Here is a 71,614-nt window from a genome sequence, read left to right as displayed (position 1 = left end):
AGCTCGTAGTTTCACTTTCGAAGTACCTCCTGCCTGCTATAATTTAAAACTATAATTAGTTAATCTTAGTTAAATATTAGGTTAATTGGTGCCTTTTAGAACTCCTTATTTTTCTCGTCACTTATACACCAGTTCCAAACAGAAGGCGGTATAAAATTTTAATTTCCCTTTTTAAAAAAAACTGTGCAAAGTCTTAGGTCAAACTGCCCCTATACTACATAAGGTTTAAGGTTCCGAGGGTCCCAAGGTTCCCAGGTTCCAAGTTTAGACCACCTGGAGTTCTTTATTGTGCACTGACATCGCGCAGTATAGGGCCCCTTCCATTTTGCCTACATCGAAACACGGCCGTTGCGACCGGGACCGAACTCGCATCCTCGTGCTCAGCAGTCAAGCGCCCTATCCACAGAGCCACCACTGCGGGGCGCACTTTTTCTGTCCAGAATCGATTTGTAACTTTCAAAACTAAGCTCTCTTTAAAATTAGGCACACCTTTCGCGCAGTAAGAGTAACTGTCTTCGCTTGCTTTTCAGTAGTCGCTGCGCACGTCCTTGCTGATCCCTGCGCCTACTCAAAGTCGATTCATCCAACACTTCTCAACAGTCTTGCGCTGATCACTGCTGAACAGCCCATGCGGTGGCCAGCCTTTCTTGGCGCTCTCTGTTTGTGAGGGGCGGATGTCTGGCTGCCACGCAGTGGCTCACACCAGCTTCCTCAAGTCTGCAGTGTATTGTCTTGCATGAAATAATCAAAGAAAGGGCGTCCCTAAGCCCCTTTGTATTGATTAACGAGTCAGCAACGGCTGCAGGCACGATTACTATATCTGCTTATCTCGTCGGCCTTGGTCTGCGCTGCACCAGGCGTCACCAAGCCCGCCCTGGCAGTCCCCATTTCCTTTGATGTGTTGTGTTGGGTTTAATGGCGCAAGCCTCCGAGGCTATCATGCAGGAAGCTCGAGGTATGGGAAATATTATTTGCTGCAGAATTGTTCCCTTTGGTCACCTCACAGTACCTCTAGAACTATTTGTAGGAGTACAGATTTCACTATGATGGACACCTTTTAAAGAACTAAGACGCACCTAATTACATAATTAATTGGCAATCCGATCACATTAAAAGCTTTTGATATCTCTACCGGAAGTGACGTCACTTCCATTCTGACGTCATCATTTTTGGTAACGTTCCATCCTGTCTGGTTAAATCACTTCTCTCCAGCCATCGGGTGATTGTTATGACCGACGTCACAATTCTTTGCCGACGAGGCTTAACAATACTGTCGCATTGAAATGCACGATGCGCCGTATTTGTACCAAGGGAGCTTTCGGTGTCATGCTGCTCTTTCAAGCCCGAGATCGAGACCCGGGTCCGAATCCGAAATTCCGTGGTCATCGAAAGCCTCGTTTTAGGCGACACCTGGCTGGACGACACGCCGTAAGCGAATGCGGCGGCTCAGATGCACCAAAAAGTGGTGAAGAAATCGGACGGTGACATTAAACGCATAGGGCATGCTCCATTAGCGGATGCTCTGAAGCGGAGCGTTTCTCTTCTTAATGCACTTGTCGGTGGTGCTGCGTTCTTGGGCCCGTAAGCTGACTATAAGTTTCGCAAATTGCCTTGGCTTTCTCCTTTCTTATCTATAACATAATGCATGAGCGATAGATTGGCCCCATTGTTTATTATTTTGAACGATTCGCCTTCTCCTAGGTAAAGAAGAAACACTGGTTTGTTGACATTAATGGCTCATTTTTCTTAATACAGATGGCGCCGCTATCAGTGGAGCTTTTTTTCGCGTCTGCGTACGTTGAACGATGTGACAAGCAGTGTAACGTCCCGAAATGCGCTTCTATTTAGAGTACCCGAATATGTGTGCGCTATGCTTGAACTATCTACTAGCTGAGGAGCGTCGCACATCATGAACGTAAGCACAGTCTGGAACCACGAGTCCGCCTCATCGTGTGGTCAGTCGTCAGCGACGCGGCACTACACCGACCGCTGTAACATCGGGGAGTCTTTCGGCGTTAGTTACGGCTGACGATAGCTCGGTCACAGATGTACAATCCCACAACTCTCTAGCTCTGCCTGCAGTGCGGTGGTTATGCGTTGAAGTCGTTAATTGGGTCGCTAGTTTTAAGGCGCTAATGGGCATTCGTGCGTTTTGCGTTTTGGCGGCGGCCGCGTTTCGATGGAGGTGAAACGCAAGAGGCGCCCGTGTGCTGTACGATGTCAGTGCACGTTAAAGATCCCCAGGTGGTCGAAATTATTCCGGAGACCTCCACTACGGCACCTCTTTCTCTCTTTCTTCTTTCACTCCTACCTTCCTCCCTTCCCTTACGGCGCGGTTCAGGTGTCCGCCGATATATGTGAGACAGATACTGCGCCATTTCCATTCCTCAAAAAACCAATTTACCAATTTAACCTCTGAAACATTCGTCTGTGAAGTCTGCCAACGCATACACGACAAGAAACAAAAGAAAAAAATTTCATACTTTTAACTGCGCAAAAAAAAATACGGAGAGAAGGTTGAAGGCACGACAAGAGCGCAGACTATCAACTAAATTTTTATTTCAGGAAACGGGTGCTTATAAAAGCTCAAAATAACCCAGGGCACAGACGCATAGAAACAAACGCAACACAATCACAAACCTTGGCGCGTGCACTGTCAATTAATTCATTCATACAAAACAAAACCCCAAAACAAGGAATAAAACCAACTAGTAGCTTTCGGCCAGGCCAACGTTCCATGCTGCCTACTTGTGCTAAGATAATCGCGTAGGAAAGGTATCTCCTCATCTAGCAGGCCGACGGAAGGCAAACGGACGCATGCATCTGCTTCTTTCTTGATGAGATATACTTCCACTATCTCCCTGCATATTTGGTCTCGGTGTCTGACTAAGATTGTGGTCTTATTCAGGTGTGGAAAGCATCCATGGCAAATCCTGCAGTGCAAAGCAAGGTTAGACGAGACCGCGCCCTTCAAGGACCTCATTAATACACCGACCCGTGTGGCCGATGTATGACCGACCACACTTGAGGGGGACTTCATAAACCACCCCCGTGTCACAATCCGTGAACCTGTTTTCTTTCCTATGCGCTATCGTGCACCCACCCTTCCCTCTGTTGCCCTCTGGCTCAAGCTTGTTGCGTACAGCGCTACAGACCCCCGCCAACTTATTCCTTGCGGTGAAAATGACGGTTGCTCCGTATCTAGCCCCTACTTTTTTATCCGGTGCGAAATTCGGTGAACGTATGGAATCCCTACAATTCGTCCTTTTTTGCTCTCTTTTTGAACACCACCCGCCCTCCCTGTCTCGGCTAAGATCCTTTCAGTGATCTGGCCGAGAACAAGCTTAGGATAGCCGGCTTCCTTCAACCCCTTTAGTTGTGCTTGGAAGCTGGCCTGAACCCTATGCTCACAGGATTTTTCCAGGGAAGCTTTCAGACAGAAGGTCACTATGCCAGCTTTAATCAGTTTCGAGTGGTTTTGTCGTCCTAGGGTGGTACTCCCAACATACTCCTTTTTCAAGGCACTCGATACTCAGCTCTAGGAACTGAAGAGTACTTAGGCTTGGTAGTTCACAGGTGAACTTCAAGCCGCCGCCCCTTTCCCTGAAAATTTTGACGACGTCTGGAACCACCCTGGGAGACCTCGATTGCGGGAAAACCAAAAAAAAATCATCCACATAACGGAATACCTTTCCTGCAAGATCAACAAGCAGAGAACGAGCAACAAGAATCCCCACCAACTCGCCCAGTTTTCCGTTCTTATTAAAAAATTTTACAGATCACTCCTTTTGTTTATTCATTCTCTTTAGAAATGCCTCAAAGCAGTATCTTGCAGTGCCTGCAGTCTGCATGAATAGTAGTACAAGACCTTTATTCGGCCGTAATTTACAGGCCGAGCATGTCGACCGCCTGGGCGACCAGAAGTCGCTGTTCACCACTTGAGCAGAGGTCAGGTCACATGAGAAACTTACGTTTAGCAATGTTGCAGGCAGCATATCGTTACGGCGTGCTGCTGTTTCAACATAGCTGCTAGTGTTCAGTACTTATGCAGCGAGTGAGTGCACACCGAACGTTTTACTTGTATTTGATCTTTCCTCTCGAGATATAGTGTATAAGATGCCGTGCTTAGCGATGAAGCTAGCTGCCTGTTGTTTATGATCGGCCAACGGCGGCTTCAGCTTCCGCCATGTGTCATTCCATTTGGAACGCAGTTATGTGAATTATCTTACTCAAATACATCTGTAGCCTTTAAAAGTACAATAAGGAGTATCTGCAATGTTCTTAATCTATTGATGTCCGCTGGATGTACGGAGCAGCTTCGATTTTCCTCTTTGCTGTGGGATCTGGTACGCGACTAAGCTTTTGGCTAATCTCATCTTTCGTACTGCTGTGCTTATCAGCGAAGTGCAAAAGTTCTGCCCGATGTTTCGCTGCGGCAAAGGCAGCGCGGTGAATGCTGCGGTCGCTCCCGGTCGGAACCAAACTTGCGTGTGCTTCCGGCGTTTCAGCCAATCGCGTGTCGCCGAAAACGACGCTTTCGAAAGCTATGCGAGTTGGGCTGCGGACCCCACTCGTTACCCGTCTTGTGTTGCCCACCACGGGCCAACCGCCGAGGTCGATACTCCTGCCCCATCGAGATTTGCCACAGAAAGGGAGCAAGCGATTCCTGCATTGACAGGCAGCGCGGCTTACGCAACGAAGTTCGTCAGTCGGTAACCAAGAGCAGGCGAAAGCTCGATGGCCGATGACTCGTGTTTCCGGAATGGTTGTGGAGGTACAAGTAGGAGGTTATGTGAAAGAAAATACGCTTTCATTGCCTCAGTCTGGGTCGTCACCAGATCAGGCCGCAGGGGAAACAACAAGGGCTTCTACAGTGGGAAGAGAAACGGCTGCAGCCGTCTGCATGTTCGGTCCAGAACTAGGCCAGGCGGCTGGGACACACGATTGGGGCTGCAGTACGCCACACACCTGCTCACAGCAGACGCCTGAGCGGGGAACGTTATGTGCACAGAAATTGAATAGGAAAGGTGCGGCACCAAAAACTTGCAATTGAAAATACTGGCATTGGTGTGTACGGTATAGCGCCCCGAGCCACCTTTGAACGGCGAGAAGCGACAAGGGGAAGAGCTCCGGTTTAATACAGAGCTGGTAGAAGATAGCGCGTAGAGGCGACGAATAGACGGGTAGTTACAAGGACAAGCACTTGTCGTTGTCGGTCCTCGTCTGCATATTAATGAAGTCTGCATATCAGCATCTGCATATCTGATATCTGCATATATGCTTGGCTAAAAAAGGAGAGAAGGACCACAAGCCTCATGCAAAAGACTGAAGTTCATGCAAAAAGAAAACGCAAGCATTCAGAGCTCACGCCTGGATTCATAAATCAGTGAAAGGCATAAAGACTTACCTGGTACCATGTCCAAAGGAAAGCCGCGCCCTGCATAAAGAATGAACCTACGTGATTTTGTGGCAACAAACTCCGGAGAGAAAAACCGCACTTTACAGGCAAAGTGTAAAAGGTAAAAAACAAAATCCTACGATTATGAAAAGGCGCCCTACTACACAATTGAAAATGCCCAACATTTTCACGCCTTTGCAAATGAAGATGACCCTTTAGAAAGTAAGCTCTTGGACTAGTTGCTGTGACATAACACTGATCTTATTTAGCACATATAAAAGGATGAAGGAACACACAATGTCATTATTTGTGGAAAATAAGACGAAAATTGCCAAATGTCCGATCATGCATTCTCCAAATGCATATGAAAAGGGCCACACCGCATACAGAAGAGCCACGGCTGAAAACGACAAATATGCACCATCACTGGTCACTTGACCCTGCCCATGCACCTTAGTTTCCAAGTCGTCTCTAGTGAGATTCTATGTTGGCTGCCTTTATTGCGCAGTCTCTTTGTTCAAGAGGGAAAGCAGCAATTACTCGGAAGTGCAAGAGATAAACAACAAAATCCTACGATCAAAAAACAGTGCCTTAACACACAATTCAAAACTCAATATTTTTCACGTTAGAAAAATATAACAATTGCCTTTAAAAGAATTGCCATATTTTGGGCTGTTCGGTGCTCTGACATAACATTCATGCTATTTAGTACGAACTCGACGAAGGAAAAAAAGACGAACATGGGCGTACATATTTACCTTCATCTTCTCCTTCCTGTTACTTGCACTAAACGAGATCAAAATCACCAGCTATGAACCTATGTTCATCTCCTGTTCTTGTGTTTATTCATTACAGTGCCTGAAGATTTTTGCTACCTGTCAGATGGATCTGTAAGTAGATGTTGAAGGAACTAGCCGTAAGCCATTTTGGTGCATGGTCACATGGGTCTTTCAAGGCACTCGCGGAAAAGGCGGCATACAGAAAAGAGCACTGGAGGTCGAGTTTCTGTTATTTTGATGTTGTCTAGGGGCCAGTTGGTCCAATACAAAAGGAAGGGAAGTGCAAGCACCACCAGCACCTTTCCTTATATGAGTTTGGAGGAGCAACTTGTTTTCAGCACACGCGTCAACATATCCTGTACGAGCACTTCCGCACCTAAAGCTGCAAGGCACAATGCCATGTCTTGACTACAACAAGCCAAGTGAGACTGCTTCCACACATCATGCGACAAGCTATTTTCAAACACTGCACTCAAAGACAGATTCAGCGCAGTCTCCAAAACTGTGTGAAAAAGCAATCACTGTTACCCTCCAGGAGTCAACTACACTGAAACAGGCACATCGATGGCTGTTCTTAGAATGGCCACAAATGCGTGGTTCATTTAGAGAAGCAGCTGCATTGTGTGCTCCCACCTGATTCATGGGTGGAGGTCCGGCTTCAATGGCAAAGCCCCATGGACATGTTATTCGTGCTGCGCTCCTGCAGAAAGAAAAATTCACAAGGACACTTTTCTTGTGCTGTCAACACTTGAACACTTCATGAAGGAATGACACCGCATCAAACTGAGCAATAGAAAGTGGCTGCCCCATTTTCTCACAGTAGACAGCAATGTCACCAGCAAATCGATCCAATGAACGACTGTTACACGGTGATGCGTCGTAGTCATGGCCCCACCAGGTCGACACTTCCTCCATTCAGAATCATTTTCTTTGTCATTTATTTTTATGGCACTTCAGCAACTAAGGCTATCATGGGAAAAACAAAAGGCTAAATATGTGTGTTTGATGGGAGAGAACGAAAGAAGTTTTTCTGGATGCCATATTAACCTTAGAAGGTTTGATTCTTGAGAACATATAAACACAAGAAACGTATCAGAGTGCACTTTCTCCAAGGATATCTACGTATAACATTGTGAAAAATGTTATTTTGCTTAGTTTCTTCAGTTCTGCACTAGACATGACCGGACAACGCAGTCGGACGGCACTCTCGACACTGCGACAAATGTGATGAGAAATATTTTCAAATGTTGCATCACTTCGGATCACCGGGTCACTTCGTTCGTTGCACCGCAACCCAGAATGGAGGCGAGCCTTGTGACAACAGCAAACCGTGATTGCAGATAGCTGGAACTAATTTTGCCAACCACGGTTAAGCACAACCGTGCTTAGACTGCCCATGATGCGTTCGAACGCATTTGCTGAGGGATGACAGCAGGTCAACCAACAGGCGGCTGCTGCTGTAACAGTGCAGGACGTCAAAACGAAAATGGCGGATGGCAGAGCAAGACGGTCATCTGCACATGCCATCCGTCAGCAAGTGCTGACAGATGGCAAACACGATCATCGTTGGCTAGAATTGGCACGTGACAAACCGCAGTGGCAAGTCCAGTTTGCGGTCATTACCCGCGTAATAAAAAGAAACTGATTTTTAATAACAAAATCAGGGATGTGATCATTATACGAGTAAATACGGCATATTACGTACCTCTGCTTTGGTGTCATCTCGTTTAGGTAACAAAGGCGACCACAACAGCTCTCTTTTGACAGGAAGCAAACACGTGTGTTTCCAGTGCCTTCAGCGCCGGTATAATCCACCATAACGAGCACTGTTTTGGCGCAAATTTCTAAAGATCTAATGTGTCGATATAATAAGGAAACCTAATGTCGAAACGCTCACCACAACACCTTGATGCCTTTTCGTCGCGCTTCTGGGAAATCCATTATATTCCACAGCCAAACCTGAAATAAACACTCTACCTCAGCAAAACCTCGACGGAAGCTTTCAACTCCAACAGAATACACTGCATCCAGGCTAGTGACACACTTCATGCAGCAATGAACCGCTACTCGCAAGGGGTTGCTAGGCCTAGGTCGTTTTACATCAAACCCGCAGCAGATGGTGGCAAGAAATTAGTCACTATACCTCTCATAAGAGGTCTAATCCTGTTGCCAGGGCACTATAAAGAGAACAATCTCCAAATAAAACTCGGGAGCAGATGGCTTCTGCACAAGCTTCAGCAGTGAAGAATGCCAGACGGGGCTGGCCGCCAGGCTTTGGCCAGTCAGGTTGGTGTCACCGCACGATAAGCTGCGCACGCAAAGCTGCCTCTCCGGCATTTCTCCACGGTCCCGTGGTAAATGAGTACGACAGATCGAAGGCCACTCTCAAGCAAACTGCATATGTTCACCTCTTCACGTGGTTTCACACCGCCGATGCTGGCAACATGCCTCCAAAACTGCAAGGCTGCCACGTATGATCGCACGGCAAGTTACCACGGGAGTGGCGTTGAATAAAAGCAAATGGTACAATACTTTTGCATAAAATTTTCAAGGGATAGTTCCGACTCTCTGATACAGACAATGCCATATATGGAGGTTCTGTATGTCCGGGGTCGACTGTGTAAAGCCTTGCCGTCCTGAAGGCATCAGCCAAGGTGCCAACCACAGTAAAATGCTGACACAAACGTAATGTTGAGAAAAATTTGTGTATCACCGGAAATTTGCATTAAGAAAGTGTCCACGTTCAAGCACGAGCATTGTATATATGCAAATACAAATTTTGCAGCATGGGTTAGAAATAAATTATGCTAGTTACACTTGTGTGAGGGTTAAAGGAACACAAGTAGCTATAACTACCGCACACCGAACACAGCATAACAAATCTATTGTCTTAAAGCACTAGAAGTTTCCAAGTACTGTAACATGTACACAATCCTCAGGCAAAGTTTTTTTTCATGAAAATGCGTGTAACAATCAGACGTGTAACAATCAGACACAAATCTGAAACCACACTACGGATGGGTGTACAATAGAATTGTAATTAGGGTACCAGCAATTTACTCAAAACATTTCCTTTAGGAACATTAAAGGCACATGAATTATCTACTATGTCATTTTCACAAATGTGTAAGCCACAAAACAGGGAAATAGTTTTCTTACTTTTCTTTTTTTTCATGACTTGTTTATTCGAGCAGAATTGGCCTACTCTGAGCCCTCTTCCACGTGCTGCACATACAAGGGAATGAAAAACAACGTTGCTGGACAGCAATATAATGGGAGAAGAAGATATTTATGAAGAAGTGAAACAGAAATTGAGGATAAACCAATCAACGCGTGAAAACCAAAGCAGTACAGGAGAAGGATGAATGTCGACTCGGATATAACCTACATGAAGGGCTCAGGCGGTGGCATTGTTGCAAAAGTTGCAGAAGTAGGCGAATGTGGCTAAGTGATCACGGGATCGCTCCACTCAGTACGGTATCGTACCCCCCTGGGCCGCTTTATTACTGGCCATTCTGCTGGGTAACGAGTCGTAGAGGGGGTCGACAAAGTTGGGCACACTTCGCAGGCGATTCCACTCAGCCTCAATAGCTTTCCACAATTGTTCACCTGTGGCGACACTGAGTCCACTACTTTTGCTTAGATTCTTTTTTAGGATTCCCCAGACGTTTTCTATTATATTAAGGTCTGGACTGCGCGCTGGCCAATCCAGGGGCATGATGCCCAGCTCGTCCATGAGGTCTCGCACAGCTTTAGCGGTATGAATGGGTGCTCCATCCTGCTGGAAATGAAACAGTCCATCGGGAAACGGCCCGTCGAGAACGTATAGAAGGAGCACCGTTTCAAGTATCCGTGAATAGCTCGACGACGTCATTCTCCCTTCAATTCTGTGTATCGGCCCCAGACCTTGATAAGAAATAGCGCCCCAGACGTGGACTGTTGTTCGGCTGCTTGAACGAATTCTCCACACGTAGCGTGGATCCCACCTGCTGTAGAGGGCTAGCATGCGCCATGTGTTTATTCCCCCGTCCCCCCTCCTTTCTTCGCGGCTAAGGAAGGGGAGCTTCGCCGTTGAGCGGGCCCCAAGGAGATCTGTGGAAGCGCGCGGTCTCATTAGGAGCGCCCATCTTTCTGTCCCCTGTGTCGCCGCGGCAGACCCCGGAGAACCCCCTGCGGGGGGGTTGCGAGGAGGGCGCGAAGCGGGCAGCAGCCAGAGGAGCGGACGGCTCACCCAAGCCTCCCATTGTCCCCTTTCAGGGAAGGACGCGTGTTTCTCGCCGGGGCCGCTTTGTGCCAGTGCGCAAAGAGCCAAGAGCCATAAAAATGTCAACGCCGCCGTTTCATCTTGCGCCGACAGCTCACCGCGGCTTGACAAACACCACTTGCGGCCCAATTAAGATTCGAGCGCTTCGTTCGGAGGTTCGACCGCTTTTGTTTTGAAAAGAGAACACTGCTGAACGAAGCGGGGCCAGGCGCGTCCGGAGGAATGGGGGCTGTGGGCGGCGGTGCAGCTGGCTGGCGTCCGGTATAGCCCCGAGACTCGACAACTCGGTCTCAAGAAACGGGAGCGCGCAGAAGACACCACCGGACAGAACGAGCACAGCCACCTGCTTAATTGGGGACAGTGGCGGCCACTTGACTTATGTCGCCGCCCGGACCCCGGAGGACGGCTGGTGGCTTCGGCAGTCCATTGTGATCCGACTCTTATCGGAAAGTGGATCTGCGCTCCCGGGTGTTGTTTGCGACAGTCGCAGCCGGGTTGCGGCCGATAATTGCCCTAGTGGCGGGAAGCGTCAAGGTCACGGGTACTGGGGAGACAGACGTACCCGTGGAAGTGTCTTGCTGTGTTGTTTTGTGTATTGTGCTTTTCTTTCCATAGGGGAGAGAGTTTGTTTAGTACGGTGGAAGTGTGGGGCGGGGCGCGTAACCCATGGGGCCAATCCGTATATGTGTGAATTCTCGGAATGTAATATGTTTTAAGTGAAAATGATGCCGTTTTACAATATGTATAGTTGGGAGAGGGCTATGTGCGCTACGGAAGTTGGAGGGCGGGCCACACGCCTAATAACCAATCGTGTCAAGGGTTTGACACCATTGGATGCTGATGAATATGGGCCGGGCCCATGTGTCTTTAAAACTAGGTCTCGGAGCCCGGAAAAGAGGTTCTGGGCTACGGAGATAGATGTAACGCATCTTCGGCTACGCCGAGTAGGGGCCTCCCCTAAATGTTAGCCAGTTCCATGTTGTTGTTGTGCTCACTGTTCAGCATTGTATGTATATATATGTAAACTATTGTATATAAAGCTCCAGTATATATCGCCTGCAAGTTCTCTGTTGTTGCCAAGTATTGTCTGCTAGCTAAACCTTCAGCCTTCAAGTCATAACAAGCCGTCTCCGACGGGGCACCCCTGGTGCAAAGGAAAGAAGAGAAAAAGAACCTATTCGCTTTTGGTAGATGCAAAGCGAAACTTTACTCCTGCAGTGCGAGAAAAATACCGACATATATTATTGTGCTATCCTCATCAAGTGCTCACAGGCGTGACTGCAGGTGCGAACGGGATACTTTTGCAGCTGACATAAAGAAAGCCGCCAGAAAACTACTACGGCGAAATTAATTTAGGCAAATTAAGTGAAAACCTAATACTTTACTGATATAATGTTGCATTTCTGTGCTGCTATTATTATGGTCTTGCCATCCACATGGTATCACTGTTTATTTCACAATGTGCTAGAAAGAAAGAAATTCTGAATTTCAGCGCTCCCGCAGCGTCAGATTTAGCGGTGACCTCAACGATAAGAAATAAGGATGACCTAGAAGGCCACACTCCATGTGAATCAGTTGAAAACATGCGGATCGCACTGGTTCGAAGCTGCACAGGAAACAATTGATATTAACAGAATTTTTCCTCTCTATAGACAGACCTTCCTCAAAGAGGTACAGTATTAGAGCAAACATTTCGGATCGCACAAATACAATTTGCTGGACCTGCAACTGTGATAGTTATTTCATCGCTGATGTGTTCAAAGCTGCGGAGAGAAAGACAAAGATCCGCAAGCTACCCGATGTCCATGAGTCCCCGACACTTACCGGCAGTTTTCTGGACGCCACACGCGCCTTTGTTAGCCCAAGCGGATGCAAAAGGATGCCTCGTCACTGAACACCACGGCGCGTCAGTTCGAAGGCGACCAGGATTCAACCACTGAGGCAAACTCCATCCTTTGGTCCACGTGGCGTTGCTCCAAAAGTGTCTTTTGGGCAGCGATGTAGGAATTCATGCCTTCTTCACGCAAGCGCCGTCTTATAGTGGAGTCGCTCACATTATCCAAACCCAGCTCGTCCCGAAGTTCCCCTGCACTCAGGAACGGATCCAGGAAGGCTGCCGCCACAATCTGCTGGTCCTCTTCAGCCGTCGTCTTCTTGTAGCTTGTGGCACGGGGAGCATCAGCTATTCTACCCTCACGGTAGAAGACTTGTAAAACGCGGTTAACAGTTGCCATTGGACGCCCTGTCAACTTGCATATTTTTCGTTGCGACATTTTCCTTGCCATCACCGCTATAGCTCGCCGCTCTTCTGGCGTCAAACGGGGTGCCATTTGGAATGCAAGGTTTGTTCAGCGGAGGTAGACTTTATACTTCGCTAACAGGACCGAGACTTTGCATTCTTCTTCTCATTGGCCAGTCCGGCTTTCGGTCGTCAGGTTTACGTGATATGCCGCGGGCAAGCTTTATCACAACAAAGTTCGTCAATGCGAAAAACATCCAAGATATGATAACGAAAAGCTTGTCGGCACATAGCAACCGTGCTTGTAAAATGGATTGCTAGGATGACAAATGATTGAATGGGTTCTTTTTGACGTCAGAAAGGCGCGATCACCCGATATCCCTTGCTCTTGCTTGCCTAGCCGCCCCGTGATTCGCGCGAAACGCGTCGGTTTTCCGGCCACTGTTACATATCATTCAGCGCGGCACTGGCGGACTGAAGCGCGAGCACTGAGGCCGAGAACCCACGAGCAGGCTCCGCTTTATTTTGGCCGCGCATGCGCACGAGACGCATAGCTCAAACGAAGAGCGCAACGTTAGGTGGCGCTGACTTGCTCCGCAGAGCACGGTCGGTGCGCTCTAGACAAGGCAGCTCACCACTGTACAACCCCTTGTGTGTATTTAGCGTGAGGTATTCTCTTGACCTTTCATCCATTTCTACCTGTTCGTATGCTCGGTTAAGATCAAGTTTCGAGAACTTCTTTTCTCTCGCAAGGGTAGCAAAAAGCTCGTCGGCTCTTGGAAGTTGGTAATGCTCCGTGTCTATAGGACTCATTGTGACCTTGTAGTCACCGCACAGTCTGACCGTGCCATTTGTTTTGATGACCGGTACTACTGGCGTCGCAGATTTGCTGCTGGCTACGGGTGAGATAACACCAAGCTGTTCTAGCTTCGCAAGTTCCTGTTCTACTGCCGGGCGTAACGCAAACGGCACTGTCCTCGCCTTCAAAAATCTGGGCTCTTGATTGTCTTTGATATAAAGAGTAGCTTTCTCGCCATTTATCTTGCCAAAGCCATCGCTGCACAGTTGCACCTACTTTTGCAGCAGGGCCTGCAGTTTTCCCGACGACTGCTTGGTCGCAGGTGGCGAACTCGTAACGGCGTTCAGCTGCCAGATGCGGGTCCAGTAGAGCTGAATCTTTTGCAGCCATTCCCTTCCCAGAAGCGAATGTCCGTCTTGCGGCACCACGTAGAGTGATAGAAACTGTATTTGTCCATTCGTTTCCACGTTGACTTGAACTCCAACGGGCGTAATTACTTCACCCGTGTACGTACGCAGTCGGAGACTGGTTTGTTGCAGGTGCAGATCTGGAAAAAGCCTTCTGCAGTGGTTGCGTTAAATTATCCAAACAGCAGCTCCGGTGCCCAGTTCCATCTGGAACGGTGCACTGTTAACATTGACTGTCACCATAAAAGGCGCTGCACGTGTGGCTAAACTGATGTCATTAAGGGCAAGGTACTTTTCCATATTGACTCGGCTTACTGCAAGCGTTTTCACACGTCACGGGCGACGTCTACAAGCTCGTTGAATGTGCCCTGTCTTTTGGCACTTGTAACAAGTTGCTTGCGAATGTGGGCACGTTGAAGCTCCGTGCTTTGGCGATCCGCATCGATAGCATAGCACTGACTTTTCTTGCAAGTTTGACCTGGAGTTAGGCAGTGTATGAATGGCAGCATTTCGTTCCTGCACTACGTGCGCTTCTGTCGCATTTCGTACTGCTGCTTCGAAAGACAAGGCACGTTCGACAGCTTTTTGGAAAGTCAGGGCATTGTCTTCGGCAAATAAATGCCGCTGGATATCTACGCGCTGCAAGCCGCAGACAAACCGGTCGCGCAGTGACTGATCCAAGAATTCGCCAAAATCGCATGTCTGAGCAAGGCGTCGTATCTCGGCCACGAACTTCGATACTGTGACCGACGGTGAAATTTTGCTCTTTCACCAATGACTGACGGCTTCGGAGGCAAGTGATTGCGAAGTAGCGTTACGAGCGTTGCGTACGGTTTCGACGAGGGCTTATCCGGAAAGGTAAGTGACTTCAGGAGTGCGTAAGTTCTCGGACCGATCAAACTCAGCAGCATGTCAAATTTTAAGTCTTCCGGAACCTTGTTTGCACGCAGATAAGCTTCTAAACGCTCTTCATAAGACGCGGCTTTGATAACGCTTTGCGACACCACACACTAACGAGAGATTCGTATATCATTTACATATCTTTTTATAGTATTGCATATCGCACACCTCTGTTGAATATAATTTGGAAGTATGGCTTATATTTTTTTCATGGGTAACACTGACGACACGCATGAAATTTCGTATACATCACTGCCTATGTATAGATTCATAACTGTGCCATTCTTGTGCATATCATCTATATATCCGCAATGTTGTATTGTTGTCGAGAATATGACGAATTACACATATTTTTATCCTGGCTATTAGAATCTTTTTTTTAGCAGAGATATGTTTGTGCGTTTGGAAGAAACTTACGTGTCCAGTCGAAATTGATGGCGGATCATTTTTAGGGCATGGGTTAGTTATTGCGCCAGTTGCGATATCATCTGTTTCTTCAGGCATGGTTTTATTACATGCTGGCGCCATGTATTAACCCTTTGAAGGTTTTTGCCGTATATGTACGGCGGCAGTTTTTTGTCCCGCAAGGTCTTTGCCGTACGGGTACGGTTTCGATCTTCCGTTTGAAATTTTGCGCCAAAAGAACAATGCGTGCTCACTGCGGGGTGCTGCCACCTCTTAGGACTTACAAGAAGCGTTTGAATTTTGTGCTGCCTTCTTACGGAGATAAGCAGATGTTATGTCTAGCTTTAGCGCTGCGGCACAGACTGCGGCAACAACCCTTTTGTAGTTTTGGTTTCGCCGCGTGATCGCAACGGAGTCGCGCGAAATTTGAGTTTTCTTTTTGTGAGCACTATCTTGCAGGGGCTGCCGAAGTTGATTTCGATCTTTATTGGCGCTGCTCTTAACTTGCTTATCACCGTTGCTCGCGAGGTATTCTCGCCCTCTGTGGCAACGCGCCTACGCGGTTTCGATTCCGCCGCGGGATCGCAACGGAGTCGCGCGAAACGTGTTTTCTCTTTGTGGGCAATGTTTTGCAGAGCCAGCGTAAGTTGAGTTCTATCTATATTGGTGCTGCTATTAGCTTGCTTATCACCGTTGCTATTCTATTCTATTGAACATTTTCCACTTGTGAGTGATGCTGTCACCAAAGTACTGCTCCCAATTTTTTTTTACTATTTATTCTCGATTATATACATTTTGTAGATTCAAGATCCGCAATAAAGTAATTTGACCACCTGGGAAAGTTTTGTTCAAAATAATTCGACCCTCAAAGGGTTAATATATAACATGCATGAGAGATTTTATTATGAATAATAATGGTTTAATCCCTGATTGTTGCATAGTGATATATCTACAACAATGTACGCAAAAATACAAAACGCAATGTGAATCATTGAATTCAATTTTATTAACTAACACTATAAATTCACATTGAACACTTCAACAACGATATAACACACATCTATATTAGAATATAATACACAGTAATGCATATACAGAGAATCATAATTATACAGTAACACTATATATTACAGAGTAATATGTATTGCACGATGGCATGTGGCATTGCGACTTCATTGGTAGTTTCATTAACAATGTATTCACATGGAGGAATTGTGCAATGAATTGCCACCATCGGGGCGATTTGTGTGATATGTCTTCAATGCACTCATTGTCGAGGTGCGCATCAGGAACGGACAACCTGTTTCTTCAATACATTCAGTGTCGTCAGAGAACGCTCTGGGAGCGGGCAACTCTGGAGTGTTTTGTGAGACCGTTTCTTCAATATATCCAGTGTCAGGGGATGCAACGGGAGCGGGCAACACCGGAAACATCCCTTTCTTCAGCACACTCAATACCAGGGGTTCAATGTTACTGGTGTGAACAGGTCATCACCAAACGCGGGAGAAGCATTGGGTGTGCGGTGGTTGATCAAAGATGTCTGCGCATTTGGTGTGAAAAACTCGATGTGATCATTGCTTGCATCAATTCCATCTTGGCGTTTGGAAATCTTATTGTTAATAATTTGTCAATCTTTGTAAATATTTCAATTGAACTCAAATCAACAACAGTGCGGACTTCATGCATGTCGAATCGAGCAAGCACAGTTTGAAACTTTTCACGCCAAGTATTTGCATTGTTTGACATTTCCAAGTTCTGTGAACAACGCTTATGCAATACAAGCTCGCTAAATAATCGTTTAAGCTTGATAGGACACCTGCGATGTTGCACGCTAGGTTCAGCTTCTGTGCTGAGGTCTGATTGCGTACTGCTCCCAGAACTACACCCAATTTCCGTGCGAACGGGTTGTGGGTTGACATGTTCATTAATCAATTTATCACGCCTAGTCCACAATTCTGTGCTGATATTCAGGTTTATGGAGTTATTAGACATATAGCCACAACCGGAAACATCAGCAGTAATATCCAGAATGTGGCGGTTTAGTTTTGAAGAATTGATCGTAATTGTAATTGTTGATTGGATCGCCTATTAATGTTTACACTTTGTGTAATCAATAGAAGTCCAGGTGTGTTTACCTTGTGTAATAGTTCCACAAGAAAGTCGCGGATGAAACGAACGCTGTGTGGGAAAATTTTCACATTGTTTAAAAGAATTATCAGTTCTTCCAAGCCAGAACATTTAACAATTTCTTTTTCAGCCAACAATGCACTCCTAACACCAGCTGTGGTGGAAATGCACATATGCCCTGACAAATTTTCTCTTATCTAGGATGAAGTGCTCAACCGTTCAAGTCACTTCCATTTCGTCGTCATTTAAAAGTGAAGGAACGTACAGATAACGAGTGCGCTCAAGTTGCCTGACCGGGCTTGTGATTTTCGCCATGATAACTGTGTGGCGCAATGTGTACCCATGCACATCAAATTGCGGCATTATGCCTACATTTGGTGTAGCGACACAAGATCTGTCATTCAACTGTGTGGCCAGCAAGTTAATTTTAAACATTGCGTCTGATATGGCGGCATAAATTACAACCGTATTGTTGAATGTATTATTTTTTTGTCACCAATGATATACGTCGTTCAGCGACACTTGCCATTCATGTATATCATTGTTGGTCAACATGTCGGCCAATTTCTCCCATGCACTGATTTTTTTTTGGCATCTCATCTACAATTCTGAGGGTGTGCATTTGCCTGACATGTCGATGTAAATCTGACATGTCGATGTAAATTCTAGCTTAGAGTGGTGACAAAGTCAGTAATATCCTTATTACCCCAATGGTTTGACGTGCACGGACAACTTGTCACGGTGACATTAAAAGAGCGGCTTAGATATGTAGCGAATATTTCATTTAGTTTCGTCATGTTAGCGGTTATGAACGTTATGTTCTCCACGCCACTCATCGCATATAGACCCATGGAGCTTTCAAATTCATAAATCTTGAAACAAAAATGTATGTTCACAGATTTTGAATATCGATACACATTCTGTTTCAGGGAACCACAATTCAAAACAGCACCACTGGATGCATTGAAAATGCCATTTGAATGCCCGATATAATCCTCACACCTAGTTATCTGCAGTTTTTTATAGATGGCATTGGATGCTCAAATACAATTTGTTCCACGCCTTTCCCCAATGAACGACCATAAGCATGGTTGACAATGGCAGATAGTTCTGCAGTGCAAGAGTGGTTGCCTAGTAACTTATATACAAATTCATTATAGTGGATGGGAGTGTCACTACTGAGTCTGAGACTTAGTGCATATTTACATTCGACGACGCTCGGCTCCGCTGAATCGCTTCGTGGCTGTCGGTGCGGCTCCGGGAATTGCGATGGTAGGCGTAGCTCCTCAACATGCCCGGCAGCTCTGTGCAATCCGAGTTCCAAGAATGGGCATATAAATAACAGCGCAAAAAAGCAAGACACACGACGAAGAACGGGCAGAGGTCCTGGTTGATGTCTTTCAGGTTCTTCTGCAGCGAACAGCAGCCAAGGATCCCTCCACATTCGGTGAACAAGTCGAGATGGCCGTGGAGATAGTTCGAAATGGCGTTTGATGAGACTTGCACAGTCTCTGGTGTTCTTCACGTCTTTTAGTGCCTACATGTATCAAAAACCATTCAATATACAAGATATACGCGCACAAGTACGAAGAAGCTTACCTGGATCTGTCGAAAGTGTCGAGCGATTTTTGGCAATTCTGTAGGAAACAGCCCCGGCCGCATTGAGCCTCAGGCAGCAAGACGGACTGATCGCGGGTCCCTCACCGGTTTTAGCTTATCAGATGGGCGTCACCGCACCACTATCAGTGGGCGTAGCTTTCGAGTCGGCTCTTTCAATGGCTGTATTGCATGGTATTATCATGTTGTGTTTCTGTTTCTAGCAGAAGTGGGTTCTTAAATACTTCTATAAACAGAAACACAACATGATAATACCATGCGATACAGCCATGTAATAATTATTTATTTCACGTGGCCTATCTAGAGGGCGCTGCGGGTCCTTTACACTTCTGTATTCCACGTGGCGTCTCTAGAGGGTGCTATGGACCTTTTGCATTTCAAGTAGCGTTTCTAGAGGGCGCTACGGGGCCTTTTACGATAGAGTAACTGGATAATTTTTTGAAGTGCCGCGACCCTTTTCCCCGCGCCGCTGCGCCACCGATTGCTCAACGTAGGTGACGTGGTTTGCCGCCGCCCGCGGTCTCTCGCAAGCTTCCGAACTGACGAATCGTGGACGCCTCACGCACCAGTGGCAGTGTGGGGATTGTTACGTTTCGCGCTTTTCTCTCGGGTTTGGAAGAAAAAATCACTTCGAGGCAACATGCCAGGTTGCTGCGCTTTCTGGTGCAGTAGCCGGACAGAGTCGGAGAAGACTTTTTTGTACATTCCACGGGGGAAAAAAATAAGAAAAGGCGCCATGCCTGGCTTCTTAGGATCAGCCGAGAGAAGTTCATACCGACATGGAACACACGCGTGTGCGCAACAGAGCGCGCTGTTGCCGTCTAACATTTTTCACACGATGCCTAATTGTAACTGCAAGCTCTGGTATGTCAAGACTGGTAGCGGAAGCGAGTGCGCTTGCTCATGAACAAATAATATTTCATGTCCGATAGGGAAGGCGTGATTGCATTGAGCACGGAACAGCGAGCTCCTTTTGCTTATGTCGGCACCTGTACGCGGACGTAGTTTGAATCGACAGCAAACGATAGAGCTGTGCACATGTGCGTGCATGGTAATTATCCGACAGAGATGTGCAGGTTCATTTAAATGATGAAATACGGGATGAGGGGACTATGAATAAATGGTGCATAGTAACGAGGTCGTGGCGATAACCTTACGCACTCGAACGACCGCACGGTGGGCATCTGTGCTTGTCTCGCCTTCTCTGCGTGAATTGTTGCGTCACTCGGGCTGTACGAGTTGCATGGCACTGCGCTATTCTTTTTGCCGCAGTGTTCAGCTTTCTTTCTACAAATAAGATTAGATTCTTCCGAGGTTATGTAACTTGTCTCCTAATGTGTCAGCGTTAAAAAATTCTAAGGTTTCCGTGTTCGTCATGCAACTGTCTGTTCTGAAAGTAGTAGGACTGATTTTGTTTATAAAATTTAATGATGAGAACACCACAAACGATGACAATTTTTTAAAGTAGCACCCTTCTGCATCTACATACATTGTTGTCAATGAGGTTTCCAGTTTTCGTACGCATCCAGGAACGCCTGGACCGGAATGCTGTTTGGCTTCCTCGTCACGGCCTGTTGAACCGCCTCTACCCATCCGTGATGCTTCCCCTAGGGCGTCGATTTTGTTCTCGGGAAAAGAAAAAAGTCTGCCGGGGTCAAGTCGGGGCTGTTGGGGGGGATGAGACAGCGTTGCCACCTTGTTCTGGGCAAGATATTCCACTACGCGCAACGCTGTGTGGCTCGGCGTGTTGTCATGGTACAGCCGCCATTTGTTGGCGATGGCTGGGCGGACACGAACAATGCGTTTTCGCAGTCTTTTGAGGATTTCCACGTAAAAAAATTGCATTACCTCTTTGTCCAGGTGGTACGAACTCTTTCTGGATGACTCCATGTCGATCAAAAAAGCAAATGAGCATGGACTTTTCCTTGGATTTGCTCATTCGCGCTTTCTTGGGGCTTGGGGAAGAAGAGGTGTGCCATTCTGGGCTCTGCCGCTTGCTCTCTGTGTCGTATTCAAGCACCCACGTCTCGTAACAGGTCACTACGTTATCCAAAAAATCGGGCTCCTCATTCACGTGATGAAGAAGATCCTGGCAGATCCCTTTCCGGCTAGCCTTTTGGTCCTCTGATAACACTCGCCGCACCAACTTCGCGCACACTTTCCTCATGGCTAAGTTTTCTGTCACCATCTCAAAAACTTGGGTTTGAGGAATACTAAATTCACCAGCAATCATTCTGATACTCATCCTACGATCACTGTTAAGTAACCTTTTCCTCGGGACACATTTTCGTTGGTCTTTGCTGGTCGAAGAGCATCCGGAGCGGTCGTCGTCTTCCACGCTTTCTCTACTTTCTCGGAACAGCTTGTGCCACTCAAAAACACCTGATCTACCCATGACAGCTTCAACGTAGGCCTCCTTAATCATGTTGTTAGTCTCTTTGCCCGTTTTACCAAGCTTTACACGCAATTTGATCGCGTATCGCTGACCGAGTAAGCGCTCCATGTTTCTGCGTGACGAGGCGTTTCGACAGGGGTTCACAGTTCAAGCGACCTGCTCTCTGCAACGGCCGAGAGCCGACTGCCGATTTTTACCAGCGTTCCCAATATCCCCCTTCACCGATCCTGCGAGCGAAGACCGCCTTTCGACTGCCTGTTCGCCCAGGTTTGGTGGTTTCGTTTATGGGGTTTAACGTCGCCGCAGTGGAGGGCTCCGGAGATTTCGACCACCTGGGGTTCTTTAACGTGAGCTGACATTGGACAGTACACGGGCCTCTAGAATTTCTCCTCCAAAGAAATTCAACCGCCGCGGCCGGGATCGAACCCGCGTCTTTCGGGTCAGCAGCCGAGCACCATAACCACTGTGCCACCGCGGCGGCCGTTCGCCTAGGAAAAAGCCAGTCCTACTACTTTCAGAACAGACCCTGCATATTCTTCTAGCTATGTGAGTTTTGAGACATGTAACGCGCTGTCTGTTTCATATAAATATTGCTTTTCAGAACAGCTTACAGTCTCTTACTTGTAGTGTTTGCCTCTGAGTACCATCCTATTGCCGAGATGAAAGTGGTTGCTCATCTAGTAGATTGTTTTAAGCATAACTGTATCAGCTTAGGGGATTATACCTTTTGATAATTGCAAATCAAATGTGTCTTCAGATAAGTGCCACTCGTACACAAGATAAATTTTAGATTTTATTATGTACACTTCATTTCTCAACGTTATGGTATGAAATAAATTTCCAGGCCCACTTTGTTCCCGAGGACTTCGAGAAGCCAAGAGTAAAGTGAATGAATGCAACAATGCAACAATAAAGTGCCGTCGTGTAACTCTTTCTTTGGGTTCGGCTACATTTAGACTGTGTTCTTCCTGGGCGTTTCTTCATTAAGCGCCCAAGTTGCAGGAATTTCTGCTCGAAAATCTAGACATAAATTTTGAGTATGTATTTCACAACCAAGCTAATTATGACAGCCCGCTATTGGGACTGCCGTGCGGGACCTTCAGAATGTACCTTTCAGCTTTCGTTTTGTAGTTAAAGTTTAATCCACCAAGCAAGTTCGCATTGTGGGACACTACTGAGCCAGACACTGGAGCATGCTTGTGTCGCCTCTCCCGCACGGAGGAGTATTATTCTCGGAAGATCTTTTCTTAGCCTTTTCACGCTTTTTTAAACATGCACCATCCAAAAAATATTGATAAGAATCAAGTCAAGTAAAATGGTGGACGAGGCAACAGTGGATGCATTATTACTTTATTATTATTAACCCGCGTCTTTCGGGCCAGCAGTCAAGCGCCGTAACCACTGAGCCACCGCGGCGGGTATGTCCGAAGAAGAGAGCGGAGAGCGTGCGCCTCGGAGCGCACTTGATGGAGCGAAGTCCTCACCACGGCTTCGGGTGACGCGAGACACACTGGCGGTGAGGCGCCCGATCGCGCGACTCAACTTACTGCGGTACCGGCGCGCAGCGCTGCCTCCTCCTCGTGTCCTCCACCCGTCTGTCATGGCTCTGACAACAATGAGGGAGTGCGGCATGAACACGCTGAATAACAATCTCACTTGTGCAGGTACCGACATGGCAGCAATAAGAAAATCTTTTTCCTGCGCCTAACGAACTCGAAAAACTCTCCAAGACGATCAACCGAGAAGACCGGCCGCCAAAACAGTGGAAAAAGAAACACGAAAAGGCTTCACTGAATGTATAAAAAAAATGTCTACGATTAACTTCATCGTGAAGGGTCATCATACATAGGAGAGATTGGGCGCTGTTTAAAAGATAGGCTGAAATGACATGATAAAGATATTAAAGATGGCGGGAGGAAGAGCCTATCGCAATACGTGGCCGCCTGCCAGTGCACAGCAAATTTGACAAAATCAAGGCTCTGAGGACTTACAAGCAGTATCTTGTGCGCGAATTATTGGAAGCGCATGTCACTCACTAAAGAATAGTGCATTGCGTCAGCACTGCTGTCATCCAGAAAAGAAGAGAGATCAGGTTTCCTGATGGCCGAAGATGCGAAGAATTTTGCTACTTTGTTTTTAACGTTCTAATGTTTTTAGTCTGGCGTGTGCTTATAAATTGCCGTTGCTGCAATAAAATTCTTACAGTTGCTAGCCAGCGCTCGTGTCTCTTTTTGTCCTGTGTGTTGCGCTGACGATTTTTGTGTCATGAACCAACTAGCCCATCTAATTCCTTTCTTGGTCACATCGCTCCCACGGTCCTTTGGCTGACGAGGCTTCGTTTTCAATGGATTACAGGGGCCTGCCACCTTCCCCAGCTATGTAGCTCACCTTGAGAATTTCGTGATCCTAGCTCTGTTCAGGCTTTTGCAACTGCGTGCCCTTCACACTACGGACACGATAGAGCGTGTAACCGATCGGATGACGCAATAGGTGATGTGCGAAACTGCTTGGCGGTCTGGCAACACCGCGCCCATAGCTTCCGGTTTCCATCTTGGTTTGGTCGAGCTCGTCGAGGTGGTGCATCGTCTTGTATGCGTGCTTTCTTGATACCGGTACAGCTGTCATGATTCATATGAGTGGAATTTAAAAAGGCGAGCTTCATCTGCTGCGTTGCTTGCACTGCTCATCTTTTACCAAGTATGGGTGCTTTCAGTAAGCGCCAGCTTACTCCCGCCGCGCCCTCAGCTTCGGTTGAAGTCTGGCGCTGATGATAGCAACGATCGACACCCGAAAGTGGGTTTCAAAGTCGAACCCTGTGCCGTTGTCGTTTTAATGAGCCCATTAAAGCACCGGTTCAAGCATCGCGCATTATAATGACCATTTTATTTTCAGGTGGAAGCGAATTCATCTGTATAGGGTAGCGAGCGATAATTTTGCGCTGAGTGCACAGATCTGTTGAGAAATTTCTGTGACAGCGCGAACTTTCATTCACGCCGATGCCTGGAGCTTCGTGCATTGCAGTATCACACAAGACCCTCGACCAGCTGCGTAATGCTACTCCTTTAATGAAGTGTGCAATGCACATCCGCGGTTTTCTACGTCACCGTTTCAGGGCCCGGCGCCGGTTGTTTTTCGCCACAATTAGTTGAAATCGCGTCTTGCTTAAGGCGCAGTTGAAGCGAGTATTGCGATGTTTTCAATCCATATTAACAAGAGGAAAGTAGGCACATGTAATTCAAAATATTTTAAGCAAAGACGTAGTTTTCTTTTCAGATTTCGTACTTGCGATATTGAGTCGAACTATAACCTCATTTTTTCCTCAGGATGTTGCGAGAAAAGCCAGGAAAATATTTGCGTAGAGAAGAAGTCAGGGCCGCTCAACCTGTTTAAATGACAGCACGGGCGGTAGCACGGATCTTTGTACCCCGCCACCATGAAGCGCGCGCTAGATTATATGGTTTGGTTCGTGCGTTTGACCTCCCAAAGCGACTGAGGCTATGAGGGCCGCCGCAGTGAAGGGCTCCGGAAATTTGCAACGCCTGGGGTTCATTAGCATGCATTGACATCGCATAGTACACGAGCCTGTGTGGGATTTCGCCTCCGTCGAAATTCGACCGCCGCGGCCGGGATCGAACTGGCAGCCTGGATCGTCTGTCGGGTCAGCAGCCGAGCGCCATAAGCACTGAGCCACCGCGGCGGCTCGATTAGAGAGAGATGCTACAGCTGTAGGTGCATGCACGGACTCGATACGCTGGTCAAGCCTGCTGTGTGTGCAGGGGTAAAATTCGCATTTTCGGTTGCTTCCGACACTTCATTCGCTTGCTCCAAAATCTGGACAAATGGCTTTCTTGCGAAGCAAGCTGCTGTAGCTTGACACAATGATAATAAAATCAGAGGGCCTGAAGCGTTTTCACAACACTGTCGCACGTTCTGACTAGTTTGGAAAGGCGTCGCTCCTTCACGACAAAGTAGCTACGTTGTCCAATTTTTTTCGCAGGCTTTCATCGCCGCAGGTGTCTAATCTAGGAATCCTCAAAAAATAAAGCATTCGCACCCCAGTTTTTATGGGTAGGGAGTATTTCTGCACAAGAAGCATGAACGCGCACAAGACATATGCGGGCGCGATCGCAGAACATAATTAGAAAGCAGTGCATATAGGACCTTGCAACAACTGCATGATCCACAGCGCTTGCTAGCCCTTCTAAAACTAATTGAACACGTAACAAACTATGCAGTAATCGGCATGTGGTTCTTCGAGTGCATTTAGTTGGCCACGGCACGAGCTATCAAGGCTTTCACATGAGCGCACTGAGACCCCATGGCCACGATTTGCCTGCACATTAATGAACGCGCTTCGCAATTACAATACACGCTCGAGGAACACAGGCCTACGCCTGTGTTCCTCCTTGTCTTTGCCTTCTCTATTACTTTGTTCAAGTATGCGTGTATATATATTCTCGTCCTACTGACTATCCGCTATTGCAGAGTTAATAAATGCACGAAATCGGCTTCTAATTTTGATCACATAGAACACAGGCTGTGCTTCGTAATCTGAATTTAAACGCAAATCACTTAGAATGCTTTCTGAAAAATCAGCGCAGGAAGCGAAACCTGTCCACTGATCGGCGTGCTGACACATGATACCTCGATCGCATGGCATTTGGTGAACGCTCGGAGAGCAAGAAAAAAAATAGAAAAGCGAAAAGCTGGAACGCGCCTGGTTCTGGCACGCATCGTAGTGTCTGCATAGTGGACAGCGCAGCGCGTCTGCATCGGCATTTCTCTTTTGAAAGGAAGCGCAACGGTTTTAACCCTACGCTGGGCCACGGTTTCCTTTTGTGAACCGAACCAACATGGAGGTCTTAGTTGTCAAAGAGCCGAGAGATGGCGCTGCGCGCATTTCGCATATCGTCGTTTGCACATCTGCGCCTACCCGACGGCGGCACGTCGTTTCCTCGGAGGGGGGGGGGGAGGGGGCGCACACGTGATGTCTGGCTCCGTGCGCTGGCCTGCCTATCCTCCCTCATCTCCTCCCGACGCCGTCTGGAGCCTGGACGCCGTTTTTTATTTGTGATCTTTGTTGCTGCGAGTGTCGACTCAGCAGCGTGGACGGCGGAAAGCGCAGTGTCTGGTGCGCGAGCGTGGCGTGCGGTCGTGCGTGGGGCAGTGCGAGCCCTATTCAAGCGCGCGAACAGGAATTGAGTTGTAATGGTACTATAGGCGTTGTTTATTCTCAATAATTAATGTGTGCGTCGAGCGTTCTTACTCGCTCCCCTTACCTTTTATTGTCTTCTCTAACAAGCGAGACCTAAAACACAGGAACTTCCGGTCCAACAAGATTCGTACTTATTACATGACATGCTCGTGCAAGCTACCTCAGCAAATTTCCTGTGGTTGCCCACTGTTCCAGAACTCCGAGCTACCTTCCACCTACGTGCATATTAATCTCCCTTCTCGCTGGCCACGGGCGCTCCCCGCCTATTTCTGGAGCTTTGACCTGTGCATCGATCGAGCATGTCCAATCGGTGCTCATAATGGTGATGTCCCTCCTCACATTATTACATCTCCCTTCGCTGTTTCCGTTGTTGGCGGCCTTGGCGACGGACTAGTGCACATTACGCCGAAAGAGGCGCCGCATTACGCCTCTTGCACTCGCACCGCTCTAATTGTTCAGGTCGCTGTCCATGAGGCTCTTCCTCGTCGTCCTGGCTCTTTTGAGCGTTAGTCGCTCTCTCGCGCCGCTTCTGATGTCTACAGTTCCTGGGCGCCCAGACGGCCTCTACTGGCGAGGGCTTCCTCTGCGCCTGCGGCCTGGACATCGATTCGCGCGAGAGTTCACCGTCCCTATTGCACGCATCTTTTTGTTTCCGTCCAGACAGTCATTTCATGCCGTTTTGTCTATGCTTTTTTCCTCATTATCCGCAGATTGCACCGCACTACTTTGACACCTTTATTTTTTTTCTTGCTGTTGTGCTGGTGCCACCATCCTGTGGGCTCGGCTTCCTTCAGGTTTTGCCGTTGAGCTCTGCAACAACTGGTCCGTACATACGTTTGTACATACCGGCATGTGATTCTGCATTTTCTTGCGTTCCTTCCTTACCAAATATAATGTAAATTCTTGTTTTCGTATTTTATTGTGATCTTTTCATATTTTTTTTTTGCTAGTGGTATGTTTTTGCTTACCTTCGTGCAGCTTTTTTTTTCATTTCAACATAGCCTTTATTGACTAAAGGCTTCGCGAGTTGGTACGGATCGCAACTTTACCCGTTTTTATTTGTTTTGGGGTTTTCCTTGCGCAACGCTTCAAGCGAGTCGCGTCCCGTCGAGCCAGTGAAAGCAGGCACAGGCGCGCCACTTGGTCATGGCTCGGGCGAATGCGTCCAGTTCGTTGTGGGGAGCAAAATGCTGAGCATTTCTTGCTCACATTTGTCCTATATCAAACACTCATGGCGGACAGATTTTTCGTGAGTAATACTTTCATTGTTTGTATTTTTAGTCTACCCTTGTTATGCCACCTCGAACCACCAGGTGCCACAGCAGACGGCTGCACACATGACTGGAGTGTTTGCAGCCGCTTGGGTGAACCCGTTGGGCCACCTGTGTGTTCTTCTCTTGAACGGTTTCTGGCGCGGAACGTTAATCTTGCTTTCCTTCTGGCCCACTTTGACGACTGAGCGGCGTCGTTTCTTGGTGCCATTGCCCATCACGCATTCTGCGATCACTGCGACCCATTTCACTTGTTCAAAGAAGCCTCCTGTGTCTCCTCCTCTATTGCCTTCAAGACCCATCTCCGCACGTTTTCTCTCGGCCGAACCCTTCCTCGGAAAGGAGATAGGATACGCCGCTCTAAGCGCTATTTGTTGTGTTCTTTGCGATTTCAGAAAATCACTTTCTCCAACTTGTTTTTCCTCGCGGTCATCCAAGCCCTAAGCTGCGCGTGCACCCTCCTTCGACCTCCTTCTGCGCACCTTTCAAATGCGTGCTTGCAACAACAAATCCTCCGGGCGAGAGATAAAGAACCCGGCTCCTCGTCTCCCTCTCATTCGCCTTGGAATTAGCGCGCCGATTTGTTATGCCGCACCCTGTGGCTGGCTCGATGGCCGCTAGGTACATAACCAGCGAGGCAAGAAAGCACGCTTGGGCTGACGCCTTTCTTACCCTGTGCAAGTAGGGCTGCTCTACCCATGAACGGGGAGCTGGTTTTCTTTTTTCATCTGCCTGTGCCTGTTATTCACTCGAGGCAAGAAAGCACGCTTGGGCTGGCGCCTTTCTTACCCTGTGCAAGTAGGGCTGCTCTACCCATGAACGGGGAGCTGGTTTTCTTTTTCATCTGCCTGTGCCTGTTATTCACTCGAGGCAAGAAAGCACGCTTGGGCTGGCGCCTTTCTTACCCTGTGCAAGTAGGGCTGCTCTACCCATGAACGGGGAGCTGGTTTTCTTTTTTCATCTGCCTGCGCCTGTTATTCACTCGAGGCAAGTAAGCACGCTTGGGCTGGCGCCTTTCTTACCCTGTGCAAGTAGGGCTGCTCTACCCATGAACGGGGAGCTGGTTTTCTTTTTTCATCTGCCCGTGCCTGTTATTCACTCGAGGCAAGAAAGCACGCTTGGGCTGGCGCCTTTCTTACCCTGTGCAAGTAGGGCTGCTCTACCCATGAACGGGGAGCTGGTTTTCTTTTTTCATCTGCCTGTGCCTGTTATTCACTCGAGGCAAGAAAGCACGCTTGGGCTGGCGCCTTTCTTACCCTGTGCAAGTAGGGCTGCTCTACCCATGAACGGGGAGCTGGTTTTCTTTTTTCATCTGCCTGTGCCTGTTATTCACTCGAGGCAAGAAAGCACGCTTGGGCTGGCGCCTTTCTTACCCTGTGCAAGTAGGGCTGCTCTACCCATGAACGGGGAGCTGGTTTTCTTTTTTCATCTGCCTGCGCCTGTTATTCACTCGAGGCAAGTAAGCACGCTTGGGCTGGCGCCTTTCTTACCCTGTGCAAGTAGGGCTGCTCTACCCATGAACGGGGAGCTGGTTTTCTTTTTTCATCTGCCTGTGCCTGTTATTCACTCGAGGCAAGAAAGCACGCTTGGGCTGGCGCCTTTCTTACCCTGTGCAAGTAGGGCTGCTCTACCCATGAACGGGGAGCTGGTTTTCTTTTTTCATCTGCCTGTGCCTGTTATTCACTCGAGGCAAGAAAGCACGCTTGGGCTGGCGCCTTTCTTACCCTGTGCAAGTAGGGCTGCTCTACCCATGAACGGGGAGCTGGTTTTCTTTTTTCATCTGCCTGCGCCTGTTATTCACTCGAGGCAAGTAAGCACGCTTGGGCTGGCGCCTTTCTTACCCTGTGCAAGTAGGGCTGCTCTACCCATGAACGGGGAGCTGGTTTTCTTTTTTCATCTGCCTGTGCCTGTTATTCACTCGAGGCAAGAAAGCACGCTTGGGCTGGCGCCTTTCTTACCCTGTGCAAGTAGGGCTGCTCTACCCATGAACGGGGAGCTGGTTTTCTTTTTTCATCTGCCTGTGCCTGTTATTCACTCGAGGCAAGAAAGCACGCTTGGGCTGGCGCCTTTCTTACCCTGTGCAAGTAGGGCTGCTCTACCCATGAACGGGGAGCTGGTTTTCTTTTTTCATCTGCCTGTGCCTGTTATTCACTCGAGGCAAGAAAGCACGCTTGGGCTGGCGCCTTTCTTACCCTGTGCAAGTAGGGCTGCTCTACCCATGAACGGGGAGCTGGTTTTCTTTTTTCATCTGCCTGCGCCTGTTATTCACTCGAGGCAAGTAAGCACGCTTGGGCTGGCGCCTTTCTTACCCTGTGCAAGTAGGGCTGCTCTACCCATGAACGGGGAGCTGGTTTTCTTTTTTCATCTGCCTGTGCCTGTTATTCACTCGAGGCAAGAAAGCACGCTTGGGCTGGCGCCTTTCTTACCCTGTGCAAGTAGGGCTGCTCTACCCATGAACGGGGAGCTGGTTTTCTTTTTTCATCTGCCTGTGCCTGTTATTCACTCGAGGCAAGAAAGCACGCTTGGGCTGGCGCCTTTCTTACCCTGTGCAAGTAGGGCTGCTCTACCCATGAACGGGGAGCTGGTTTTCTTTTTTCATCAGCCTGTGCCTGTTATTCACTCGGCCCGGAGGCAGCTACTGAAGCGCGTTGCTCGACCCAAAGGGAGGCATCGACTGGTGTCGCTCACTCTAAGGGAGCATTTGACTTCTGAACGCAAACCGAAGGGCGCCGACGTTTCTTTTGTGGGCATTTAAATTTGTTGCGGCGGAACTGTGTACTATGTGGATCGGAGATGGTTCGTCTCTGGAGCAGTTGGATGTTGAGCAGTTTGGATGTTCGGCATAAGGCTTTGTCTTCTGTTATCTACAACGAAATGCATGATCGATAAATTGACCCTTTGTTTCTTACGTTGGATCATTCCCTATCACCTAGCTTAAGAAGAAACACCGGTTTGTTGATATTGTTGGCTTATTTCTTGAAGCCAGATAGCGCCACTATCATTGGACTTTTCGCCTCTGCTTACGTTGAACGATGTGACAAACAGTGCAACGTCCCGCAATGTGCTTCTATTTAGAGTGCGCATATGCGTGTGCGCTGTTCTAGAACTATCTGCTAGCGGAGGAACGTCGCAAATCATGAAAGTCACAGTCTGCAAGCACGAATCCGCTCATCATGCGAATGGTCAGTCGTCAGCGACGCGTCACTGCACCGACGCCTCTGACATCGAGGAGTTTCTCGGCTTCAGTTACGGCTGACGGTAGCTCGGTCACGGAAGTATAATCCCGCAGCTTTCTGTCTGCAGTGCTGCGGCTACGCGCTGAGCTCGTGAATTAGCTCGCGAGTCAGTTTTAAGGCACTAGTGTGCATGAGTGCGCTTCGTGTCATGGTGAACCTCTGAAACCTTCGTCTCTGAAGTCATTCAACGCATACACGACAAGAAACACAACAAAAAGTTTCAAACACCACCCTTTTGTTTATCTACTATTCAATCGCGCAAAGAAGTACCTTGCGATTCCTGCAGTCTGCATGAAAGGAATGAGTGCGCTATGTGAGTGTGCGTTAAAGAACCCCGGCTGGTCGACATTTCCGGAGCCCTCCACTACGGCGTCCTTCATTGTCTGAGTCCCTTTGGGACGTTAAAGCCCAATAAACCAAACCAAAGGAATGAGCAACTTGTTTACCACAAGAGCAGAGGTCCACTCATATCAGAAACTTACGTTTAGCAACGCTGCAGAAAGCAGACTGACACGAGACGTTGCTGTTTCAACAAGGCAGCAGCGTTCATCACTTATGCAGCGAGTGAGTGCACGTCGAAGGTTTTGCTTGTAGTTCCTTTTTGCTTTCGAGCTATAATATATATGATGCCGTGGTTAGCGAAGAAGCTAGCTGCCTGTTGCGTATGATCGGCCAACTACGGCTTAGTTATGTGAATTATCTTTCTCGAATTCATGTGTAGCCTTTAAAAGTGCAAAAAAGAGTATCCGCAATGTTGTTCATTTATTTATCTTCGCTGGGTGTACGGAGCAGCTTCGATTTTCCTCTTTGCTATGGACTCTGGTACGCAACTAAACTTCTGGCTCATCTGTTCTTCGGTCGTGCTGCGTTTATCGCCAAAATTCTACCGGATGTTTCGCTGCGGCAACGACAACGCGGTGAATCCCGCTGTCGCTTCCCGTCGCAACCAAACTGAGGAGTGGTTCTCGGCGTTTCAGCCAGTCGTGTGTCGCCGAATACGACGCTTTCGAAAATTATACACATTGTGATATGGACCCCACTCGTTACCCGTCTTGTGTTGCCCACCACGGGCGAACCGCCGACGTCGATACTCCTGCCCATTCGAGATAACCACAGAAAGGGAGCCAGCGATTCCAGCATTGACAGGCAGCGGCTAGAAAGTTTGTCAGTAGGCAACCAAGAGCAGGCGAGAGGTCGATGGCCGATGACTCGTGTTAATGGAATGGTTGTGGAGATGGAAGTAGGAGGCTGCGTGGAAACAAAATGCGCTTTCATTGCCTCAGTCTGGGTTATCACCAGATCACATCGCGGAGGTAGGAAGAACGGTTTGTACAGTGAGAAGAGAAACAAGTGCAGGCATCTGCATGTTCGGTGCAGATGTAGACTAGGTGGCTGGGACACAGGACTGGAGCCACAGTACGCCACACACCTATCCACAGAACACGCCTGTGCGGGGAAAGTTATGTACGCAGCAATTTTAGTAAGGTACCGCAGGAAAACTGGCAAATGCAAAGTACTTGCCGTCCCGAAGCCCTTGGACTACGAGAAGCGACGAGGTTAAGGGGTACGGTTTAATGTAGAGCCGATAGAAGATTGCGCATAGAGGCGATGAATAGAAGGAGGGTTACAAGTAGAAGCACTTGTTCCTCATCTGTTAGTGATCTTTATGCGCTACTTTCTACTACTCAGACTAGCTAACTCTCCCAACTTCCTGCTGCTATTTATTTAGAACTCCTGGGGTTCCTTAACGTGGCTGACACTGTGGAGTACACGGGCGTCACGCGGTTCGCCTCCATCGAAATCCAGCCGCCTCGGCCGAGGAGCCACCCCGCGAACATGGGGTCAGCAGCCTTACGCCAAGGCCACTGAACGACGGGTGCTGGCGCAAATGACAAGCATGTGCCACCAGAGCAACCTGGCATCCGTCACTCGGGTAACAGAAGAGTTGTAATTTGCCCGCGAGATTGAAGTGTGCTTGTGTATAGTTGCGTGAGCGGCAAGCCGTAATGCAATCGTAAATATTTCGAACTTCAGGTTAATGAAACTCCTGAATATTAATAAATATATGTCGCTACAAAGCACTCTTCATTTTCAGCCGGGAGTGCAAAGTATTCTGCATTCATAGCGAATAAAATGTGATATGCCCATGAGGGGCACTAACCGAAAAATACGCATCTTTGGACGTGTCGCTCGTAATGATTTCAGTGTCCGTATTTTTCACTGATGTATGCAAATTATTTAAAATTTCAAATATAGTACGATTTCTAAACTTGCGCGGCTATTATTTATGCCAGAAGACAGGGCTTCAAGGTACTTTTGCATATCAGATTTGTGCAGTCCGCCAATATGGTAATTGAGTTCGTAAGGGATCGGTAGAGTGTGCGGGGTCATTAGTACCGCTAATTCTTTCTCAGTCTTAAACGCCGGGAGGAGGCGGCTGGGTGCGCTCGACCTTTTTGCAGGGTTGCCAGATCGCTCCGACCTCAGGTAGCCAAATTGGCCTCCGTAGTAGCCCAAACGTAGCCAAAAGTGAAATTTTCGCGTAGCCCAAAAGTAGCCAAAAATATTTGTTTTTGTGACGACATTTCTTAGCCATATTGAATTAATTTTCGCCAAGAATATTTACATATTAGATTTCTTTCCCTCACATGATGTCTGAGGTGGTGCGCGTGGAGTGTTCTTTCAGGTTTACGTTTCGCCTCCGTCATGTGCGCTAACCAGTGCGGCTAACCAGGTGCGCTTACCAGGTCCTTAAGATGGGGCCGCAGTTACACTTTGCAGGCGTGGCAGTAGGCCATATCATCTGAGGCGGATGACGACAGCCAGTCTCCACGCGCAAAAGAACGGCCTAGTTTAGGAATATTTCACCTTTTAAATGTTCGCGCCCAGTTAGGCACATCGACAGTAAAAATACCTGGGTATATACTTATGCAGCCTCACATTTCAATTTTATGCATTAAGGAAAAGGTTCTTACTGAGAGCGTCAACTCATAGCATCTAGCATGCGGCATCTTGAAGCTACATTCGACGATATGCATGAGCTCAGAATAAATCAAGGTTAGATGTCATTAGATGATAATCTATGTCAATTTTATCTTCAGTCTAACAGCACGTTCGCAATGATGAGAAAAACATATTACCCTTGAATTCCGGCTCCTTTTTCTATTCCTTCTTGAAGTTCCGGGTGTACTTCGCCCACTTGCCCATTCTGAAACTTCTCGTAGCAGTTCGGGTCTAATGCCATGTCATGCCACTAACTTCCGCTGCCCTGGTTAGTTACAGCGGGTTCCGCGCCGAAGGATGGCGCCATGGCTCCGCATGAGTGCACGCGGATTACGCAACGGACATAGCGCTCTCGCGTAGCTCGCAGTGAATCTCGAGGGCTGCACGTGTGCCGCTTGAGGCTGCAGAAAACAGCGTCAGCTCTTGCGAGTGGCGTGCTTGCCGCGTCCACCTAGGGAATAGGAAGCCGATCTGGGGTTTTCGCGGGAGCGCATGCACTCATTCAGTGAAATGACGCAGGCCTGCAAAGCCGAGCGTCGACTCTACCCCCCACCCCATCCCTCCCTCGACAATTACCATCAGACACGTTGGAGGCGACTCCAAACACGCACTTTTACTCTCCCCTTATATACGCTCGCGCTATCACCAAGTCCACATAAACCCTTCCTGTACCCTCTGTCAACACCCCAAAGCCACTCTCGACCATATCATTTTCCTCTGCCCGGCGGGGCCTGGAGCACCTTACCACTCGGGAGGCATGGGAGACCCTACTGCGCTCCGAAGACCCGGCCAAGCAAGCCATCGCCGTAGGCCGGGCTGCCAGCGTAATGAGCCTCCGGGATATGAACGTTTGAGTGCAGTGGGACCGCGCGGGGACCCAAGGACCTACGTGTCTCAAACTCCCCAGTTTCAAATAAAGTTTTCACCACCACCACCTCCGCAGAACCAGGATAAAAAATACAAGAAAAGGACATGCCTGGCGGTAGGTTTCCAACCAGCCACCTATCGCAGCTGAAGCGGGCGCCCAAACCACTTGGCCACGTCTACGGTTAACATACGAGGATCACGAAACCACGTAGTGGTATTTAACTTAAGTCTCCCTTGCTCACATGTGCAGACGGCAACAGTCTGTGTTCGGTGGCGCGCTCACACGGGTGGCGTTAGTTCGCGGCTTAAGTGGATCCTACAGGCCGTGAAGTGTTTCCTGGGTGCCACTTTCACGTAGTGTCCACTCTTTATAAAAGAAATCAAAAGGCCGTGATCCTTCACCGCCTGACACACGTTAGTTTTCTCGAACACAGTGTTTTCAAATCGTCATTCTGTAGCAGACACGCTCAGTTTCTTTAACCTGCTATAGCTTGCATTTTGTTTCCAGCATGCCTTTGATTTCTGTGCCTGTAAATTGTAACAGAGCACATCATAACTGCTTTAACTTTTTTTTCACGCATGAAAAAGATGTAGCCCAAAAGTAGCCACATAGCAAAACGAAATTTCTGACGCCAACCCGGACAAAAAGTAGCCCAATTTGGCTATTAATAGCCCAATCTGGCAACACTGCCTTTTTGTCATCTTTCTCGGAACGATGCCACCGCGCGCGAAGGCGCCGGGCCGGGCGGGTGTCTATCGCCCTTTGGGGCCGATTCACGCCGGCTATCCAAGGAGCGGTGGAAAGGTCTGCAGACCTTCTGAAATTTAAGCACTGCCGGACGGAATGGTGTCACAGCGGTGTTAAAGAGGGGGGGGGGGGGGGCAATGAAAATAACAAACAGCTGGCGACAGCGCGGCTAGCCGGGAACAGGGAAGGCCTGAGTTGGGTGACACGACCTACCCCGTGTCGGCAAGGCGCCATATAGATAACAGCCTTGGGAAAGCAAAGTCGCCTATAGGAACGCGGGTCCGAACTCGCAGCGGCATTTACAGCGGTAACTGGCCGTTCAAGTCCGACAATCCCCAATTCCGAGGCGACGCCAAGGTCGAGGGTCATCGGGGATACCGATAGCACGTGCTGGCACGAGTGTGTGTTTGCATTTGCTCTTTCTTTTATTTTGCTAGGGAGAGAATATTTTACCTTGCACGTGATGGCACAACTGTGTGTATTTGTTTTTGCTTTTATTTTGCGATAAAGAGGGTGATTTACCTTGTGGAAGCTGGAGGCCTGGCCATGCTCTCGATAAACCAATCATGTTAAGAGTGCAACATGATTGGAAGCTACCAATGCGGGCCGGGCCTTTAGGTGTTTAAAACCGGGCCCCGGAGCCGGAAAAATGGTTCTGGGCTAAGGTCAGGTGCTATGCATCGTCGGCTATGCCGAGTAGGGGCCTCCTCTATAGTGTTAGCCAGTTCCACGTTTCTGTTTTTGTCTTTTTGCTGCTTAATGTGTCCCTAGTGCCGAAACATGATGTAATGTAAATTTCTGTACATAAACTTCGAGTATTCCCTTTATCCCTTCATCTTAACTCATCGTAAGACCGTCTCCGACGGGGTAATTAACACAGGGTGCGAAGAAAAGCTTCAGTCTTCCAGTTGAACAAACCGTCTCTGGCGGGGTGCAAGGAAGGAGAAGAATCTGAACATTACTGAGTTCTTCTCGCGTACATGTCTGCAGAAGCTCTGTCACTACGCCTAAGAGCGTTTCGTTTGTCCCGTGCCTGTTTTCGCCCGTTTCGATAGACCGCTGAAGCCTAGCTTCTCAAACCACGAACTTTTGGACCGATAATAGTATGACTGGCGCATATCAGTTCACATCCTCGCATTACTCGAAAAAAACTACGAGAATAACCTCTCGTACAATAAAGTACGGTTACAGCAGTGAACATTTGTGATTCTCTTCGCATATTGTAGCGAAAAAGCGTTATGCAACCGCGGCAACCACCTGCATGCACAATCCGCGTTGATCTACGTACGTGAATGGACACTTTGCCGTGATTCTTGTTAAAAGTTTTCGACGAGGCTGAATGTTAGATGGTCTACAAGCAAGGAAACCTGGTTGACATTCCTGGCCTGTCTGGTAAGAACGATGACCGATACGCGTGGCACGTGATATGGCGCGGTAGCAAGGTATATCCACAGGTGATGACTCCCACACTAACGACTCTCATTGGCTGGGTTGGCGTGAGGAAGGCCTGCGCATTAGAGTTCAAATCAAGAGCGAAAGCCGCCGTGCGATGGCACAAAATTCGCTAATTGGACGAGAGTTGTCACGTGACCTTGTGATGCCGTCACAACCTGCCCGCGGCAGGTGGCAACCTGGCCACCGGTTTGTGAGCAACCTGCGTTCCGCGGCTCGTGGCTATAAGGTAATTATTTGTCGATAAATATCACGTCAACTTGTGACCGAATGAAATAAACAAATAAAAAAAATTAGGGAGACATTCGAGCTCTGCACTAAGAGCACGACGCGACAGCGTTAATCGTTATTTGGTGGCTTCTTTCACAATCACTAGCCCTTTCATCTTGCACATACTCAGTGGGATACATCAGTAGGCATACTAGGCAACGCGACACACGAGAAGACACACAAGGCGGGCGAAACGTGCCTCAATAGCCTAGGCGTATAGCGCGTCTCACTAACAACCAAAATGTCGTGGGTTTGATTCCGGACTAATTACCCTAGTTTTCTTTTGAGCTTAATTATTTACTTTAAATACTTATCTATAAAACTGACATTTCAGCCAAGCTGCGACCTCGCAGTCACAATCTGACTCTCGTTTCAATATTTTTAATTACGGAGCTCGACGTGCGGTGCCACAACCCTAGCGACCAATACGGAATTAGTGGAACAACGCGCAGGGCTTTTCCTCCGAACGTCCGCTTTAAGGCTGTCGTGTTAAAATGTGGTGCATGTCGATGTTGGCACCGTCACAGCTTAGCGGATACCAGCTACTGCAGCTAGCAGACGACAATATGGACCGACAATTGCAAAGAAATCGACGCAAACAAACACAAGTTGCAACAAAGGCTGTGACAAGTGTGAAATTAATTCTATCGCATTGAGTGTCTTCAGCGTCCCCATAATTTTTTTTTCTTCGCTTCACGACAGCAGCTTGAACTTCAGCAGTTCGGATGACTGGGCGAGTTGCAAAAAAGAAAATAACGATTGGTTTTAAGATCGGTAGGTTAACCCATGTTTCCACATTGTTTTTACTCCTTCCTCTACGCTCGCTAGAGTTCGGAGCATCCTGTCTGAATTCTTGAAGCACAAGAGGCGCCAGCGACAGCGGTGGGCAACGGTGTCGTCATCGCGCGACGCATCGCGACGGAATATCGCCTCATGCGGTTACCGCGTAATGGAAGAGATCCCAGGCTCCTCTCCACCGCGTCAATTGTGCGCAGCGGGTCTCGCCGCACAAGAGTCACTGCTTTGCGATGGCTAGAAACCAACCTACTGGCGATTTCGAGTGGGAGAGCAGGAGCACTAGAGAGCACTTCAAAAGTGCTCTCAGACAAGCGGACGCCCTCCAGTGGGAGAGCAGGAGTAGAATCACTTTCTTCCAATGGTAGAGGAGGGGGGCTTTCCCTGCGCTGAGAGCAGTCGGGAGCAGTCCCGGCTGCTCTCTCTTGTAAAGCGAGTGTAGAGGAAGTCACATGGCATAAAGCGTCATATCCGCGCTATCTTTGTTTTCCTTCTCTCTCGTCGGCGACACGGAAAATGGCGGCTGCAAAGCGTCGGCGCTCGGCGAGCTCGTCGGAATCAAGTGAATCTGCGTTGGAGGCGGAAAGCCTTGCTCAGGTGCTATATGCACTAGAGGATGACAGCTCCGACAGTTGGAGTACGAGCTCGGATTCGAGCTCTAGTTCCTCGAGCTCGAGCGACGACGATTTCGAGACGTGCTCCATGCACCTTTTCGATGAACTGTTCTCTCCGCCGCAAAAAAGACCGAAGGTGGAGTCGTACGTCGAAAAAACTGTAGCGGCATACTCTGACGAAGAGGTGAGTTTTTTTTTTATTATATGGAAGCGTAAACAATGAGGTTGTGTTCTGGTTCCAGTTAAAGAGAAACTTCCGCGTGTCGCGGTCGGTGGCGGACCTCCTGGCAGAAGGGTTCGCAAAAAGCGACTACTGCCCAAAGAGATGCGACCGCGGAGGCATTCCAGCGAAGTCGCCAATGGAGCACATCTTGTCGTTTCTTTGGTAAGCGCACTAACCTCTGCATTCTAGGAGTTTAATGTTAACGCTCTCAGTTTTTTCGGTTCTGTTGCGTCTGCCTTTTTTTGCGCTGTTACAAATAGCGAAAAATTCATTAGAATGCGGACGTAGCGTTAACAGCGAACCGTGCTGCATCCATGTTTTGGCAATTTCTGTTATAAAATTTCACTTTGGCTTTACTGCCGAGATTAACGAAACAGCCGGAATTGTGGACAAAATTGCCGTAGCAGTGAATCACTTTCGACTGACGGTGCCCTCGTGAAATTGCACATGTGTTTTGCAGGCTAGTTGTTACATACTTTATAGCTCGAAATACGGCGCAAGAAAAGAGAAACTGGCGGTACGGAGCACTTTCAATTGGGCGATTCAGCCGACAGAAAAACAGACGTGCGCTTCTTGCAGGCGCACATACTACCAAAGCGCCTGAGCTGCCGAGCACACGGCGGAAATGTAGCCCGTTCAGGCGGCACCGACATACTGCTGACTGCTTCTATGATGCGCTGATATTCCTATCAGCGTAGCAAAAAAAAAAAAACTTGTAGAGTAGTGATGAAATGTGTGTCCCCATTTCATCTGTACTCATAGCTCTGCTGAAAGGTGTGCTCCGTTTTTATGTTCTAAAATTGTAACCACTTTTGTTTTTAAGGTACGCTGCAAACAAGGCTTGCATTCGGGATGTGGCAGGCCGTTTTATATAGCAGAGAGCACCCAGCACCGAATGATGAACAGGGTCACATCATTCCTTCTTGACGCAGCACCGAGTGTTATCAGGTTTCCGACTGACCTGCGACAGCTGGCCAACAACTTTGAACAGGTAATTACATGCAGGCAAAATGTGGTGATGCTGTTTCTGTCTATTTATGCTTATTATGGGCTCCTTATAACAAGTGAACTGTTTGGTTAGTTGTGTGAGTATGTTTTTAGTTTCAAAAAGTCAGTTGGCAATCATGAAGCCAAGCATGGCAATGCACTGTTGCTATTAGAGTAGCACTAATTTAAAAAATTAGCTCAAGTAAAGAAAGGTAGTTGTCTGCGATGTAAAACAAGGAATTGAGTAAAAGGGTTAATATGTTATTTAGATTCCTAAAGCTGCCACATGCTTGAGACACGTCAAGTTTTTCCAGAACCCTCCATTACTACATCCTCCATAGCCTATGTGTCCTTCTGGAATTTGGATTGCTAAATTCATGCAGCTCTTTAATGCATGAGAAGGTGAAACTTCAATCAATGGGAGTGTGCATGTTTTACAAACTTATTTCGAGCCACAGGTCACTTCTCTGTACTCCCTATGAACCATTTATTCCCAATAAACAGGTGTGGGGTCAGCTGTACATCTGCCACTATAGTGTTCAAAAATAGCCTGGTAAAGCAATCTTGACTTAATTGTATGCTCTGCCAGCAAGGCTTTCCGTGATGGGCTTTATGAGGTCATGAAGAGTCGGTCATGACTTAACTGAACTGTTATATTAGTTATACTTTGGCTCTAACATCTGTTACACCCTTATTTCCAGGTTTCGGGATTTCCGGATACTCTTGGCTGCATTGACGGCAGCTATATAGCCATCAGGTGTCCGGCAGGCAAGGTGCGCTCTGTTTATGTAAACAGGCACCATTACTTGTCGCTAACTCTCCAGGGTATATGCGACCACAAGAAGAGGTTTCTTGATGTCACCACTGGCTCACCGAGCAAGATCCATGATGCAAGGATCTTCAAGAAGTCGCGAGTTGCCAAGGTTCTGCCTCAGATATGTGGCAGCACTTTTCACATTGTCGGTGACGCTGCTTACCCATTTCGGCAACACCTCATGACACCAATCAGGGACTGTGGGAACCTAGACCACAGTGACAGAGTATTTAATGCCAAGCTATCGGGCACTAGAGTTTTAATAGAGAACGCTTTTGGAGACCTTAAAAATAGGTTCCGGCAGCTGCAGCGACTAGACCTGTCTACCGTAGACAGCATGTCCAGATTTATAATTGCATGTTGTACACTTCACAACATGTGTATTGATAGGGGAGACTTGCCAGACAACCTGTCATGTGACTTGACGCTGGGCCGACAAATAGCAAATGTAAATCAGCTTGCGGTCGTACCAGTAGATGAAAACTCTGCTACCAGATCAAACGAAGACTCTCTCTTGCGTGCCTTGGGTGAGGTTAAAAGAAATAACCTTAAAGTTAAGATGGGATTAAAACAGCCACCTGTAAACTAAAGATGCAAACTTTAACATGAAGTGCTTCATGAATGCTGCCTGTTGTAAAGTCTGTCTCCAAATTTTTTTAGTTTTGCTTTTTATGTGTGCATCATTGCTATTACAGCTGATGTTTTGAGCTGAATACAACATCATTGTTGGTTGGTTGGTTTATGGGGTTTAACGTCCCAAAGCGACTCAGGCTATGAGAGACGCCGTAGTGAAGGGCTGCGGAAATTTCGACCACCTGGGGTTCTTTAACGTGCACTGAAATCGCACAGTACACGGGCCTCCAGAATTTCGCCTCCATCGAAATTCGACCGCCACAGCCGGGATCGAACCCGCGTCTTTCGGGTCAGCAGCCGAGCGCCGTAACCACTGAGCCACCGCGGCGGGGTACAACATCATTGTATTAAAGGGGCAATCTACCATCACAAAATGTATAAAAGTATTGCCATATCCCAGTAGATCTCACCAATTGTTTGTACAAACAAGGAGAGAACTTGCTTGTTTAGGTAGGAATTCATATTTAAAGTCTGTCACGAAAGTAGTGCTCAGCTACCTTATAGGAGGTGATTACAATAAAGAAAACTGAATTTTGAAACCTTGTGCATCGATGCAATAATCAAGGTATTCATTCTTTAATTGGTTGGTTTGTTGGTTTGTGGGGTTTAACGTCCCAAAGCAACTAAGGCTATGAGAGACGCCGTAGTGAAGGGCTCCGGAAATGTCGACTACCTGGGGTTCTTTAACGTGCACTGACATCGCACAGTACACGGGCCTCTAGAATTTCTCCTCCAAAGAAATTCCAGCCGCCGCAGCCGGGATCGAACCCGCGTCTTTTGGGTCAGCAGCCGAGCACCTTAACCACTGAGCCACCGCGGCGGCAATTCATTCTTTAAAAAGAAGTTTCAAATGGTAAAACAATTCAGTAGACTGTTTCTTAAAATAACTGCCATTGCAAGCATTGTGAAAGTTTGAAATGTGATTTTGCACGATGTAAACTGCGCTCATTATTTTCTTTTTGGATTTGAAAGTACTGCACTATCGTTTTCAGTTCCACGGTTCTGTACTTGAAATGTTTTACATAATGCCAATAAAGTTAGTGAACTGTCAGCAGCCCACTGGCAACATATAGGTTCACTGCAGTTCTTAACAGTTGGTCATTGTTACTGCGTGAACTTCTGGTCTGCTGTGATGAAGCCACGCTGTTCTCTAAACACTAAAATAAAAAGTCATATAGTTGTTCATCTGTCAAGTTTATTTCGGGAGTTGGAAAACTTGCCGCAGAATGTCCATTTTTTCCTTGTGCATTTTCCGCCGTTCCTCCCGTGCAGCTTCTCGTTCTGCATGTCGCTTGGCCCGACGTTCTTCTTTTTCAGCGTCTTTTGCCGCCTTTCTGTTTGCCTTCTCTTCATGCACAGCACGCATCTCCGCAAAAAAGAGCTGCATGTGTTGCATGCGCGTGAATTTTTACGGCTGGCCCCAGTTGTCCCTCCCTCCGCCTGCTCGGTGGTGCTGTCCTCCTTGCCCTCTGCCGTTGACGCTGGAGACACGCATTCGGCTGTGCTGCTCTCGATGTCCGCAGTTGCTGCAGGTGTGGTTGGTGACGGGTTTTGCCCTTTGTAGATAGCCCCCAATGCGTCCCTCTGTACCTCGGGCTCAATGCTGTCATCAATTCCCTGGATTTTTCTAATCTCATCATCAAATGGGACATCACACGGTGATGCACCGGACTTGTTATTGTTGTCATTTGCGTTCTTGCGCCTTCGTATCACCGTTTTGTATCTGTTCTCACACTGTACAGCTGTTTTTTGATGCCAAGTACTTCTTCTAAATCTTTTGAAATTTGTTTGAACGCTTGTTTTCTGTTTTTGAATTTTTTAAATGGCCCAATTTGGGGAAAATACTTGTAATAATACTCCAGGAGCAACCTTGTTTGCCCTTCTGTCCACTCGGCAGCTGTAAGAAGGATACGCATGTGAGCCAGGTACCCAGTCAGAACTAATACTTAATTGGTACCAACACTCACCACCACCACCTCTTTTGAAACCTGATGGTCCTGGTGCATGCCGTTCTTCACTGTGGCCTGACGCTTGTGAACAGAGAGCGGTGCTTGTGCTTGCGGTACCATTTCCTGCAAAGTGTGAGGAGGTGCGAAGATAAAACTTACAATACAATAATATAGTGGACTTTCATTTCCTCGCACAAAAAGCATTTGTTTGACCAGTTATGACAACACAAAAGCTAAGCAAAATAGTTGCTGAGCTATGTCCAGAAGCTCTTTGGTATCCTTCTGTCTGCTTGGTGGCGGTAACAGCAATACATGCGGCCAGGTATACCACAAGAACTGATAAATATGTGTACTAGGTACCAACACTCACCATCTTTTTGTACACCTGATGGTCCAGGTGGCAATTCCAGATACGCAGCCGTGCTTGTTGTCTTAGCTGTGTTTCCTGCATAACATATAATGGAGCAAAGAGAAAGTTTGCAGTGTGATCTGATCACAGTAGTGCACTTTCACCTCTATACACAAAGCATTTAACTGTTTAATCAGTTCAGAAATAAGTGGAACACCGAAACAGCAGAAAAGCTACGTGCAGCACTAGCCAATGTGTTATAACAAAGTGGAAATTTTAGGTTACTGACTCTGCTGAGAATGCTCTGCACGAAGTTTACTAAAAACGGTGCGTCATGTCAAAGAATATTTTGGTAAAAACTCTTACCATTTTCACTGTCTGGAATGCTGACTTGAGCCAGAGGACCGGGAGCACAAGCTGTGCGCACAACTGAAAGAGTCGCGAAAATCCCAATTACTGCATGGAACATGTTGATAACCTTAACTTTTCAGCAGCTTCAAAAGTTGCCGATAGGCAGAAATGAAGCCTTTCGCCGTTTAACTTCACTAGTTGCATCAGAAAGCACCCAAGTGCATTAATTCCTTACGTTTGCGACTTCATGTTTATGTATTTTCTGTTTGGGTTTCCTTGGCATACTGGGAATTTTTCGGGTTTTTGTATCGCGCTTACTGTGTTTTTATGTCCCAAGAGCAAACATTTCAACTGTAATTTAGGTCTTATTTCCAATTTTTCATGTAATTTCTGTACCAGTCCTTCATGGAACAGTCAATGACTGCTCAGTTAAGAAATTACCGAACGCAAATTTCCCGTCCAGCGCTTCGTGGTAGATAAAAGCACATGGGCGTCGCAACTCGTAGCACTTCACATGCGCGCAGTTCTAATATCGGGGGAGCGGAGGTGCGGTTAAGAGAGCGCGCATTTGGCTCGCACAGGTAATGCGATTAGGAATTTGTTACTGAAGCATTTCAATACTAGTCGTGCGAATATGCTATAGTATTGTCAGCGCTCTGGATGCATGGAATTATTCGCGTTGCTCAGGCTACTGTTCCGTCACATGCAGCATAGATCAACACGCACAAACTTACCTTCTGCCAGCAGTGAAGTGTTATCCTGAATCAGAGACAACAAAATCTGTTGGACCTCTCCCGTATCCATGTCTGAGAATCGCTGCTAGCGTCAAAAGGGCTAAAGGAGGCAATTCGTGGTGCTGCGGGAACAAAGGCATGCAAGCCACAATCGCGTATGTCCAAAACACGTGGTTTTTCACAGCGCGCTGGCCTCCTCGGCTTGCAACTGCCGCCACTGCGGGCAGGCGGAGAATGCTGGGAAGAGAAGTGCGGTCACGTGGTCGTGGCGCACTGCTCTCGACTCTCGGAGAGCGTTCCCGTGGGAGGGCAGTCACCCCCTTGCTCGGCGTGCTACTGTACTGCTCCGCACTGCTCGGCGCCTCTGCTCTCGTCCCGCCAACCGAATTCGCCATATGTGTCGGCCGCGGATTCTTCAATGGAACCCTCAGCCGCCGACAAGCTGAACTAGCCTCTTCTCTCCCACTCAGGTCCTCTGATGTGCTCCCACTTCAAGAGACCTACGCCGCAGAGGGAGAAGTGAGCCTACCTGGCTACGTTGGATACACCAGTGCCACGGAGTGCGCTAGTGATTATAAGTGCGCGGATTCTCCATGCACCAACCCCTCGCACCCACCTGGCTCTCCTCGTGCGGCAATCTATGTGCGCGCATCTCTTCCGCATTCCCTAATAACCGTGAACGACTTACTCGTCGATAGTGTACATTGTGTTGCTCTCACAGTGCGTATGCGCGGTTGTGACGCCTCAGTCGCTTCTGTGTATGTGCGGCCGAACAATCCTCACTGGGACGTTCGCTTTGTTGCGCACCTGTGGGCACGCCTGGCTCCCGATCATGTCAGGTGCGGTGACTTCAACACGCATCATGCTGCTTGGGGCTGCCGCACCGCCTTAAGGTAGCCACCTCAGCGATGCCATCTGTGCCACTGGTTCTCAGTGACCCAACGCACAGCTGTCTCCGGGTAAACACCCTTCAGCTATCGACCTCACTCTTGTCTCTTCACACTGCAACTACGATTGGTGCACTACTCCTGACACTGAGGGTTCTGACCACCTCGTTATCGAGATCACCCCTCCCACCATCGATCTCCCTTCCAGAAAGACTTATTCCGTCGTGAACTGATCCCAATTCCGACAGCTCTGCGCAGAGGAATCCAACAACGAAAACTTCTTCGCACACATTTCCTACTGTGCGAAGTAATCCACTACTCAGCGCAGTGTGGTGCTCCAGTGCCGGACATCAAACTGCTCAACCTGCGCGCTGCCCGTCGCAGAGCCCAACGCACAGACAAGCCGGAACACTGGACTGTGTATAACCGTCTTGAGTCGCCGCCACTCCAAGCGCAAAAGTTGGGCCGGACTCTGCCGCTCCCTTGACCGGCCTGGCTCCGCAGCTCGCGGCTGGCGCATCCTTGCTGTCATCCTCGAACGCCACACCAGCCAGTTCTGGCTGTATCCCGTGGGATTTCCAAATTTGTGTTAGCCAATCTCCTGGCAGACAACTTCGCCGCAGCCGTGAGTCACTCCACATCTGCTGTCGCTTCCATTCGTTTTGCCATTGTCTCAGCAGAGCCAATCTCCTGGCAGACAACTTCGCCGCAGCCGTGAGTCACTCCACATCTGCTGTCGCTGCCATTCGTTTTGCCATTGTCTCAGCAGATATAGCTGATGACGTCTTGGCTTTGGGAATGCAGGACATCACCATCCATGAGTTAGAAAGGTCCCTTGCCTCTCGTAAGCGTAGGAGCGCCCCACGCCCGGACGCAATCACTTATCAAATGATAAGGAATTGTCGTGTCCGGTCGCTGTGTTCAATGCAGCGAAAGACGCACACGGTACCTTAAGACTTTGTTTATTTAAAGGTGATGAGGGTGCGACCAGCGTCGACCAAGGCAGGAGCCGAACTGGCCGCCAAAAGAAAGGAGGGAGTGGAGAAGGGTCCACGGGAGGGAGTGGCTTCCCAAAACAGGAGGAGGATGCGGGGGCGCACCGTGGGGGGGGGGGCATCTGGCGACAGCGCGCGAAGAGGGGGGAAGTGGCCGTTAGGACGGAACACTGCACTGGTAACACACACAGAAAAGCAGTAGGGGGACACAACAATTCCTTCCCCCTTAGAAAGTTGCCTGGTAGCGTGCAGGGGGCCGGCGCGGACGCGTGGCGGCGCGCTGGCTTTGTGCTATCGGGGGAGAAACACTTGTAGGCTGGCTGTTGTTCGCTGTGTCTCCTAGGTCTGTCCTGGGCGAAGTCTCTTCTTCCGGGGAGAGGTGCCAGGCTATGTGGGTCGATGGTGCACGTGTTTTCTCCACTGCCGGACGGCTCTCAGACGGTGTCGTAAATCTACGCAGCTGGTTGAGGTGTCGGCGTGCTACTGTGCCATGTATGTTGACGAGCCAAGAGCGCAGGCCTATGCGTCTGACAACTGTAGCTTCCTCCCAGCGTGGCTTTTTGAGAAACTGGCGGGCGAGGACGCGCTGCCTCTCATTAAGCGTACCGCAGCGCGGAATTGGTTTTTCTTCCCGGAACGTCTCTGCCTTTGGCTCGGGGAAGATGGCTGTGAGCTGGGTTCGCATTTAGCGCTCGAACATGTTTTTCGCTGGGGTCTGGCCTGTTGTGTTTTGGACCGTCGTGTGCTGCTTGAAGAGAAAGCGCGCAAGGCGGCGCTGCAGCGAGCCTGTCTGATCTCTTTCAAGGGCGCGTTTTAGATCGGCCACGTAGCGCTCGGCTTGTCCGTTTGGCGCTGGGTGGTATGGGGCCGATATAACTGATGAGATCCCGTTGTCGCGATAAAACTTGAGGATCTCCGCAGACACAAACGGTGTTTCGTTGTCCGATACCACCTTGCGCGGCAGGCCGAACGTTGCAAACAGTGATCGGAGGTTGTCAATGACTGCTGCCGAAGTCGTTTGTCCCATTTGCCTTATTTCAAGCCACTTTGTGTAGGCGTCTACGACCACAAGAAAAGTGCAGCCCTCAATGGGTCCTGCAAAATCAATGCGCAATGTGTGCCAGGGTGTGTCCGGCTTTTCCCATTCTGGGACAGGAGCTTTCGGCGGGGCGCTGCGGCTGCTCTGGCAATGCTTGCATTCTTGCACCACTGTTTCGATGTCGTTGTCAATGCCAGGCCACCACATGTAGCTTCTGGCACACTTTTTCATTGCAACGATGCCCCGATGTCCAGCGTGGATGAGAGACATAGCTTGTGGGCGTAGGTCTCTCGGAATCACAACTCGGGACCCAAATATGATAGAGCCGCGATCGGTGCTCAACTCTGTAGCTCGCCTGCGGTAAGCGTCAAAGTTGTCCCCTTTGAGTTTATGCTCGTTGCCTTGTTGAACAGCTGTGTAAACTAGCCGGAGAGCTGCGCACTTCTGCGTAGATGCTGCAACTGTGCCTGCTGTAAGCGGAGGTTCCGGCAGTGCTTCGAACATCAGAACGTCTCCTGGTGGAAATGGTTCGTCAACAGTTGCGTCTAGTGGCAGGCGGCTTAGCGCATCGGCGTTTTGATGTTTATTCCCATGGCGGTAGACCAGATCGTAGTCGTACGCTGAGAGTTTGATGCACCAACGTGTCATTCGCGGAGACAAGGTTGGTGGCATAGGCTTTTGTGGTCCCAGAATGCCCAATAGCGGTCGGTGATCCGTTATAAAGGTCACCTTTCGGCCGGCAATGTACTGGTGAAAGTGTGTCGCCGCGTAGACGATAGCTAGGCCTTCTTTGTCAAGTTGCGCGTAGTTGCGTTCTGCTTGCGACAACGTACGTGAGGTGAAGGCGATGGGGGCCTCCCTTCCTTGGTCGTCAGTTTGCGACAGAACCGCGCCGACTCCGTACGGAGATGCGTCGCAAGCCAAAAGCAGAGGCTTCCTTTCGTCCTAGTGGCGGAGGACTGACTGTACACCTACGAATCAGGTCTTTCAGGGCATCGAATGACTGCTCATGGCGTGGCGACCATGTCCATGTCACATCTTTCCGAAGGAGTTGGTATAAGTCGTTGGCCACGGTAGCTCTTTGTTCCAAGAACCGGTCGTAGAACGTCAAGAGTCCGAGAAAAGCCTGTAGCTCCTGCTTGTTTGTTGTTGTTCGTGCTTCTGTGATCGCCCGCACTTTGTCCTCGGTAGGGTGAATGCCTTCTGCATCAATTCGGTGTCCCAGAAATTGCACCTGTGGCACCGCAAAACAGCATTTCGATTTGCTTATGCACAAATTAGCGTTTGCTAGCCTTTCGAGAACGAGCTCTAGGCGCGCTGCATGCTCTTCAGAAGAAGTGCCACTGATGATGACATCGTCAAGGTAGACACAAACTCCTGGGATGCCCTGAAGCACTGTCTCCATGAATTTTTGAAATATGGCCGGGGCTGCAGCTACGCCAAAAGGCAGTCGCTTGACTTTGTACAAGCCTTTCAGTGTGTTAATTGCCAATAATTCAGCAGTTGATTCGCTCACCTTCAGCTGCTGATACGCCTGGGTGAGGTCCAATGTGCTGAAGACTCTTGCGCCACATAGTACACTGAATACTTCTTCAGATGTTGGTAGCGGGTAAGAGGACGCTTTAGTCGCAAGGTTAGCGGTGCTCCGGTAGTCTCCGCAGAGGCGTATGGTTCCGTTCTTCTTGCGAACTACGACAAGTGGGGTGGCCCATTGTGAATTTTGCGTCGGCTCGATGACACCTTTCTGCTCCAGTATGACCAACTCCTTTTCAACTGAAGCTCGGAGAGCAAAGGGCACCGGCCTGGCCTTCAGAAATTTTGGTTGCGCGTTGTCCAACAACTCCAGTGTGACCGGGGGCCCTTCGTTTCCCGGAATCTCTTCCGAGAATACTTTTTCGTATTTCTCTTGCAGTTGCTCAACCATGTTGTGGCTCGGAGTCTGGTGTATGCCGCATATCGTCACGCCTAATGAAGAAAACCAGTTTCTCCCTAGAAGGCTTGATCCTGAGCTCTTCACAACAAGCAGATATAGCGTATGGGTCTGGCCGTTGTAGTTAACCTGCACGTTGGCAGAGCCCAATAGTGGCAGATTCTGTCCTGACTACGTTCGCAGGTGCGTGTCGTCTTGTTGCAGGGCTGGTGCGTCAGATGGCCACGAAGTTCGGAACGTGTCCTCACTGATCAGAGTACAGGCCGCGCCGGAGTCCACCTCGAACTTAATCAGCTGGTGATGTACGCTCACTTCTGTAAAAATCTTCGGTCGCGTGCCGAGATTCATGGTGTTCAGGTCGTACAACACAGATGGTGCTGCTGATGTTGTTCCATGGAGATCAGATCGCGCCATATTCTCTGAGGCGTCAACGCTGTGATTAGGCTTTATCTTGGCAAGTCTCCGCTTCGTAATGCAAGCTCTTTCGATATGCCCACGCTTGTGGCAAAAATCACACGTGGCTGACTGGAATCGGCATCCCTGGGGGTTGTGTTGGTCGTCACACCGCCAGCAGCGTTGTGCCTTTTTAACCGATTTTGCAACAACAGAAGGTTTGCGCACCTGGCTGCTTGTTTGGTGTACCGGCTCGGTGTTCCGGCGAATCCCTCTCTGCTGGTGACCGGCGCTCTCCGCTCGAACGGCGATGTCGTAAGCTTTGCTGAATGTGAGGTCTTTCTCAGCGAACAGGCGCTGCTGAAGTGACTCGTCACTCAGTGCGCACACAAATCTGTCGCGTAACATCACGTCCAAGGAAAGCATGGTGGTGTTAGCAGAAGAAGCTGCGTCCATTTCCTGCCCGGTAGCTTTGTGCTCAGCGTTCCAAAATTGCAGTCGGCAGCGAGCTTCTTGAGCGCGGCTTCGTAGGCGCTCACAGTTTCTCCTTCTAGTTGATCTCGTCGTTGGAAGCGAGCCCGGCTGTAGACCTCCGATGGCCTCGGGTCGTAGTGCTTTTGCATTGCTGATACGATGTCGTCGTAAGACACTGCCGCTGGTGTGCTTGGCTGAATAAGGGCGCAGACAGTGTCGTAAGGTCTGCTCCCCGCACAGCGTCAGCAGGTTGGCCCTCTTCAAGGCTGGTCCTGTGATGTTGTTAGCTTCAAAGTAGAACTGAAGGCGTCCAACCCACGATGACCACGATGAGCCGTTGAATTCTGGTATTTGATAGGGAAACCCTCGCGTAGCCATGGCTTGTCAATAGCGTTGCGTAGCGCGGGTCGAATCCACTTTCTCGTCGCCACTGTCGTGTCCGGTCGCTGTGTTCAATGCAGCGAAAGACGCACACGGTACCTTAAGACTTTGTTTATTTAAAGGTGATGAGGGTGCGACCAGCGTCGACCGAGGCAATAGCCGAACTGGCCGCCAAAAGAAAGGAGGGATTGGAGAAGCGTCCACGGGAGGGAGTGGCTTCCCAAAACAGGAGGAGGATGCGGGGGCGCACCGTGGGGGGGCATCTGGCGACAACGCGCGAAGAGGGGCAAGTGGCCGTTAGGACCGAACACTGCACTGGTAACACACACACAAAAGCAGTAGGGGGACACAATAGGAATTTAGATTCCGAAGAACGCGGTCGTCTCCTCTCAGCTTTCAATCTCGTTTTTGCCAGCGGAGATATACCTGTCGCCTGGCGCACTGCTACAGTTTTTCTGTACTAAAAAAGGGCAAACCACTTAACAACATTAACTCTTACCGTCCAGGCTCCCTAACTTCTGTGCCTTGGAAAGCTTCTGGAATCGCTCGCACTCAATCGCCTCGAGTGGATTGCTGAGGGGACCCAATCTCTTGCACCAGAGCAGAGCGGCTTCCGTGCCTCTCGCTCTGCTGCTGGTTCTATCTGCGAAGTTACTTCATTCCTGGAGCAAGCTCGACACAAAAAGGAGGGCGCTTATCTTCCACCTTTGGATGTCAAGAGTGCCTTCGACTCCCTCTCTCCATGCCTCTATACTCGATGCTGTCCGCTCTCTTGGTGTGGCGGGAAGACCTTTCCGCTGCATACAAGCCTTCCTAACCGACAGCTCCTTCCAAGTCAAGGCAGAGGACGCCCTCAGCACTCCTCGTTCCCTCACTTCTGGTGTTCCACAAGGCAGCCTTCTCAGCCCATTTCTCTTTAATCTTGTCTTTACTAAACTTCCGCAATGCATTCTGTGTCTTGCTCAATTCCGCGTCCGCGTTTGTACATACGCTGACGATATCGCCCGTTAATGCCGCGGTCCCACTCTACAGGGGCGAGCTGTGCGTGCCCCCACATCCAACTGGCTCTCTATGCCGTCCGAGATTTTCTGTCCTCTGTCGGCCTAACCCTTTCTCCTACCAAAACCAAAGCTCTTGTCTTCCACCCTCGTCCTTCTGCGCGGAGGCTAACCTCTCCCCCTCAAACACGATGGCACCATGGCATACCACGGAAGGCTACAGCTCGTTATCTGGGCTTAATCGTCGATTCCAAACTCTCTTCGCGCGCAGCTGTGACTCGCTTGCGAAAGCAAGCTAAAGAAGTCGCTTAGCTAACAGACTGTTCGCTAAAGGGGACGGTTGTGCATCCTCCCTCGCATTGCGTTTCTACAATGGCATTTCTGTTGTCCGCTTTCTTTATGCCCTTCCTTTCTTGGATTTGCTACCTCGTCTCTCGCGGTCCATCGGCGTTGACCAGCGCAGTGCAATCCGCTGCTTTCTCCCGCACTTCTCACATGTTGCTGCCACACATGCAGAATCTCGCCCAGTTTCACTCCGCTCCCAGCGCGTTGCTCTGCATGGCGTTGCGCGCATCGGGAACACACCGAGCATTGCTTTCTTGCTCATGCCCCGCCTCTTCGCAGCGCCGCATTCGAAAATGGGACGCACCCTTAGACTCTTCGCATATCGCGGATCCACCTCCCAGGGCAGCTCTGCAATGCACCGCTCTGAAAATCACTGTTGACATTCCGGGCACCAGAGCTGAGTAAAACACACCCCTCTGTGCTCTCCGACAAGAGGCCGCTGCTCTAATTGAGGAAGAACTCCGTGAGAGCGTCTACAGACGAGCCACTCCTTAACAGCGGCTCATCTGTCACCGCAGCTATCCCTGGTCTCCGCCTAAGGAAGCAGTGCCGAATCCCGCTTCGTGCCTCTTCCACCACAGCTCAACTTGCCGCACTTAACTTGGCCGAATATTCTATTCTGGAAACCCCAAGCCTTCGATGCGTCGCTATTTTATGCGATCCTAAGGCAGCTCTTGTGCTCCTGCAACAACGGGTACATCATCTATCCTGTTGTCCGGGCACTACTGCGCTCTGCCCAAGACCGGGGGGTCGCTATTTCGCTGCACTGGCTTCCATCACGCGTTAGCATTAGCGGCAATGAGTGGGCACATCAGCTGGCTAAGTCTCCACACGATCAAGGCGTCCCTATCTCGTCCGACGTCATCAAATTCGACGTCGCACGTTTAGCTATACATGAGCGTATTTTCTCTGAGCATCCCGACAGCCGCGTCTCTTAAGGCAGCCAGCCCCCCTCAGCTTTGGCTTCCGCCTCCGTGGCATTGACACTCCTTTCTGCCACGATTGCGGTTCAGCAGAAACACTTTCACATCTTTGTGATTGTCAGTCCTTTGACGCTCCTTCAGACTCTCAGCGATGGTTTCGCGGACTCGCTCTCCCTTCTGCGTGTCTCAATGATATGCTCTTTCCTAGAGACCCACGCGACAAAATACATCGCGCATTTAACCTTGTTCTCTCATTTCTTGAGCAGGCGTGCTTACGAGCGCGCTTCTGAACAAATTGTTCCCACCGCGCATTCATGCCAGCTCTTACTCGCGGGCTTTCGGCTCGCGCCGCTGCTTTCCGCGGAATCACTGCGCGCCACTCCGCTCGCTCGGGATTCGCCCAACCTCTTGTCCAATGAGGGGCCGCGCCTTTCCGGAGGCATCCCCCTCTCCCTGCAGTTCTGCTCCGGCGCGCGCTGTAGGCGGCCGCTTCGCCCACTCTGCTCGTCGTCCATGCACCCCCGTTTCCATCGCGGCGTCTACCGGCTCTGGCGGACCTCGTTCACGGACGGCGAAGGCTCGCTGTCCTTACTTCAGACCCGGTTTCACCTGGTCTTGCTCTTGCCCATGGCCCTGCCTCATTTGAGTACCTTCACCCGGACCGGACCCGGACCCTATCCTTTTTAATCCCATTCCCCCCCACCGTGGCGCAACGGCGGTGATTACCTCAACAAGAGGAGGCAGTTGAACGCGCCCCGTCCCCCCCTTCCTTCGTAATCACCAATAACCTCTCCCTTTCCATCCTGACTAGACGAGAGGGCTCTTTCCGACAAGAGAGCGCCACCTTTTGTAGTGCTGCAGTGCTGCAAACATCTTGCATGACGGAGTCCACATAATGTGGAGAGCAGGGCGCGCCAATGTCGCTTGGTGAGGCGATGGTTCGCGTGTGTTGTGGAGCCCCGTGATGGTGGACTCGATAAAGGCGGTGAAAACGACGCGGAGGGGAATGCCTGGAAGACCGTTACTGGCTGTTTGCGTTGGTGACCAGCACCGGAAAGTATGTTCATGCACGAGGACGCCTCGCCTTCTCAGGCGATGCCGCGACGGCGTGGTCGCAGCGATATTTCACGTGAGTAGGTGTACGGTCTGCCGGCCATTTTCTTGTACCGCGTCGTTCTGTGCGTGCCACAGGATGTTTTGTTGTTTTGTGGCGCTGAGGCGCTTCCTCTCATTTACTGTCGCAGGAAAGAAACGAAGCTACGCGTTTATTGGCAATTTCCTCACGGGCGTCCCAGAACCCTCCTCGCAGCGCCGCCTCCCCTCCTCCGCTCTTTTCTCCCTTCTCCTCTTTCTTTCTTTCGCCGTCGCTGCGCTCTGCGCTCTATTCCTCCGGCGAGTGTCTCTCACTCTTTTTCTCCCTTCTCCTCTTTTTTTCTTTCGCCGTCGCTGCGCTCTGCGCTCTATTCCTCTTTCGTCGTCTCTGCGCTCTATTCCTCCGGCGAGTGTCTCTCACCCTTTTCTCTCTTCTCCTCTTTTTTTCTTTCACGGTTGTTCCCCTCTTCGGTGTATTCCTCGTGCGAGCGGCCGGAGAAGGCCGGCTGGCCATTTTGACGCAAGCGCGCCGCACGGGGCGCCATTTTGTGCGCCCTTCGTCGCACGTGGCTTGGCTCCGTGCCCCGCCGGCGCGTTTTCTTGCGGTTCTGCCGTGCAAAACCGCGATTTTGCGCGTCTTCTGGACCACGCGGTCTGTGTTCTTTATTGTTTTTCGTGTTTTGTACTCTAATCTGTATTATTTTGTTTATTTTAATATTTGTATTTTTTTATTTCTTTTATTTCACTCACGAAACCCGTGCGTTCAATAGATGTGCCTATATGTATCAGCAGCGCGAACACAACACAGGAAGAAGGAGAAGAAGGTAAAGAGCGCTTCTTCATGTCTTGTGTTCGTGCTGCTGATACATATGGATCGCAACGAGCTAGCCCGGCAGATGGTGTTAGATGTGCCTTTTCTCAAATATTTTTCGTGTTTTATGATCTAATTTCTTTATAGTTTTTTTTTCATACTCGCAATTTTTTGTTTGTTTTATTTGACTCACGAAACCTGTGCGTTCTCTACATCTCCCTTTATTCATGCTCAAACCGTGTTCGTGACGGACCGGCAGCAACCAGGGGGGTAAAGCGCGGCGAGGAGGTTGTGATACACTCGAGCAGCGCCATCTTGTTACTCCCATAGTTGCCTGTACTTATTTGTGGTTCGTGGTATTGAAAATTAAGCGATCATTTTCAATATAGCGACACAAAACACATTAAAAATAAACCTCTAGAACTGTAAACGTCGAATAAAGTGCTTAAGCATTACACTTAATTCTTTTATTGCTCTAAACATTGAAATATGCAGACGTGTGCCACAGAACTTAAGAAAGTTTCGTTTTCGTTTCGTGTGCTGTAGCAGCTGTAGGTTACCGAGGGATGCTAGTTCATTGCTACTTACAGCGTAGACTGCAGACGCCAGTCGTCTCCGGTGCGCACATTGGTCGAACGCATTTCTCGTGCGCACGTCGGTCGATCGCGTACAAGAAACTGGACGCTAGAGCCGTCGGCAGCGTTCGCGGCGAATTGCCGGCGCTTGCCGGCGAATTGCCGTCGGCACGCACCACGCTGTGAGTCCGCGCGACGCGATCTACCGCTTTGCCTAGCTCTTGCACAGAGTTTCAAAAGAATGCGCCATCGTGCATCATATGCAAAACAAGGTGTCAAAAGCGATCGGGCATTTCGCTTCATTTGTGAGCAATGTTCTTCTCAGGAAAATTCACAACGGCACTATCGCGCGTTTTTTTCGCCAAGATTTTGTACGCATTCAGCACGCATGACAAGCATTAATTCGTGGAGCCTTACGTTTAGTGGTATATATTACAGGCCTGGCAGTGAAACAGTATATGCATTCCTGAGAACAATAAAAACTTTCTGCAAAAGTGGCTGAGCACTATTACGACACCAATGCCTAGTTACATATAGGGCAGAGGATCTGATCAAGACATTTTTAGCTGTCATGTTTTTACAGCAGCCACACCAGGCACATTTTGAAACCAGATGCAGTGCCAACAATATTCCAAAGGGTACATAGTGAGCAGGTAGGTGCAAATTGTGGCTGCTCTCTGTTTATGTCTAGTAGAAGCTGCATTCAGTGTGAAATTTTAATGCTTGTTACGAGTGAGTTTTGAAAATTATGCTGAACCTAGCTGCAGCCTTTACAGCCAAATCGTAAGTAAAAAGAGGTAAACTTAACTTTTCAACAAAACACTAAATATTTAGGTTAATATTAAAAATTTACTAACTGGTATGTCAGTACGAAAGTAAAGGCAGGAATGCAGCATAAAAAGAATCAGGTTCATGATAAATAAAATGCATCATGTATCAGCAGTTCAAAGTGGTGCACTAGATGGGAGTGTTTACGCAGGAGAGACTGTGTGTTAGGCATGTCTACATTATTACACAGAACTCTGACAGAGGTCGTGGTGTCTTACCAAGTCTGTCTGCATAGGGTGATAAGTTAGAATACAGTGAGTGCCTCAGTTCGTGCAATACTTTTACTTCAGGTTGCAAGCACACCTCACGGTGCTATTTCAGGATGGCAGTGTTCGCCACTTATGTCACAGCAAAAACGCAAGCAGGTAAGGTTAGATGAGCAGAAAGACCAATGCTTCAGGCAACAAAATTTTTATCTCAGGGTATATCTATGTAGGAGCACGCAAGCTCAGAAGCAGACAGTTCACAGACAATGTCCTCAATCCCCTCATGAGCTCAGTCACCCTTGAGGAAGCTTCCACACTTGCAGGTAAAACACAATGAATCCGAATGCTGGTGTCTCCGGCAATGTAAATGTTTTTACTTCAGGCCATTAGTGTGACAACGTATCTCAGCCAACCGGTCACCTTACCTATATGCAAATCTGGCTGAGAAGTACTTGAAGCTGGGCTTGTTGGTGCATATTCGTGAAAGACATGACAGCGGAAAACCAATCCATGCGATCAAGAGCACGGATAAGGGAAAAGGCTATATAAACGTTCTTCCTTGAATAAATCCAGTTGAAAGTGCAGCGCTCGTCCTGTTCCCTCACTCGTCCGTGTTGCTGTTTTCCGCTCTCATGTCTTTCACGTATATGCAAATCCCCCTGCAAGCACTTGCACACACCCACAACAAAGTCCCCACGCAAGCGAAAGTAGGCGAGATGCTTCAGATAAATAGCTAGAACCTCAGGTCAAAACAGATTTTGCTTCAGGACAAGTCTACACCACTAACCCCCAGCTCAATAGCAGCATCATCAGGGAAATCTCCACGCATGTGCTTGCAGGTAACATAAAAAAGGTAGAAGGTGCACTGTCTCCTTTGACAAGCCAAATTTGCACTTGGGATATGAAGCACGCTGCAAAAGAGGATTTTTGATTAATTTCAATCCCTGGGGTTATTGTACATGCCACAAATTTATTACAAAATACAGAGTACCAGCTTTTCCAGCTAGCTGTACTGTATACTCTCTTAAATGCTCCTCCATCACACAATCAAAACTTGGCATTCAATAACTGTTGATACAGTAACAGTAGTGGGGTAGCTTCACCAGTGGATTGAAGGAATGAACCTGGCCAATGTGCTCGTTTATGAAGTAGAATCCCAGTGTCAAATTCAGGCCTGCATTCCTTTAGATTGCAAATATCTCGTGTTGTGTCTTATGTCAGATAAATGGCAGTGATACGCCAAACGCAAGGTAAATGTGTCTCTTGACTGTAGTAGAGGAAATAAGATTCTTTGTTGCAGTTTCTAAAACACACCTTATACTTGTGATGCAAAAACACTGCAAAGGTCACTGAAGTGTTCAGCAAGTACTCACTCATTTATTAGTGTTAAAACAATCTAAATACAAATCAGTTGCACATTTAAGCTTTTACACGGGCACTCATGTGAATTCTGAAGGTCTGATTTTTTGGTTTTGTGGGGTTTAGCATCCAAGAGTGGCATAGGCTACGAGGGACACTATTTCTGAAGGGATCTGCACAAGACGCACAGTTGTGCTATAAATAACAGGCATGATGAAGAGTGACATGCAACATTTATTCCAACATTGTTCATACGAAATCATTGTATTAAGATACTAAGTTGAAGACGCTTTTTTTTGAAGCACCAACAATATCGCATCAAGGCAGCCCTATTAGGTGTTGAACAGTTAAGAGCATAGGTCTTGCCACTGTTTCTATTTTTTTTTCATGTGCATTCTTCGAGCATGAGAACAGAGGTGCAAGGTATTGAATGCTACATTGTGCATGACTGAGGCATCATTTACATGCTATATTTATTTGTCTCATGTGTACAACAGTAATATCAGTGAATTTATAGAAAAAAATTAAAAAAAACGCATTCACAAACATAAACATAGCAAGTAATCTCACCTGCTTGTAATTGTAAAGATACACTGGTTGTCAATTTTTTTATACAGAACATGGCATGAATTTTTAATATTTCGAAAGCTGTACGCGAGAAAACTGTATTCCAACATTTTTATTTACCGTGCACAATGCTCTGCTGGTGCTCCCTGAACGCGACTTATCCCACATGTCTCTTGCATAAAGTTCTTTCATGTATGTACGCTTCGCTGGTGCTTCAGAGCACACAGATGAAACCAATCAGAGCGGAGTCCGTTACAGATTTCGCGTTGTATTTAAACAGAATTCGCGTCTTGACAGGCAGTGGTAGAAAATGAAAACAGTACAGAAGGCAGGCGCTGCACTATACGCGTGTGTCGTCTCCCTTCTGCCTCGCATCCGCGGGAGAAAACAGGAGGTGACGATGGTTCACACTTTACTAAAGTGACTCCAGGTAACGCCAAAATGCATGGGGCATGCATGTTTTATAACGCCCCGTACATCAAAACAAACCTTGCTGAACCTCACCCCTAATCCTCGCTGGTCTCGGCTCACACAAACACAAATCACGCATAATGAGCGGCACAGGATTCACCATCACCTGTAACTGTCTTTGTACGCCCACAGTCGCGAACATTTCGCACGTGAACTAAAAAGAAATCAACACAGTACGTAAGCAAGCCGCAGCACCGTTCCTCGCACAGCTCTTTAGCGCGCACTACGACGCGCGCGGCCATGCTGGGCGAGGTTGCCAGGTTAGTACGCTGTAATTGACGTTAAACCGTCAAACTTGGTCTCGGTCGTCTGTATCATGCAGGGAACCATGAGCGAAGTAACAAGATGGCTGCCATCCACGGTTAGAAAAAAAAGGGAGAGGGTTTACATGGGAATGCTGCCGCCGCTTTCTCTCTAGAGTTGGTATATTAACTCTATGGCAGCGACGAAGTGCCAAAGGCCCTGGTTCGATTCTTAGTCTCTTCTTGCGGTTCTGTCGTGCAAAACCGCGATTCTGCGCGTCTTCTGGACCACGCGGTCTTTGTTCTTTAAAGTTTTTCGTGTTTTGTACTTTAATTTCTTTATTATTTTGTTTATTTTGATATTTGTATTTTTTTTATTTCACTCACGAAACCCGTGCGTTCACTAGATGTGCCTATATGCATAACCTGTGCGTTCTCTACATCTGCCTTTATTCATGCTCAAACCGTGTTCGTGACGGACCGGCAGCGACGAAGTGCCAAAGGCCCTGGTTCGATTCTTAGTCTCTTCTTGCGGTTCTGTCGTGCAAAACCGCGATTCTGCGCGTCTTCTGGACCACGCGGTCTTTGTTCTTTGAAGTTTTTCGTGTTTTGTACTTTAATTTCTTTATTATTTTGTTTATTTTGATATTTGTATTTTTTATTTTTTTTATTTCACTCACGAAACCCGTGCGTTCACTAGATGTGCCTATATGCGTCAGCAGCGCGAGCACAACACAGGAAGGAGAAGAAGGTAAACAGTGTCAATAAAGTTTGTTTTGTTTTTTTTTGTTCGCAGGAACTCGAACACACTTGCTAGCATTCCCTGCCCACGTCAGTATGAGGCATTAAAGGCTTTCGCCTTAATAAAGCGATTCTGCTCGTATTTTCTTTCACAGCTGTTCTGCTCCTGCCGAGCTTCTAGGGCGGCCCACTCGCGATTTTCGAGGGATTTGTGTGGCCGGCGCGTACAGAGTACAGAGGGCAAAATGCATGTCTAGAACGGCCGAAATGCGTGCTCCGGGCCGCTAGGAGCTACGTGCGCGACGTCTAGCGATATAACGCCTGGTTCGAGACGACGGAGCGTGGGCACGCGTGGCCAAACTGACAGCGCTGCCTGTCTTTTCGGGGCTCGCAGGCGGCCGCGGCTTTACTCCTGCTTGTGACGTTTAAAAGTGTCAGCTGGCGGGCTAGTTGGTCTGAATCGTTCATATTTAAATCTGCGCGAACAGAAACAAGGACCGAGCAAGAACACAGTAACACACACTGCGCTTGTGTGCGTTACTGTGTTCTTGCTCGGTCCTTGTTTCTGTTCGCGCAGTTTTAAATATGATTATGACGTTTGTAGCGCTGCTTTGCGCTACCGTCTACGAAAGGACATACGCGGCAGAGCGCACACCACTGGATTCTTTTTTTTTACTTTCTTTTTGTGCACTTGCAAAGCTCGGGCCAGGAGCAGTTCACTGCATCACATACGCGCCGGTGTACTGCATCGTCATCGCGGCTGCGAGCCTTAGATAAGGGAGAGGGGGTTGGCATTTTGGCGTTCTTCGGCAAATGCCAAAATAGGCATGTGATTATTGAAAGCATTCTGGGGCCATAAGCGCACAAACAAAGTAAAAAAAAAGAATCCAGTGGTGTGCGCTCTGCCGCGTATGTCCTTTCGCAGATGGTACCGCAAATCACGGCTTTAAACGTCATAGGAGGTAAAGCCGCGGTCGCCTGCGAGCGGTGGCCGCCTCGCGACGCGGTGGTGACGCAGATTTCCCGCCTTTTTTCTTCGCGCGCGCGGGAGATTTCCCGCCTTTAATCTTCGCGCGCGCGGGAGATATCCCGCCTTTTCGCGCGCTCGCGCGGGATTCCTCCACGCGGCGTCACGTGACCAGCATGGAGGAGAGAAGCCCCTCTCTCCGAGGCCCACTACACAAGTGTGCGTGAGGAAAGTCACGTGGCTTCGCAAAAGCGCCACCGCGGACCACTCTCTCCCTCCTCTAGGGCCTAACCCTATATATAGCGGTGCAGTCAAAACGCTGAATTTGCACATCAGACTTGACCTCTTTGCAGCAGTTGCGTCTGACTGTGTTGTAAGCTTGCGTGCTCGCATTTTCGAGGATGTCGTCTGTCCGTTGGGATCCGAAATTCACTGAGATGGGCCGCATCATGGACAACGAAACGGTGCAAGAAGATTTCGTACGGAGCCTGCGCCTCGCATCTCAGTCGTCCGCAGTGCGACCCCAACCGTCGGCAAGTTCGGGAGGCCGTCCGGCGACGTCCGAGTACTGGGGCGTATGCAAAGACCTGGGGTTCAACGAAGCCAAACCGGATTGCGAAGGGGAAGTCGTAACCAAGTACCGCCGTTTTGCGAGGAGTACGCGGGCGCAGTTCCGGTGCAACAGGTGTGGAAAACAACTGTCCCAATTGCACGGCACCGCTGCGTTTCGAGGGAGTGCTGCTCCAGCCGGTAACGGAAGCAGTTCGATGAGCTTCTTCGCCCATAAAGACTGCCTAGGCCGCCCTAACGTGAAGCTGCCACCGTCAGCTGTGCTCTACCTGACCTGCATGGCAAAGGAGATCCCCATGTGCCTCGCCAGAGAGATGCTCAGCAATGGAATTTCCAAGCAGACCTGCACCGACTGGACGAACTACGTCCGCGAGGTCTGCTGCGCCGAAATGTCCGAGCAGCCTCCGATGGGTGGACCTGGCGAAAAGGTGCAAGTCGATGAGTGCCTCATGAGGGGCAAGCGGAAAGCCAACCGCGGCCGGCTTTTGGCAGGTGACAACGTGCCACCGCACCGCCAAAATAACTACGGCGGCGTGGTCGACCGTGGCCCCTGGATTTTTGGAATGGTTTGGGAGGCCACCAAGGAGTTGCGACTTTTTAAAGTCGACCGGAGAGACGCTGCGACTCTCGGAGCCATCATCGCCGCCAACGTTCGGCCGGGGACCACGATCGTCAGCGACGAGTGGGCGGCGTATCAGTGTGTGCCGGGGCTGCTCGACAGCAACGGAGTCAACTTGAACCTGACTCACAGCACTGTCAACCACTCCGTCTTTTTCGTAGACCCTCTGACCGGCACACACACCCAAAAAAACATTGAGAGTTCCTGGCTGAAGGCCAAGGCCCGCCTTATCAGGACCGGACGGAAGTTTGCACCGGAGGTCGCGGAGTCCTACCTTGGGTGGCTTTGGTGGGTGTCCATCAACGGGAGGCACCGCTGCCATGACCCCTTCCTTCGACTCATGGAACTCATCTCGAAGCATTACGCCATGTAAATGGAGCCCGACATCTCCGCCAGTACACGAGGCCCTCCGGGTCCGGAAGCTGCTTTGCCAGCTTTTTTTCTTTTCACGGCCCCTCTGGGGGCCACCAAACGGTGCCTTGGCAGAGCTGGCACAATGCGTACCACTGTCTCGAACCCGAGTTCCCCTCTCTAAACCGAGTCTGCTATGTGCAGCAACTGGTACTTGGACTGCTCCTTTTTTAAAGAGCTCACCATCGCCTGAAGGAAGCTTGTGGGGCATGACACGCGCCCGATTGAGACTTACGCGTGTTATTACGCGACAGAAAGTAGCGAAAGCGCGCCGTGGTAGATAAACGTGGACTCGATGACCAGAAATGAGTCGACGGAGCACGATTAGTTCGTGTTTTTGACGGCTGAATATGGTGGTTTCACAAATTAAATATTTGCAGTCAAATATCGGGAACCTGAAAGACGTCGTGACTCTATATACTGCAGTCGCTTTGTTTGCACGAAACTACTGTAAGGTCGCGTGTAGAGGGCAAGACAGGAGACTGAGTTAAAACTTACTTTTGGTATTGTGCGATAAAGCTGCCAAAAGAGGAATAATTCGCGAAAACTGACCCGCCTCGCTGCCCCGGTCACGCCGCCGAAATCGCGGGGAAAAAAATGGTTTTAATTCGTTAAACCCGGAGTGACACGAGAGGTGTACATCTGGCCGAGTTGAACTCGCTCAGTCGAATTGCAAAGTCAGTTTTCGCCGCTCCTTTCGTGGTTTCCTCCCTCACACGAAACTGAAATTAATGCCTACCTTCGAACGAAACTGCGGCACGAATGCGTATCGCGGTTTTTCTTCGTGTCTTCAAATTGTTCTAGCTCAGCTCGATCTGATTGCTTCAGCCATGCGTGCTGGTGGTGACATGTTTCTGCTACCTTCTTTTCCCTTTCCGCGCTGTTTCAATGGCTTTGGCGCTAGGCTGCTCACCCCAGCGTCACAGGTCGAATCGCACCGAGTTTGTATTTGTGCGAAAAACGAAAGCACATTTCGTGATGTCGGTGCGCATTAATCAATTAATTGTTGAGGTTTCAGTTTTAGCATGGGCGTGCGCCTGATACGACCAACGGCTGCCAGCAACTGCAGTACCGTCAAAACCACGAACTAACCGTCGAGTCATCTGTGGTCATCCACATAATTCTACCACGGTGCGCCTTCTATCGCGCTTAATCGGAAGTTCCCTAATATACACCGCCTTGAGTGTGGCGGTGTAAAGAAATTAGTACACACAGACAGTGATACTGGTGAACTGTTTATTAGAAAACAAAAGTAACTGGCAAAGGCGAGTTCAAGAGACTAGGAGGGCCTCGAGCAGGCGGAGCGATGTCCAGAGGGCCACTTCACACGGCCTAAATCAGTCGGAGTTAGCCACCATGACAGCAGCATCAGGCGGACCTTGACCTGCCGGGGAACTCTGGGTGTGGGCGCCGGTCACAGGGTCCGAAGTATTTCTGAGTGGTTTACAAGTGTTGCGAGCCAGGTTCAAGTTGACTCCGTTGCTGTCGAGCAGCCCCGGCACACACTGATCGTGGTCCCCGGCCGAACGTTGGCGGCGATGATGGCTCCGAGAGTCGCAGCGTTTCTCCGGTGGACTGCATAAATGCGCATCTCCCAAATCATCCCAAAAATCCACGGTCCACTACGGCGCCGTAGCAGGTCCAAAACGGCGGTACTTGGTTACGACTTCCCCTTCGCAATCCGGTTTGGCTTCGTTGAACCCCAGGTCTTTGCATACGCCCCAGTACTCGGACGTCGCCGGACGGCCTCCCGAACTTGTCGACGGTTGGGGTCGCACTGCGGACGGCTGAGGTGCGAGGCGCAGGATCCGTACGAAATCTTGCACCGTTTCGTTGTCCAACGGACAGACTACTTTAAAAAGTCGGAACTCCTTGGTGGCCTCCCAAATCATCCCAAAAATACACGGTCCACTACGCCGCCGTAGTTGTTCTGGCGGTGCGGTGGCACGTTGTCACCTGCCAAAAGCCGGCCGCGGTTGGCTTTCTGCTTGCTCCTCATGAGGCACTCATCGACTTGCACCTTTTCGCCAGGTCCACCCATCGGAGGCTGCTCGGACATTTCGGCGCAGCAGACCTCGCGGACGTAGTTCGTCCAGTCGGTGCAGGTCTGCTTGGAGATTTCATTGAGAGCATCTCTCTGGCGAGCCTCCTTTGCCACGCAGAAGGTCAGGTAGAGCACAGCTGACGGCGGCAGCTTCACGTCACGTTAGGGCGGCCTAGGCAGTCTTTACGGGCAAACAAATAAACTCCACGAACCTCTTCAGTTTCCGGCTAGTGCAGCACTCCCTCGAAACGCAGCGGTTGCACCGGAACTGCGCCCGCCCCGAGCTGGCCACAAACGCCCCAGCACTCGGACGTCGCCGGGCATCCTCCCGAGCTTGTGAAGGGACGGGGTCCTGCTGCTTCTTACACAATGTCGTCGTCCATGATGCGGCCCATCTCAGTGAATTTCGGATCCCAACGGACGGACGACGTCCTCGAAAATGCAAGCACGCAAGCTAACGCAACAGTCACACAGAAATGACACGAAGACCTCACATGACCGACACCCACACCCAGAGTGAGGAGCGCACATTTGCGCCGCTATATATAGGGTTAGGCCCTAGAAGAGGGAGAGAGTGGTCCGCGGTGGCGCTTTTGCGAAGCCACGTGACTTTCCTCACGCACATTTGTGTAGTGGGCCTCGGAGAGAGGGGCTTCTCTCCTCCATGCTCGTCACGTGACGCCGCGTGGAGGGAGCCCGCGCGCGCGCGCGCGAAGAAAAAAGGCGGGAAATCTGCGTCGCCACACAAAATGGCGCCGAAGGCGAGGCGGCCAGTGCCGAAATGGCGAGCCGGCCTCCCCAGCAACTAAGGAGCGAACAGCAGAACAGCTGCGAAAGAAAATACGAGCAGAATCGCTTTATTGCGTGCCAGAGACGTCCGAACCGAGCAGGTGGTGCACAAATACGCGCAGAATCGCGTTTTTGCTTGAAACAACCGCAATTCCCGTGAATGATAGAGCACGCGCCACTAGGGGACACGAATGGTTCCGTGTTCCGCGCGCTTAAGGCCGATTCACACGACCGCGGCCCGCGCACTACGTGTTCATGCGTCAGCACATTGAGAGGCGCGCTGACCAGTGTGACGACCCCACATAATGCGCAGGTCCACACGGGACGGAGAGGCAAGACACCGTATGGCTCAGTTTAAACAAAATGATGTAATCAATAATTATACATGGTACATCAGAGGCTGGGGTGTCCGAGCTTACGTGGCGACGCCGTCATGGGGGCGATGGATGGTCTCCGGAGTTGCGATCCGTCGGTGGCTGGCAGAAGCTGCGCGCCGTCCGGCTTCGGCGCTGAAGGACCCTCTTCCGTGAACGATCTCGTCCTCTGCGTGCCTTTCGTCCGCACTCGCCAGCTATATCTGCTCCCCCGGCCACGGCCGATCTCCTGTCTTCCCGAGTGGAATGTTTTTTTTTTCTTCCTCCTTTCCACGGCGGCGCCCTGCGGCATCCCCGACATCCGTCGTTGGAATGTCGTTTGTCTCCCGCCGGCAGCTTTCTTCTCTTGTCCTTGTACGGCCAGGCATGCCTAATTGGGCTGGCTTTCCCTCCGGCCGGCGCCTTTGTACCATTGTACCCCTTCAGTGGCTTGCCGCCACTGGGGGCTCCGTCTAGGCGGCGCCGCCGAACGCGGACCGTTTAAGGGGAGACAAGGGAGTAGGACGGTTGAGCACAAAGAAAATTCCGCCGAAGGTATATGGGCCCTGGTATTTCACGCACGGAACGTCACACTCGCTCACCCTCCAGAAGAATGTTCTCAGGTATGGGCCCTGGTATTTCACGCACGGAACGTCACACCAGGCCGCGGGCCGACAGCGCGCCTCTCAATGTGTTGACGCATGAACACGTAGTGCGCGGGCCGCGGGCGAACGGACCGTCGTGGGAATCGCCCTTTAACACCATTTTGAGTACAGAGGGCAAAATGCATGTCTAGAACGGCCGAACTGCGTGCTCCGGGCCGCTCGGAGCTGCGTGCGCGACGTTTACATGTACAGCCGGCCAAATGCTTAGCTGGCGTGCGTGACGACCGCGTTTTTCGTGCTCCTGTAGCTTATGACGGAGCAAACTTGCTAAGATATCAAATTTAAGCACAGGCTCACTAAGCCCGTGCTGAATATTGAGCTTTCCGCAAGTTTGCTTCGTCATAAAGCGCAGGAGCGCAGAAAAAGCGGTCGTCACGCACGCCAGATAAATATTTGGCCGGCTGTACAGGTGCGGCCGGAATAATACGGAGCACAGGAAGGGTCGCGGAGCAGCGGAAACGTGCTTATGCGCGCTGCCTAGCAGTGGCGACAGGAAATACCTTAATTTGGAGGCGGCGAGACGGTGCCGATAGAACCGACCCACTTTTTGCGCAGGCCCATCCACATCACAGCATATAGCAAGCAATTCCTTGCTCTATGATCGACCGATACTCTGCTGACAGCGCCATGCGCTTCGTTGCCCCGTTTCTCGCACCGTGGAGCGGCGCGCGCTGTAAACGGGCGCAAGACGGCCGTTTTGGCATTACGTCTTATCTCGGCGGTGTTGCCCGAACCAGCTCAGCATCTTTCGAACAGTGATAACGGCAGGGTTGCAGCGAAGAGGGGTGCTCGGCGGCAGGCACTCTCGCTGCGCGCGGATAGTCAGGGTCTTTGTTGTGCAGGTGGCGCTTAGGTGCAGTTTCTGCTAGCTTGGCCGCCTTTCGCGTGCTCCGTATTATTCTGGCCGCACCTGTACAGGAAAGTGTCCGCACTGTGCGGAAAAGTCTTCGGACATCTTCCACATGGTATGGGCATGTCAGTCAACCCCGAACCTCGCCCCAAAACCCAACCCCACCCGGGAGGACTGGGAAGCAGCCCTGCTCGGCTGCTCCGACCTGGTGAGCCTGAAGGCCCTGGTCGAGCGCGCCCGAGCCGCAGTGGTCGCCAATGGGCTCCTGTACTGAGGAGCGCACCTAGTGCTTGTGAGAGGTGGCCCTTTCCTTGATACCTCAAACTCCCTCCCTATTATGTACCGATAATAAAGTCAGTCGCCTTTGCGCGAGGAACGCGCCGGCCACACAAATGGCTCGAAGGGCAACGCGAAAATCGCGAGTCGGCCGCCCTAGAAGCTCGGCAGGAGCAGAACAGCTGTGAAAGAAAATACGAGCAGAATCGCTTTATTAAGGCGAAAGCCTTTAATGCCTCATACTGTCGTGGGCAGGGAATGCTAGCAAGTGTGTTCGAGTTCCTGCGAACAAAAAAACAAAACAAACTTTATTGACACTGTTTACCTTCTTCTCCTTCCTGTGTTGTGCTCGCGCTGCTGATGCATATAGGCACATCTAGTGAACGCACGGGTTTCGTGAGTGAAATAAAAAAAATAAAAAATACAAATATCAAAATAAACAAAATAATAAAGAAATTAAAGTACAAAACACGAAAAACTTCAAAGAACAAAGACCGCGTGGTCCAGAAGACGCGCAGAATCGCGGTTTTGCACGACAGAACCGCAAGAAGAGACTTAAGAATCGAACCAGGGCCTTTGGCACTTCGTCGCTGCCGGTCCGTCACGAACACGGTTTGAGCATGAATAAAGGCAGATGTAGAGAACGCACAGGTTATGCATATAGGCACATCTAGTGAACGCACGGGTTTCGTGAGTGAAATAAAAAAATACAAATATCAAAATAAACAAAATAATAAAGAAATTAAAGTACAAAACACGAAAAACTTTAAAGAACAAAGACCGCGTGGTCCAGAAGACGCGCAGAATCGCGGTTTTGCACGACAGAACCGCAAGAAGAGACTAAGAATCGAACCAGGGCCTTTGGCACTTCGTCGCCGCCGGTCCGTCACGAACACGGTTTGAGCATGAATAAAGGGAGATGTAGAGAACGCACAGGTTTCGTGAGTCAAATAAAACAAACAAAAAATTGCGAGTATGAAAAAAACTATAAAGAAATTAGATCGTAAAACACGAAAAATATTAGAGAAAAGGCACATCTAACACCATCTGCCGGGCTAGCTCGTTGCGATCCATATGTATCAGCAGCACGAACACAAGACATGAAGAAGAAGCGCTTTTTACCTTCTCCTTCTTCCTGTGTTGTGTTCGCGCTGCTGATACATATAGGCACATCTATTGAACGCACGGGTTTCGTGAGTGAAATAAAAGAAAAAAAATACAAATATTAAAATAAACAAAATAATACAGAAATTAGAGTACAAAACACGAAAAACAATAAAGAACACAGACCGCGTGGTCCAGAAGACGCGCAAAATCGCGGTTTTGCACGGCAGAACCGCAAGAAAACGCGCCGGCGGGGCGCGGAGCCAAGCCACGTGCGACGAAGGGCGCACAAAATGGCGCCCAGTGCGGCGCGCTTGCGTCAAAATGGCCAGCCGGCCTTCCCCGGCCGCTCGCACGAGGAATACACCGAAGAGGGGAACAGCCGTGAAAGAAAAAAAGTGGAGAAGAGAGAAAAGGGTGAGAGACACTCGCCGGAGGAATAGAGCGCAGAGCGCAGCGACGGCGAAAGAAAGAAAGAGGAGAAGGGAGAAAAGAGCGGAGGAGGGGAGGCGGCGCTGCTAGGAGGGTTCTGGGACGCCCGTGAGGAAATTGCCCGTTTATTTTCCGGCCTCGTTACATGAAAGCGCTGCTTGAAACTGCGTTTGCACGGAGGGCGCAGAAAAAGTGGCCTTTCGTTGATTTCTGACGACACTGTCCCGCTCCGAGCGGCTGTAGAGGAATGGGCCCGGGCTCACCGCACAACGACTTTTAGATGAGCCTGGTCTTTTCCCGAACCCACTGGCTGCTCTTGGGAGCCGGACAGTGTTCGACGCGCTCAGTTTTGCGCCTCGGGGCTCGAAGGCCAGCTCAGCTTACGCATGTGCTCGTGTGGTGCGAATCCGCTTCTATCGACAACAGTCGGCCATCCCTGCCCCCCCCCTCCCCCCTTTTTTTTTTTTTTCATCCGCGCGTGTTTGGACTGCTGTAAGGTCGTCGTGCGCACCCGCTTGTACGCGTTTCTTTTGCTTGTGTTTTTTATACATTTGCAGCCCGAGCCGCTTCACCGGGCGTCCCGGGCGGGGGACTTTTGTTTGTCTTTTGTATGCTATTTGCAGTTGTGTTTCGTACAGCGGCACCCCCGAGCCGCGCGCCTTCGGGGGCGGAATTTTTAAGACGCTTTTGCGATGCAGCACTTTAGAGTGCCAAAGTGGCCTCTGAATTTTTGTTTGTCTTTTGTTTGTCGTCAGGAGCGGGGCTCAGACTCTAGGCGAGACGGTCCGCGCGTTCATCACCCGCATTTTGATGTGTTTGTTTCCGCCCGTGAACTCGCACTTCGCGTGGAGTGAGCATGAGTGTACTACTACTTTTGTGGGGCCTTGTTCTCGCATTGACATGTGAAGTGCCGTGTGTCTCGGTAGACGGCGCCGCTTCGCGCATCACTTAGCGTACGGGGCTCCGGACGCCTTCGACAAACTACACCCCGCGCATCTGTTTGGTGCCTGGGTTTGCGTCGCTTTTCTTTACCGGACCTCGGAGCCACTTGTCGTAAATATGCGCTTCTCCGCGGGAATTTGTTTCCTAACATTGCGGACGGGGGCCCAGACGCGCCGGCGTCCCAGCCCCGTCTACTGTACATGCATTCCCCGAAACCGGGGGAAAGTGTCCTTGAAAACATGGGAGCACTGAACAAATAATTGTTTCTGCGGAAGAAACCCAGCGACGGCTGCGAGCTCTCAGCGGGCGGCAGTTCTGGTCGGAGCTGTGTAGGAGACGGACTTCCTCCCATATGCTCGCTTAGGACGAGGGATTGCTTTAAGTCCAGGGGCGGCCCAGCTCAGTTGTTCTGTTCTATGCTGCAGTTATCATTATAAGTACTGTACCTTTTTCTTGTAATCAAGTGTTAATTAAATGAGTGTTCTCATTTAATCCGGCCAATTCGAGAGGTTCATTGGGCGAAGCAGGGAAACGGGACCTACTAAGAAGAAACAACTAGCAACAACGAGTGAAGAAGAGAGAAGGAAAGAACGAAGAACAACAGAGTAACATAAATTTGTACACTATAGCCAAACGGGCGAGTTGATGGTACATAATGAAGGCAAACAGCGCAACGACGCAGAAAAAAATAAGGTTATGCGTCAGTAAGCCATCTATTTCAGTATATGACAGTGAGGTTGCATACCTCGATGCCACGTAGAAACAGGGGTTTTGTCTGAGTACTAGCTGATAAGTTGGCCAATTTTCTATAAAATGTACTGCTTTGCTTGAATAAATTTCAGTTGTGAGTCAGCGCTTGTCCTGTGTTTTCTTCCACTCTGTCTGCGTCGTTGTGCTGTTTGGCCTCAATAAAATTTTACTACTGCGTTCTGTCTTTGTGTCAGTTTTTTTCTCGTTGCCTCGTCCTCGTGGCTGGTGGTGTCCGGCGATGGATCCGTGCTGGCCGTGGTTCCTACGGGCAAGTTCTTGATCCTGTGCGCGGGCAGCATGTATTCGTGGAATCGCGCGAATCCGTGGTCCTCGGGGAAGGCTGGCACTGTGTGTCTGGTTGGGAAGCTTTTGCGCGGTGGTCTTTGGGCTTTCGTATGCTTCGCGTAACTGGCGTAGCTAACTTTGCAGCCGGCTTCCCCTCTAGCGACACCATGTCGCCTGCTGATGACTTGACGCTGTTGTTCGTGGTTTGTTGAAGCTTTCGTGTTTTTTTTTTTAGTGCGCCGCCGATTGCCTTCGGTCATTTTTTGTTTGGTCTAGGTGCAGCTCGGAGGGTGTGATGCGCGCGAATATTGTAGCCTGTGCCGGGAACACTGATTTCTCCGTCGCAGATTTCGTGGGTGTAAGAACGGTGCATATTTCATGCTTCGCTTTGTCGTACCGTTATGCGCTGCCTTCCCTTGTCGACGTAATGCTTTAATATTCGCTCCGTCCAGGCTAGCG

General features: G+C 49.5%; 1 protein-coding gene and 2 pseudogenes across 2 annotated transcripts; 2 read left to right on the top strand and 1 right to left on the bottom strand.

Moving 5' to 3' along the window:
• Positions 1–42,352: 42,352 nt before the first annotated feature.
• LOC149356356 (uncharacterized) lies at positions 42,353–45,705 on the bottom strand (annotated as a pseudogene). Its single transcript, XR_016289368.1, has 5 exons — positions 45,625–45,705; positions 43,778–43,852; positions 43,426–43,585; positions 42,932–43,355; positions 42,353–42,872 (listed from the first exon to the last, which is right to left on the bottom strand). The product of XR_016289368.1 is annotated as an uncharacterized LOC149356356 (transcript).
• An 8,418-nt stretch (positions 45,706–54,123) lies between these two features.
• Positions 54,124–57,566, top strand: LOC149356355 (uncharacterized; annotated as a pseudogene).
• A 3,872-nt stretch (positions 57,567–61,438) lies between these two features.
• Positions 61,439–63,558, top strand: LOC149356354 (uncharacterized). Its single transcript, XM_089577767.1, has one exon. It carries the CDS (start codon positions 61,467–61,469, stop codon positions 62,625–62,627), a length of 1,161 nt encoding a protein of 386 aa, XP_089433893.1. The 5' UTR covers positions 61,439–61,466; the 3' UTR covers positions 62,628–63,558.
• Positions 63,559–71,614: the final 8,056 nt, after the last annotated feature.

Source organism: Amblyomma mixtum, chromosome 3 (assembly GCF_055824585.1).
Source record: "Amblyomma mixtum isolate Tamu chromosome 3, ASM5582458v1, whole genome shotgun sequence".
Taxonomy (NCBI): Eukaryota; Metazoa; Arthropoda; class Arachnida; order Ixodida; family Ixodidae; genus Amblyomma; species Amblyomma mixtum.
Note: the sequence above shows the minus strand (reverse complement) of the source record. Positions and strands in the feature narration are given on the sequence as shown.

What these genes read in the sequence shown, in the direction of transcription:
- LOC149356354 (XM_089577767.1), top strand. Translation starts at nt 61,467, where the DNA reads ATGTCGTCTGTCCGTTGGGATCCGAAATTCACTGAGATGGGCCGCATC.